This window comes from Salvia hispanica, chromosome 2 (genome assembly GCF_029641045.1).
Source record: "Salvia hispanica isolate PSC_SH4W2 chromosome 2, Shi_PSC_v1, whole genome shotgun sequence".
Lineage (NCBI taxonomy): Eukaryota > Viridiplantae > Streptophyta > Magnoliopsida > Lamiales > Lamiaceae > Salvia > Salvia hispanica.
In genome coordinates this window covers 56,992,212-57,063,076 of record NC_142693.1, presented here as the reverse complement: position 1 = coordinate 57,063,076, position 70,865 = coordinate 56,992,212, and the positions used below count along the sequence as shown (strand labels likewise).

Genomic DNA, 70,865 nt, shown 5'->3' with positions numbered 1-70,865 from the left:
AGCTTCGAGAATTTGCAGAGCATACTGAGGGGATGCCTTGGATGATTGGAGGCGATTTTAACACTATCCTCCACCCCCGGGACAGAGTTGGTAGCGACACTAATAGACTGCCAGAAATGGTGGACTTTGCAGAAATGGCCGAAGATTGCAGGCTCACTGACCCCGGCTTCGATGTATTTGAGTACACCTGGGCCAAGAACACCCTGCTCGAGAGGCTTGACAGAGCATTTATTAATGAAAACTGGACTGAGATGTTTGAGGCGACGAGAGTCACCAACCTCCCGTGCGTGGCCTCCGACCACGGACCAGTCCTTGCCCGCTGCAAGTTGAAATCAACAGCACCGAAGGGGAGTTCCTTCCGATTCCAAAACATGTGGACCCGCCACCCACAGTTCTTGGCACTGATTCAGAGCGACTGGGAGCAAACTACAGAGGCGGGTGGATTACTCTACCTGCAAATTCAACTGTCGAGACTCAAACACACTGTCAAGTCTTGGAATAGATATAACTTTGGCAATCTCCATGCCAATCTATGAAAAGCCGAAGAAGATGTGATCGCAGCGCAGGCGGCGTTTGAGGCTGATCCCTCCCCCATCAACCGGACATCTGTAAACAGGATCATTGCTCATTACATCCTCATCCTCAAGATGGAAGAAGATTTTTGGAGACAAAAAGCTTCCCTTAAATGGCTCTCAGAAGGGGGACAAGAATACAAAGTTCTACCAGAGTTGGGTTAAACAAAAGAGACACCGTCTACACATTCAAGGAATCAAAGTCGGAGATAGAACAATCTGTGAGGAGAGGGCCTTGAGGCAGTCGGCAGTTGATCAGTTCCAAGAACTTCTTGCTCCACCTCCCTTAAACCTGGCTGAGCCGGACCTGGATATCATCCAAAGCCTTCCTCCAAATGTTGACTACGAGCACCTTTGTGTGGCGCCGGAGGCAGAGGAAATTAGGCGAGCAGTTTTCAGTATCTCCGGAGACAGTACCCCAGGACCGGACGGTTTCACGGCGGTCTTCTTCCAAAAATGCTGGAAAATCATGGAGAGAGACATGACCGACGCTGTGGCCAAGTTCTTTGGGGGAGCTTATCTCCCGAGAAGTGTGACCTCCACATCGATTGTTCTCATTACCAAAAAAGTGACGCCGATGGCTTGGGCCGACTATCATCCGATAAGCCTTTGCAACGTCACGAATAAAATCATCACCAAGATTCTAATGGCTAGACTCGCACCGCTCCTCTCATTGGTCATCTCACCAAACCAAAGTGGGTTCGTGAAGGGGCGCCTCCTCAACGATAATGTCCTCCTAGGACCATGGCGCAAGTTCTCCGAGAGGGTACAGAGAATAAGGGCCCCCAAACTTTTGATCCAGAGAAGATCCAAACCATGGGACACGTTGGTCTTAGCAATGGTAAACCTTCCATATTCTTCTCATGTGAAGAAAACAAAAAGCTTGCTGACAATATGGGCTATGCAATTATCGGAAAATTCTCCAATTCCTTTCCAACGGCACAGCAAATACAGAAGGCTCTTAATAACATCAAGTTCATTCGAAGCTTCTCATGGAAGTACATCAACGCAAGGCATATCTTGATTCAGTTTGATGACCTTGCGGACTATGCCCGTCTTCTTAGCGGACCAAAGGGCACCCCGGTTTGGTATGTGGAGCGACACCCGATGCGTGTTTTTAAGTGGTCGCCCGAGTTTGACGTCTATTGCGAGTCTCCAATAGCAGCAATATGGTGCAACTTGATTGGACTCCCAATCCATCTATTCGACACATCGGCCTTATTTGCGATAGGAAAACTGCTCGGCAACCCTATTCAATTCGATCAAGCCACAGCGACCAAGTCGAGACTATCCTTTGCGCGAATTTGTGTCGAAATAGACATCACCAAACCAGCTACGGAGGAGATAATTCTGGACATTTGCGGGAAGGAGACAGCTTAGCAGATCAAATGGGACAAAATTCCAGCCTACTGTGATGATTGTAAGCACGTCGGTCATACACGGAGTACCTGCTATGCAAATGGTCAAAAATGATGGACTTTGCAGAAATGGCCGAAGATTGCAGGCTCACTGACCCCGGCTTCGATGTATTTGAGTACACCTGGGCCAAGAACACCCTGCTCGAGAGGCTTGACAGAGCATTTATTAATGAAAACTGGACTGAGATGTTTGAGGCGACGAGAGTCACCAACCTCCCGTGCGTGGCCTCCGACCATGGACCAGTCCTTGCCCGCTGCAAGTTGAAATCAACAGCACCGAAGGGGAGTTCCTTCCGATTCCAAAACATGTGGACCCGCCACCCACAGTTCTTGGCACTGATTCAGAGCGACTGGGAGCAAACTACAGAGGCGGGTGGATTACTCTACCTGCAAATTCAACTGTCGAGACTCAAACACACTGTCAAGTCTTGGAATAGATATAACTTTGGCAATCTCCATGCCAATCTATGAAAAGCCGAAGAAGATGTGATCGCAGCGCAGGCGGCGTTTGAGGCTGATCCCTCCCCCATCAACCGGACATCTGTAAACAGGATCATTGCTCATTACATCCTCATCCTCAAGATGGAAGAAGATTTTTGGAGACAAAAAGCTTCCCTTAAATGGCTCTCAGAAGGGGGACAAGAATACAAAGTTCTACCAGAGTTGGGTTAAACAAAAGAGACACCGTCTACACATTCAAGGAATCAAAGTCGGAGATAGAACAATCTGTGAGGAGAGGGCCTTGAGGCAGTCGGCAGTTGATCAGTTCCAAGAACTTCTTGCTCCACCTCCCTTAAACCTGGCTGAGCCGGACCTGGATATCATCCAAAGCCTTCCTCCAAATGTTGACTACGAGCACCTTTGTGTGGCGCCGGAGGCAGAGGAAATTAGGCGAGCAGTTTTCAGTATCTCCGGAGACAGTACCCCAGGACCGGACGGTTTCACGGCGGTCTTCTTCCAAAAATGCTGGAAAATCATGGAGAGAGACATGACCGACGCTGTGGCCAAGTTCTTTGGGGGAGCTTATCTCCCGAGAAGTGTGACCTCCACATCGATTGTTCTCATTACCAAAAAAGTGACGCCGGTGGCTTGGGCCGACTATCATCCGATAAGCCTTTGCAACGTCACGAATAAAATCATCACCAAGATTCTAATGGCTAGACTCGCACCGCTCCTCTCATTGGTCATCTCACCAAACCAAAGTGGGTTCGTGAAGGGGCGCCTCCTCAACGATAATGTCCTCCTAGGACCATGGCGCAAGTTCTCCGAGAGGGTACAGAGAATAAGGGCCCCCAAACTTTTGATCCAGAGAAGATCCAAACCATGGGACACGTTGGTCTTAGCAATGGTAAACCTTCCATATTCTTCTCATGTGAAGAAAACAAAAAGCTTGCTGACAATATGGGCTATGCAATTATCGGAAAATTCTCCAATTCCTTTCCAACGGCACAGCAAATACAGAAGGCTCTTAATAACATCAAGTTCATTCGAAGCTTCTCATGGAAGTACATCAACGCAAGGCATATCTTGATTCAGTTTGATGACCTTGCGGACTATGCCCGTCTTCTTAGCGGACCAAAGGGCACCCCGGTTTGGTATGTGGAGCGACACCCGATGCGTGTTTTTAAGTGGTCGCCCGAGTTTGACGTCTATTGCGAGTCTCCAATAGCAGCAATATGGTGCAACTTGATTGGACTCCCAATCCATCTATTCGACACATCGGCCTTATTTGCGATAGGAAAACTGCTCGGCAACCCTATTCAATTCGATCAAGCCACAGCGACCAAGTCGAGACTATCCTTTGCGCGAATTTGTGTCGAAATAGACATCACCAAACCAGCTACGGAGGAGATAATTCTGGACATTTGCGGGAAGGAGACAGCTTAGCAGATCAAATGGGACAAAATTCCAGCCTACTGTGATGATTGTAAGCACGTCGGTCATACACGGAGTACCTGCTATGCAAATGGTCAAAAATGGTGGACTTTGCAGAAATGGCCGAAGATTGCAGGCTCACTGACCCCGGCTTCGATGTATTTGAGTACACCTGGGCCAAGAACACCCTGCTCGAGAGGCTTGACAGAGCATTTATTAATGAAAACTGGACTGAGATGTTTGAGGCGACGAGAGTCACCAACCTCCCGTGCGTGGCCTCCGACCACGGACCAGTCCTTGCCCGCTGCAAGTTGAAATCAACAGCACCGAAGGGGAGTTCCTTCTGATTCCAAAACATGTGGACCCGCCACCCACAGTTCTTGGCACTGATTCAGAGCGACTGGGAGCAAACTACAGAGGCGGGTGGATTACTCAACCTGCAAATTCAACTGTCGAGACTCAAACACACCGTCAAGTCTTGGAATAGATATAACTTTGGCAATCTACATGCCAATCTATGAAAAGCCGAAGAAGATGTGATCGCAGCGCAGGCGGCGTTTGAGGCTGATCCCTCCCCCATCAACCGGACATCTGTAAACAGGATCATTGCTCATTACATCCTCATCCTCAAGATGGAAGAAGATTTTTGAAGACAAAAAGCTTCCCTTAAATGGCTCTCAGAAGGGGGACAAGAATACAAAGTTCTACCAGAGTTGGGTTAAACAAAAGAGACACCGTCTACACATTCAAGGAATCAAAGTCGGAGATAGAACAATCTGTGAGGAGAGGGCCTTGAGGCAGTCGGCAGTTGATCAGTTCCAAGAACTTCTTGCTCCACCTCCCTTAAACCTGGCTGAGCCGGACCTGGATATCATCCAAAGCCTTCCTCCAAATGTTGACTACGAGCACCTTTGTGTGGCGCCGGAGGCAGAGGAAATTAGGCGAGCAGTTTTCAGTATCTCGGGAGACAGTACCCCAGGACCGGACGGTTTCACGGCGGTCTTCTTCCAAAAATGCTGGAAAATCATGGAGAGAGACATGACCGACGCTGTGGCCAAGTTCTTTGGGGGAGCTTATCTCCCGAGAAGTGTGACCTCCACATCGATTGTTCTCATTACCAAAAAAGTGACGCCGGTGGCTTGGGCCGACTATCGTCCGATAAGCCTTTGCAACGTCACGAATAAAATCATCACCAAGATTCTAATGGCTAGACTCGCACCGCTCCTCTCATTGGTCATCTCACCAAACCAAAGTGGGTTCGTGAAGGGGCGCCTCCTCAACGATAATGTCCTCCTAGGACCATGGCGCAAGTTCTCCGAGAGGGTACAGAGAATAAGGGCCCCCAAACTTTTGATCCAGAGAAGATCCAAACCATGGGACACGTTGGTCTTAGCAATGGTAAACCTTCCATATTCTTCTCATGTGAAGAAAACAAAAAGCTTGCTGACAATATGGGCTATGCAATTATCGGAAAATTCTCCAATTCCTTTCCAACGGCACAGCAAATACAGAAGGCTCTTAATAACATCAAGTTCATTCGAAGCTTCTCATGGAAGTACATCAACGCAAGGCATATCTTGATTCAGTTTGATGACCTTGCGGACTATGCCCGTCTTCTTAGCGGACCAAAGGGCACCCCGGTTTGGTATGTGGAGCGACACCCGATGCGTGTTTTTAAGTGGTCGCCCGAGTTTGACGTCTATTGCGAGTCTCCAATAGCAGCAATATGGTGCAACTTGATTGGACTCCCGATCCATCTATTCGACACATCGGCCTTATTTGCGATAGGAAAACTGCTGGGCAACCCTATTCAATTCGATCAAGCCACAGCGACCAAGTCGAGACTATCCTTTGCGCGAATTTGTGTCGAAATAGACATCACCAAACCAGCTACGGAGGAGATAATTCTGGACATTTGCGGGAAGGAGACAGCTTAGCAGATCAAATGGGACAAAATTCCAGCCTACTGTGATGATTGTAAGCACGTCGGTCATACACGGAGTACCTGCTATGCAAATGGTCAAAAATGGTGGACTTTGCAGAAATGGCCGAAGATTGCAGGCTCACTGACCCCGGCTTCGATGTATTTGAGTACACCTGGGCCAAGAACACCCTGCTCGAGAGGCTTGACAGAGCATTTATTAATGAAAACTGGACTGAGATGTTTGAGGCGACGAGAGTCACCAACCTCCCGTGCGTGGCCTCCGACCACGGACCAGTCCTTGCCCGCTGCAAGTTGAAATCAACAGCACCGAAGGGGAGTTCCTTCTGATTCCAAAACATGTGGACCCGCCACCCACAGTTCTTGGCACTGATTCAGAGCGACTGGGAGCAAACTACAGAGGCGGGTGGATTACTCAACCTGCAAATTCAACTGTCGAGACTCAAACACACCGTCAAGTCTTGGAATAGATATAACTTTGGCAATCTACATGCCAATCTATGAAAAGCCGAAGAAGATGTGATCGCAGCGCAGGCGGCGTTTGAGGCTGATCCCTCCCCCATCAACCGGACATCTGTAAACAGGATCATTGCTCATTACATCCTCATCCTCAAGATGGAAGAAGATTTTTGAAGACAAAAAGCTTCCCTTAAATGGCTCTCAGAAGGGGGACAAGAATACAAAGTTCTACCAGAGTTGGGTTAAACAAAAGAGACACCGTCTACACATTCAAGGAATCAAAGTCGGAGATAGAACAATCTGTGAGGAGAGGGCCTTGAGGCAGTCGGCAGTTGATCAGTTCCAAGAACTTCTTGCTCCACCTCCCTTAAACCTGGCTGAGCCGGACCTGGATATCATCCAAAGCCTTCCTCCAAATGTTGACTACGAGCACCTTTGTGTGGCGCCGGAGGCAGAGGAAATTAGGCGAGCAGTTTTCAGTATCTCGGGAGACAGTACCCCAGGACCGGACGGTTTCACGGCGGTCTTCTTCCAAAAATGCTGGAAAATCATGGAGAGAGACATGACCGACGCTGTGGCCAAGTTCTTTGGGGGAGCTTATCTCCCGAGAAGTGTGACCTCCACATCGATTGTTCTCATTACCAAAAAAGTGACGCCGGTGGCTTGGGCCGACTATCGTCCGATAAGCCTTTGCAACGTCACGAATAAAATCATCACCAAGATTCTAATGGCTAGACTCGCACCGCTCCTCTCATTGGTCATCTCACCAAACCAAAGTGGGTTCGTGAAGGGGCGCCTCCTCAACGATAATGTCCTCCTAGGACCATGGCGCAAGTTCTCCGAGAGGGTACAGAGAATAAGGGCCCCCAAACTTTTGATCCAGAGAAGATCCAAACCATGGGACACGTTGGTCTTAGCAATGGTAAACCTTCCATATTCTTCTCATGTGAAGAAAACAAAAAGCTTGCTGACAATATGGGCTATGCAATTATCGGAAAATTCTCCAATTCCTTTCCAACGGCACAGCAAATACAGAAGGCTCTTAATAACATCAAGTTCATTCGAAGCTTCTCATGGAAGTACATCAACGCAAGGCATATCTTGATTCAGTTTGATGACCTTGCGGACTATGCCCGTCTTCTTAGCGGACCAAAGGGCACCCCGGTTTGGTATGTGGAGCGACACCCGATGCGTGTTTTTAAGTGGTCGCCCGAGTTTGACGTCTATTGCGAGTCTCCAATAGCAGCAATATGGTGCAACTTGATTGGACTCCCGATCCATCTATTCGACACATCGGCCTTATTTGCGATAGGAAAACTGCTCGGCAACCCTATTCAATTCGATCAAGCCACAGCGACCAAGTCGAGACTATCCTTTGCGCGAATTTGTGTCGAAATAGACATCACCAAACCAGCTACGGAGGAGATAATTCTGGACATTTGCGGGAAGGAGACAGCTTAGCAGATCAAATGGGACAAAATTCCAGCCTACTGTGATGATTGTAAGCACGTCGGTCATACACGGAGTACCTGCTATGCAAATGGTCAAAAATGGTGGACTTTGCAGAAATGGCCGAAGATTGCAGGCTCACTGACCCCGGCTTCGATGTATTTGAGTACACCTGGGCCAAGAACACCCTGCTCGAGAGGCTTGACAGAGCATTTATTAATGAAAACTGGACTGAGATGTTTGAGGCGACGAGAGTCACCAACCTCCCGTGCGTGGCCTCCGACCACGGACCAGTCCTTGCCCGCTGCAAGTTGAAATCAACAGCACCGAAGGGGAGTTCCTTCTGATTCCAAAACATGTGGACCCGCCACCCACAGTTCTTGGCACTGATTCAGAGCGACTGGGAGCAAACTACAGAGGCGGGTGGATTACTCAACCTGCAAATTCAACTGTCGAGACTCAAACACACCGTCAAGTCTTGGAATAGATATAACTTTGGCAATCTACATGCCAATCTATGAAAAGCCGAAGAAGATGTGATCGCAGCGCAGGCGGCGTTTGAGGCTGATCCCTCCCCCATCAACCGGACATCTGTAAACAGGATCATTGCTCATTACATCCTCATCCTCAAGATGGAAGAAGATTTTTGAAGACAAAAAGCTTCCCTTAAATGGCTCTCAGAAGGGGGACAAGAATACAAAGTTCTACCAGAGTTGGGTTAAACAAAAGAGACACCGTCTACACATTCAAGGAATCAAAGTCGGAGATAGAACAATCTGTGAGGAGAGGGCCTTGAGGCAGTCGGCAGTTGATCAGTTCCAAGAACTTCTTGCTCCACCTCCCTTAAACCTGGCTGAGCCGGACCTGGATATCATCCAAAGCCTTCCTCCAAATGTTGACTACGAGCACCTTTGTGTGGCGCCGGAGGCAGAGGAAATTAGGCGAGCAGTTTTCAGTATCTCGGGAGACAGTACCCCAGGACCGGACGGTTTCACGGCGGTCTTCTTCCAAAAATGCTGGAAAATCATGGAGAGAGACATGACCGACGCTGTGGCCAAGTTCTTTGGGGGAGCTTATCTCCCGAGAAGTGTGACCTCCACATCGATTGTTCTCATTACCAAAAAAGTGACGCCGGTGGCTTGGGCCGACTATCGTCCGATAAGCCTTTGCAACGTCACGAATAAAATCATCACCAAGATTCTAATGGCTAGACTCGCACCGCTCCTCTCATTGGTCATCTCACCAAACCAAAGTGGGTTCGTGAAGGGGCGCCTCCTCAACGATAATGTCCTCCTAGGACCATGGCGCAAGTTCTCCGAGAGGGTACAGAGAATAAGGGCCCCCAAACTTTTGATCCAGAGAAGATCCAAACCATGGGACACGTTGGTCTTAGCAATGGTAAACCTTCCATATTCTTCTCATGTGAAGAAAACAAAAAGCTTGCTGACAATATGGGCTATGCAATTATCGGAAAATTCTCCAATTCCTTTCCAACGGCACAGCAAATACAGAAGGCTCTTAATAACATCAAGTTCATTCGAAGCTTCTCATGGAAGTACATCAACGCAAGGCATATCTTGATTCAGTTTGATGACCTTGCGGACTATGCCCGTCTTCTTAGCGGACCAAAGGGCACCCCGGTTTGGTATGTGGAGCGACACCCGATGCGTGTTTTTAAGTGGTCGCCCGAGTTTGACGTCTATTGCGAGTCTCCAATAGCAGCAATATGGTGCAACTTGATTGGACTCCCGATCCATCTATTCGACACATCGGCCTTATTTGCGATAGGAAAACTGCTCGGCAACCCTATTCAATTCGATCAAGCCACAGCGACCAAGTCGAGACTATCCTTTGCGCGAATTTGTGTCGAAATAGACATCACCAAACCAGCTACGGAGGAGATAATTCTGGACATTTGCGGGAAGGAGACAGCTTAGCAGATCAAATGGGACAAAATTCCAGCCTACTGTGATGATTGTAAGCACGTCGGTCATACACGGAGTACCTGCTATGCAAATGGTCAAAAATGGTGGACTTTGCAGAAATGGCCGAAGATTGCAGGCTCACTGACCCCGGCTTCGATGTATTTGAGTACACCTGGGCCAAGAACACCCTGCTCGAGAGGCTTGACAGAGCATTTATTAATGAAAACTGGACTGAGATGTTTGAGGCGACGAGAGTCACCAACCTCCCGTGCGTGGCCTCCGACCACGGACCAGTCCTTGCCCGCTGCAAGTTGAAATCAACAGCACCGAAGGGGAGTTCCTTCTGATTCCAAAACATGTGGACCCGCCACCCACAGTTCTTGGCACTGATTCAGAGCGACTGGGAGCAAACTACAGAGGCGGGTGGATTACTCAACCTGCAAATTCAACTGTCGAGACTCAAACACACCGTCAAGTCTTGGAATAGATATAACTTTGGCAATCTACATGCCAATCTATGAAAAGCCGAAGAAGATGTGATCGCAGCGCAGGCGGCGTTTGAGGCTGATCCCTCCCCCATCAACCGGACATCTGTAAACAGGATCATTGCTCATTACATCCTCATCCTCAAGATGGAAGAAGATTTTTGAAGACAAAAAGCTTCCCTTAAATGGCTCTCAGAAGGGGGACAAGAATACAAAGTTCTACCAGAGTTGGGTTAAACAAAAGAGACACCGTCTACACATTCAAGGAATCAAAGTCGGAGATAGAACAATCTGTGAGGAGAGGGCCTTGAGGCAGTCGGCAGTTGATCAGTTCCAAGAACTTCTTGCTCCACCTCCCTTAAACCTGGCTGAGCCGGACCTGGATATCATCCAAAGCCTTCCTCCAAATGTTGACTACGAGCACCTTTGTGTGGCGCCGGAGGCAGAGGAAATTAGGCGAGCAGTTTTCAGTATCTCGGGAGACAGTACCCCAGGACCGGACGGTTTCACGGCGGTCTTCTTCCAAAAATGCTGGAAAATCATGGAGAGAGACATGACCGACGCTGTGGCCAAGTTCTTTGGGGGAGCTTATCTCCCGAGAAGTGTGACCTCCACATCGATTGTTCTCATTACCAAAAAAGTGACGCCGGTGGCTTGGGCCGACTATCGTCCGATAAGCCTTTGCAACGTCACGAATAAAATCATCACCAAGATTCTAATGGCTAGACTCGCACCGCTCCTCTCATTGGTCATCTCACCAAACCAAAGTGGGTTCGTGAAGGGGCGCCTCCTCAACGATAATGTCCTCCTAGGACCATGGCGCAAGTTCTCCGAGAGGGTACAGAGAATAAGGGCCCCCAAACTTTTGATCCAGAGAAGATCCAAACCATGGGACACGTTGGTCTTAGCAATGGTAAACCTTCCATATTCTTCTCATGTGAAGAAAACAAAAAGCTTGCTGACAATATGGGCTATGCAATTATCGGAAAATTCTCCAATTCCTTTCCAACGGCACAGCAAATACAGAAGGCTCTTAATAACATCAAGTTCATTCGAAGCTTCTCATGGAAGTACATCAACGCAAGGCATATCTTGATTCAGTTTGATGACCTTGCGGACTATGCCCGTCTTCTTAGCGGACCAAAGGGCACCCCGGTTTGGTATGTGGAGCGACACCCGATGCGTGTTTTTAAGTGGTCGCCCGAGTTTGACGTCTATTGCGAGTCTCCAATAGCAGCAATATGGTGCAACTTGATTGGACTCCCGATCCATCTATTCGACACATCGGCCTTATTTGCGATAGGAAAACTGCTGGGCAACCCTATTCAATTCGATCAAGCCACAGCGACCAAGTCGAGACTATCCTTTGCGCGAATTTGTGTCGAAATAGACATCACCAAACCAGCTACGGAGGAGATAATTCTGGACATTTGCGGGAAGGAGACAGCTTAGCAGATCAAATGGGACAAAATTCCAGCCTACTGTGATGATTGTAAGCACGTCGGTCATACACGGAGTACCTGCTATGCAAATGGTCAAAAATGGTGGACTTTGCAGAAATGGCCGAAGATTGCAGGCTCACTGACCCCGGCTTCGATGTATTTGAGTACACCTGGGCCAAGAACACCCTGCTCGAGAGGCTTGACAGAGCATTTATTAATGAAAACTGGACTGAGATGTTTGAGGCGACGAGAGTCACCAACCTCCCGTACGTGGCCTCCGACCACGGACCAGTCCTTGCCCGCTGCAAGTTGAAATCAACAGCACCGAAGGGGAGTTCCTTCTGATTCCAAAACATGTGGACCCGCCACCCACAGTTCTTGGCACTGATTCAGAGCGACTGGGAGCAAACTACAGAGGCGGGTGGATTACTCAACCTGCAAATTCAACTGTCGAGACTCAAACACACCGTCAAGTCTTGGAATAGATATAACTTTGGCAATCTACATGCCAATCTATGAAAAGCCGAAGAAGATGTGATCGCAGCGCAGGCGGCGTTTGAGGCTGATCCCTCCCCCATCAACCGGACATCTGTAAACAGGATCATTGCTCATTACATCCTCATCCTCAAGATGGAAGAAGATTTTTGAAGACAAAAAGCTTCCCTTAAATGGCTCTCAGAAGGGGGACAAGAATACAAAGTTCTACCAGAGTTGGGTTAAACAAAAGAGACACCGTCTACACATTCAAGGAATCAAAGTCGGAGATAGAACAATCTGTGAGGAGAGGGCCTTGAGGCAGTCGGCAGTTGATCAGTTCCAAGAACTTCTTGCTCCACCTCCCTTAAACCTGGCTGAGCCGGACCTGGATATCATCCAAAGCCTTCCTCCAAATGTTGACTACGAGCACCTTTGTGTGGCGCCGGAGGCAGAGGAAATTAGGCGAGCAGTTTTCAGTATCTCGGGAGACAGTACCCCAGGACCGGACGGTTTCACGGCGGTCTTCTTCCAAAAATGCTGGAAAATCATGGAGAGAGACATGACCGACGCTGTGGCCAAGTTCTTTGGGGGAGCTTATCTCCCGAGAAGTGTGACCTCCACATCGATTGTTCTCATTACCAAAAAAGTGACGCCGGTGGCTTGGGCCGACTATCGTCCGATAAGCCTTTGCAACGTCACGAATAAAATCATCACCAAGATTCTAATGGCTAGACTCGCACCGCTCCTCTCATTGGTCATCTCACCAAACCAAAGTGGGTTCGTGAAGGGGCGCCTCCTCAACGATAATGTCCTCCTAGGACCATGGCGCAAGTTCTCCGAGAGGGTACAGAGAATAAGGGCCCCCAAACTTTTGATCCAGAGAAGATCCAAACCATGGGACACGTTGGTCTTAGCAATGGTAAACCTTCCATATTCTTCTCATGTGAAGAAAACAAAAAGCTTGCTGACAATATGGGCTATGCAATTATCGGAAAATTCTCCAATTCCTTTCCAACGGCACAGCAAATACAGAAGGCTCTTAATAACATCAAGTTCATTCGAAGCTTCTCATGGAAGTACATCAACGCAAGGCATATCTTGATTCAGTTTGATGACCTTGCGGACTATGCCCGTCTTCTTAGCGGACCAAAGGGCACCCCGGTTTGGTATGTGGAGCGACACCCGATGCGTGTTTTTAAGTGGTCGCCCGAGTTTGACGTCTATTGCGAGTCTCCAATAGCAGCAATATGGTGCAACTTGATTGGACTCCCGATCCATCTATTCGACACATCGGCCTTATTTGCGATAGGAAAACTGCTCGGCAACCCTATTCAATTCGATCAAGCCACAGCGACCAAGTCGAGACTATCCTTTGCGCGAATTTGTGTCGAAATAGACATCACCAAACCAGCTACGGAGGAGATAATTCTGGACATTTGCGGGAAGGAGACAGCTTAGCAGATCAAATGGGACAAAATTCCAGCCTACTGTGATGATTGTAAGCACGTCGGTCATACACGGAGTACCTGCTATGCAAATGGTCAAAAATGGTGGACTTTGCAGAAATGGCCGAAGATTGCAGGCTCACTGACCCCGGCTTCGATGTATTTGAGTACACCTGGGCCAAGAACACCCTGCTCGAGAGGCTTGACAGAGCATTTATTAATGAAAACTGGACTGAGATGTTTGAGGCGACGAGAGTCACCAACCTCCCGTGCGTGGCCTCCGACCACGGACCAGTCCTTGCCCGCTGCAAGTTGAAATCAACAGCACCGAAGGGGAGTTCCTTCTGATTCCAAAACATGTGGACCCGCCACCCACAGTTCTTGGCACTGATTCAGAGCGACTGGGAGCAAACTACAGAGGCGGGTGGATTACTCAACCTGCAAATTCAACTGTCGAGACTCAAACACACCGTCAAGTCTTGGAATAGATATAACTTTGGCAATCTACATGCCAATCTATGAAAAGCCGAAGAAGATGTGATCGCAGCGCAGGCGGCGTTTGAGGCTGATCCCTCCCCCATCAACCGGACATCTGTAAACAGGATCATTGCTCATTACATCCTCATCCTCAAGATGGAAGAAGATTTTTGAAGACAAAAAGCTTCCCTTAAATGGCTCTCAGAAGGGGGACAAGAATACAAAGTTCTACCAGAGTTGGGTTAAACAAAAGAGACACCGTCTACACATTCAAGGAATCAAAGTCGGAGATAGAACAATCTGTGAGGAGAGGGCCTTGAGGCAGTCGGCAGTTGATCAGTTCCAAGAACTTCTTGCTCCACCTCCCTTAAACCTGGCTGAGCCGGACCTGGATATCATCCAAAGCCTTCCTCCAAATGTTGACTACGAGCACCTTTGTGTGGCGCCGGAGGCAGAGGAAATTAGGCGAGCAGTTTTCAGTATCTCGGGAGACAGTACCCCAGGACCGGACGGTTTCACGGCGGTCTTCTTCCAAAAATGCTGGAAAATCATGGAGAGAGACATGACCGACGCTGTGGCCAAGTTCTTTGGGGGAGCTTATCTCCCGAGAAGTGTGACCTCCACATCGATTGTTCTCATTACCAAAAAAGTGACGCCGGTGGCTTGGGCCGACTATCGTCCGATAAGCCTTTGCAACGTCACGAATAAAATCATCACCAAGATTCTAATGGCTAGACTCGCACCGCTCCTCTCATTGGTCATCTCACCAAACCAAAGTGGGTTCGTGAAGGGGCGCCTCCTCAACGATAATGTCCTCCTAGGACCATGGCGCAAGTTCTCCGAGAGGGTACAGAGAATAAGGGCCCCCAAACTTTTGATCCAGAGAAGATCCAAACCATGGGACACGTTGGTCTTAGCAATGGTAAACCTTCCATATTCTTCTCATGTGAAGAAAACAAAAAGCTTGCTGACAATATGGGCTATGCAATTATCGGAAAATTCTCCAATTCCTTTCCAACGGCACAGCAAATACAGAAGGCTCTTAATAACATCAAGTTCATTCGAAGCTTCTCATGGAAGTACATCAACGCAAGGCATATCTTGATTCAGTTTGATGACCTTGCGGACTATGCCCGTCTTCTTAGCGGACCAAAGGGCACCCCGGTTTGGTATGTGGAGCGACACCCGATGCGTGTTTTTAAGTGGTCGCCCGAGTTTGACGTCTATTGCGAGTCTCCAATAGCAGCAATATGGTGCAACTTGATTGGACTCCCGATCCATCTATTCGACACATCGGCCTTATTTGCGATAGGAAAACTGCTCGGCAACCCTATTCAATTCGATCAAGCCACAGCGACCAAGTCGAGACTATCCTTTGCGCGAATTTGTGTCGAAATAGACATCACCAAACCAGCTACGGAGGAGATAATTCTGGACATTTGCGGGAAGGAGACAGCTTAGCAGATCAAATGGGACAAAATTCCAGCCTACTGTGATGATTGTAAGCACGTCGGTCATACACGGAGTACCTGCTATGCAAATGGTCAAAAATGGTGGACTTTGCAGAAATGGCCGAAGATTGCAGGCTCACTGACCCCGGCTTCGATGTATTTGAGTACACCTGGGCCAAGAACACCCTGCTCGAGAGGCTTGACAGAGCATTTATTAATGAAAACTGGACTGAGATGTTTGAGGCGACGAGAGTCACCAACCTCCCGTGCGTGGCCTCCGACCACGGACCAGTCCTTGCCCGCTGCAAGTTGAAATCAACAGCACCGAAGGGGAGTTCCTTCTGATTCCAAAACATGTGGACCCGCCACCCACAGTTCTTGGCACTGATTCAGAGCGACTGGGAGCAAACTACAGAGGCGGGTGGATTACTCAACCTGCAAATTCAACTGTCGAGACTCAAACACACCGTCAAGTCTTGGAATAGATATAACTTTGGCAATCTACATGCCAATCTATGAAAAGCCGAAGAAGATGTGATCGCAGCGCAGGCGGCGTTTGAGGCTGATCCCTCCCCCATCAACCGGACATCTGTAAACAGGATCATTGCTCATTACATCCTCATCCTCAAGATGGAAGAAGATTTTTGAAGACAAAAAGCTTCCCTTAAATGGCTCTCAGAAGGGGGACAAGAATACAAAGTTCTACCAGAGTTGGGTTAAACAAAAGAGACACCGTCTACACATTCAAGGAATCAAAGTCGGAGATAGAACAATCTGTGAGGAGAGGGCCTTGAGGCAGTCGGCAGTTGATCAGTTCCAAGAACTTCTTGCTCCACCTCCCTTAAACCTGGCTGAGCCGGACCTGGATATCATCCAAAGCCTTCCTCCAAATGTTGACTACGAGCACCTTTGTGTGGCGCCGGAGGCAGAGGAAATTAGGCGAGCAGTTTTCAGTATCTCGGGAGACAGTACCCCAGGACCGGACGGTTTCACGGCGGTCTTCTTCCAAAAATGCTGGAAAATCATGGAGAGAGACATGACCGACGCTGTGGCCAAGTTCTTTTACGGTTACAGTTCCGGTTCCAAAACCACCGGTTTCGGTTTCGGTTCCGAACCGGCGATTTTCCGGCGGTTTTTTTACGATTTTTCACGGTTCCGAACGGTCGATTTTTTGCGGTTCCGGCTTGATTTCAAGGTTTTCCGGCGGTTTTTTGCGTTTCCGGTCTGGAACCGACGGTTCCGGCACGGTTTCGATTTGAAAATTTTTGAACCTGAACCGAACCACGGTTCAAAAATTGACAATTTCGATTCGAGTAAATTCTCACGGTTTCGGTTCGGAACCATAACCGTCGGTTCGATAAACCTTGGGCAGGTCTACGTATATGACACAGATAAATCTAACATCCTAGTAATCTTAGTAGACTTATTCTCTATCTTACTTAATTTTATCTCCACTTTAACTATTTATAATCATTTTTTCAAAACAGATGCGAAAATGAAAATGTCTCGCTTAGACTGCGACAAAGGGAGTAGTACACAATTGATTAATGTCATTTATTTTCCACATACATGGTATATCTTGTTTGATGACATGCAGCTAAGTTGATAAGATGTCTTCCCTCCAACCAACAGGTTGTTGGTTCGAGTCATCTCGGTTGCACGTGTATAAATATCAACAATATACAACAACGATATCATAATCCATGTGGTTCGAATTGTTTTGTTCATGGCGCACACATATTATTTTACACCGGCCATACAATATACAACAACGACGTTATAATCCATGTAACGACATTAAGCAACTACCAACATACTCTGTTTCAATAGTTCAAGACTTAGCAATAAAAAAGAAAAAACTAACACAGGACAGATCGAAGGGCCAGACTGCGTCTTGTCCTTGAAACTGTCCCAGGAGGACAAGCGCGAAAATATCAGTATCTCAGTCTAGCAGCGTGTCCGTGATCAGAAAATGTGTGTGCATGTTACACTCATGATAAAATCGAACCACCCTTCTCAAGCCCTCAGAGAATTCAAGCATATGTAACAGTATCTAGGAAGTTCACCTAAAGGTTTGAGTGACCAACACGGACTTGGACCCGATGCCATGAAGTATTTAGTATCCCCCTCAAGTTCCAGATGGCATCTACGTTTTCAGGTTGGACATTTCCAGCCACATCCACCTGAAGAGACATGTTGAGAACAAGAAGTAGGATGAAAGAGTTAAAATCAGAGCATTTTTGGCTACCCTACTCAAAAAGCCACTTTTTCATCAAATCGAGATATAAGTGGGGGTGGCAGAAAAGCGACGTACTGCTTTGGCAACAATCTCAGCGCTCTGAGGTATGTCAGCTTCAGCCTCAAAAAGCACCCATGCCCATTTATCACTACTGTCATGGTCAGAAATGTATGGAACCCCGGATTTTTGTGATTTAGAGGCTTCCATCCACGTCTTGCCTCCATCTATAGATACATCGATCCTTTCTATGCCCCGCCCACCTCCTGATGCTGCATAACCCTTGATAGTTATCTGAGTATTGACAAAACTTTATGGTGATTTAATGCATAGGATCCAAAAACTAAGCTACAGAGAGAGAGAAGCAATGAAGGTTTACACCACTACAATGTTCATAATTGTCACATTCCCTCTTTTGCCTTGTGTACAGTTTCAGGTATTTATAGATCCCAAATTTCGGTTTCAGGTGTTGCAACTTGCAACCATAAAAGCTGGATAGTTGTCTTTCAGTCTAATGAAGTGGTTAGTTTCTCCGTCAAGAGTTAAATTTAAGTACAGAACCAAGGACCTACAGCAAATCACGAACGGTAGGAGTCGGAAATGCATACCTTTCCGGGTTTTACCAAGTTTGCATCTTCCAGAGAACATATTGCACTCTGCAAGGACATTGCACCAATCAGTTAAGAATCATTTATCTTTGAGCAAACCGGAAAAGAAAATAATCGAGGTCCCAAAAGTATATACTTTTCATATGTATTAGTCATATAAGACTTAGGCCCAAAACATTATATTAAAGCCACAAGGGGCAGCATTTATGATTAATACATTTTTTTTTCTTTTTATGTGAGTGTTATTTTACGTCTTTATAATAAAAGGCAGAGAACCCATTTCTTATTGTTCTTCTAGGGATTTCTTTTTGTTAGAATCGGCTCTTAATAGTACCTGAACAGGAAAATCCATCTGTGGACGCCTCGTGGGCCAACTGATGTTGTTCCAATCAACTGAAGGTGGAAACATTTTATAATCCCTTTGCATGAAGAATCCCTGCATATAAGACAAATACAAACTTCTTGAAGCGATGGATCAAATGTTTCCGAGCACTAGTAAAGCAGATTCTAACCTGGCATTCTTCTACAATAATGTTGATGGAATCAAGCCATTTAACAGAACGAGCACCAATAACACCAGGGACAATCACACGCAATGGAAATCCATGATCCCTGTTAAGAGTCTTTGCACAAGCAACACGACAGTGTTAATACAGCAAAGATCTGTCTGTAAATTGTATGATAGCAATTCACTGTGTCATTGTGGTCAGAAAGAGAACCTCTCCATTCATCTCATAAGCTAGTAAAACATCAGACTCGGGGTTTGTGGCTTGAATCAACGGTATAGATGCCTTGTAAGGGCCTCCATTTTCTTCCTATACTTTCAACAGATGGGGCCAGTCGACATTCTTGATTTTCAATAGAGCAGAACAAAATGATATGGAGTGAAAGGGAATTACCTTACACTTATCAATGCTTACAAATTCAACATGCTTTTGTCCAGATGGTGTTACACGTGAGCAGTTAGGAATTCCAACTAGTGCAAGAACATCTGCTAATTTGGCCCCACCCCACACAGCTAAAATGGCATGCATAAAGTCACGAGTCAAGATATAAGCTTTATATCCTAGAGTATTTGTCACAGACCATATAATGAACTCATGAATAAAAAAAGCTCCAGATCAATTGAAACTAACAACTTTTCTTGCAGTCATCTCAGATAGAGACTAGAAAGTAGCAACAACAAGGAAAAGTTCTGGGAATAAATAAATCATGTTATGTAGCCAGTCCATTTCAAACTTGGGAAAATAAAGCTAGCACATAAAGCTGATAAATCTGGTGCACTTAGCCTCGGACTATAGATGTATCATATATGTTCAAACAAGATCACCAAAAATATCACATTTCAGCAGTCACATCCACCAGCTAAGAACATTTGGTTAACAGCATTTTTTAGAAAAGCTAGATAATATTCATCCAAAAACAGAAAAATGTGGCCAACAATTTCAAGTGAGAACCTGAAAGACTTAACTATTTGCTCTCAAATGAATTCCCTTACATAACCCAAATCCTTGATCATCTTGTAAGAAATCTAATATAAATATTAAAACACACACTATACAGATGTAAGATCCAAAAACCTGATATCATAGAATGCCTAAAAGAAACATCAGCTGTAGATTATATAACTTGTCAATCATCCCACTATACTGATATTGGGGTGGCATCCAAGAAACAATAATACATACAAGATGGTCATGTTTGTAAATACAAAATTACTTTGGAGTTGAGTCCAACATCAACTCCAACACTTACCATTTCCTATCGCAGCAACATCCCATCCAACTCCTTTGACCGGACGAGTTTTGCTCATGGCAGTCCTCCTATTCCCAGCACACTGAATAACAAAACTACATTACATTATTGTTTGGAAAGACAAAAAAACTCCTGTAGAACGTAGTAACTGTTATGAACAATTCCATAGCGATAAGCAAACACAATATATAACTAGTCTCAACGACTTCAAGCTAAAACTAAGAGAATAATAAATTTATTTTGGGTAAACAACAAAAGCAAATATTATGTCAACTAATCTAGCTAGGTATCTCAACGCCTTCCAAATCCCTGGGGATATGCTGAGCATGAAACAGTCATTAACGCCTATAGTGACCAACATATAACCATCTCCGACCATAGTATTAAAGCAGGTAACGAAAGCCCGAAATTCACTAAAATAAGAAGGGTGAAGTAATAAACAAACCTGTAAAGTGGCAGTGACATTATATTTTGGAAGCTTCCTGTTGATCATTAGACAAAATTAGCATCACACAAAAAAAAAGTTTGGATTGAAAAAAAGGCCAACAGATTATCACTCACCAAATATCTTTCATGAACAATTCTATTGGACTTCCTCTTAGACCAGTGACAGAAACACTATATCTGATTGGCCAAAACGGATAAGTAAGCAAAACTTCACATTAGGATATTAACCATACATATGAAAAGGTAAACTTACTTGTCTAAGTCATCCACGACTGGAATTGGACCATGGTTCCTCTTATAGAAGAACTCCACAGGTGTGATGTAAGATGAAACTAAATCTTTTCGCCGTGGCTCAGCATTGAAAGGTTCCTGAATTTATGAAAAAAAAGGTATAGTCTACATTTACTTGTTCTTCTCTTCTGCAATGATCTCATAACATTGCACAAGCTACTTACATTCAGATATGAGAAAAACAAAAACATATTACTCCATAAAACTACAATCACTTGCAATAAGTAGACTATTTTGTTGTTGTATCTTATTCTTCATAAGCTTTTTCTCAACTTAGTATTGCATTTCCATCGAGTTCACTACAAGATTAATACCAGAAAATTCACTAAAATTCTGTATCGCTTGTGTTAGTGATTCAGATATTAATTCCTCATCAAAAGAGATGTCTGATCAAAATTCAATTGAAATCGCTTGATCATATAATCTCTAACACGACAAATTGAATAGTGGATTACAGCGAGTCCATGGCAAGCATATAAAACAAGATATACATTAGATGAAATTCCAGCAAACATAACTCCAAAAAACAAATCGAGTTGGACCTTGGAATTAATAGCGAGAGAAGGGTGACGCGAAGGCTCCTGCGAGTAATCGGAAGGTGCCCTCAATCCAGGCATATTGCTGAGGATTTTCTGATCTCCGAGCTCAGTTCAGAGTGTGTAGTGTGTGAAAATGGAGCGGAAACTTTGGGGATATCTGTCAGCAGTCACAACAGGGTCCCACTTATGGGTTTTGTGCCAATGGATTAATGTGGCTGTGAGATTAGTGTTTGCCACCGACGTGTGACTGTAAACTTATCCTGCAATTCTGTGGGTGGGTTTTGTAGTTTTGGATTCACCGCCCTTTTTAAGTTTAATTATGCCTCCATTACTTGGATCTAATGGGAACTTCAAATGTTAAAAATGATTATAGTAGTAATCAAGAGTGAGTACTCAAATATAGTCTAGGTTAATTGAACCGAATAAAGCTGGTCTAGGCTAATTGATAAATTTTTTTTATTTTTTTGTTTCGGTTCAAATTGAATTTTTCATTTACTGCTTAGGACCAATTTTGGTTATACGTTATATAACTGCTAATCGATGGATTATAATAAAAATTGAGCTTATTAAACCCTTCTATTGTCCCATAAAAATAAAAAAAATTATGATTGTACTAATTTTAAACGCAATTATTAAAAACATGAATGGAAAGAAAAATTGATTGAAATATTTTTAGAGCATGTTCAGTTTATTAGAGATGCCAAGAAATGGGTCCATTTCTGAGGTTAATCTAGTGTTCACTTTCATTCACCCAATTATGCATGGCCCTAGAGATGGCTTGGGCCTGCACTACTAACTCTCGTACCGACTGACAGTGAAATCGTCTTCTACAACCAAAATTGCGTAAAACTTCTTAAGAAAAGCAGCATGAGCAAAATAAAAACAGAGCTACTGACTTGAAATCAAATTTATGCATAATAAACGAAGAACTTAACAGATTTGCATACCGTAGACGAAGTAAAATAGAAACCAAGAAGAAAAAAACAAGATCTATCGAACTACTATCTTTCCACACGTCGAATCCAACCTCAGACGCAAAATCCACTCCGGATCCAAGCGTCCGTCATGAACTCCAAACAGCAGAAACTCTCCATCAGATTTTTTAAAAAAAGAACTCCGAATACTCAAACAACCACAGATCTGTCACCAAATTCCACATCAAACACCTCAACATCAAAATAAACAGAGATCGACATAACAAATGAAGAAATAAGCTAACAGCAGAGAGATCTATGCAAAATGACTTGAAATTTAACCGCTAAACGCAGATCCACGAACGGTAAAACAATTAAGCATCATCAACATCAAGGTCGACTCCCAAAAGTGAAGTTCGACGGTGAAAACAAGCAAAACAACTGAAATTAAAGGTAATTGTATCTTCGCCCTCACTCGGACGGTGTTGCCAAACACGAGATTTTCTAGAAAGTACCCTTCCGATCACGACCACCCCAGATCCATTCCCAAGTGTGTGTAAAGTGTGTGAGCTAAGAAGAGTGAAAAAAAAACTATCTCTCTTTTGCGTTGCATGCTCTTCTATATATATAGGCGTTTGAGTGGGCCCAGCGAGGTATAGATAAGACTTTGTTGCCCTCAGCTGTAGACTCCTCTGTCACGCCAATTTTCCTTGTAAATCCTGTTCACTTCGTTCCTTTCCTTCGCTAGACCATCTCCTTCAGTACTTCCTTGATCTAGCGATTTTCTTCACACACCTGGCTTAGGAAACGTGTTAGACCCAGCAAATTATAACATTTTTCGCACATTACCGATGCATGAAATTAGCCTTATCAATAGCTGATTTTTGAAATCTATCTGGGCCCACCAATCCAGAGATAGAGTGAAGATTACATTTTTGCCCCCAAATTTTTCGATTTCCCCCTTTCTTTCATTTGCTACTGTGTTATTTAGAGCTCAAATTTTCAAAACCCGTCCACCTCCTTCACCCAAAAAGGTGCAGCAGCACAACAGTGGTAGGTGGTGCTTTTGCCCTCCGTCGACCGAAAATTTTCAAAGAGGAATAGCGTTTTCCTTTTGTTGCAGATACATAGATTCTCGGTGGGTCTCGGCGTGGTAGATGCCGCTTTTTACCTCCGAGACTGAAACAAGAACAAGAGCGGCGAGTTCCATTTCGCCAAGCGGTGGTAACGTACATCGTAATAATGTGAGATTAAAGATGTACTCCGATGATTTTTGAGGTTTATTGTGTGTTGTTGTGGTAGACACTCCGAGGGATTGAAATCTGAGGTGGATATGATGAAAATGATTAAAGGGAGTGAGTATAATTTCAAGCAGAGGCCTTTTCGAGAAAAATTAACAGAAAAAGGCAGAAAACAAAAAAAGATTGAATCTTGAGAGGTGCAAGATTTGTAATAATGGGGGATGAGAAAGAAAACAAGATTCAAACAATTTTTATGTGAGAGGACCAAGATTCTCGTAGTCTGAGTTTGCTTCCACTAAAACATACCAATCCCTACTTTTTATGTGATCTTTTTAAATTTGTTGGATTGAGGCGGTGGTGGCGACGGATCGTACGGAGGAGGAGAGGCGGCGAAGGCAGCTACAACAGAGGAGGAAGTAGAAGTGGAAGCCATGGATATGGAGGTAGCGGTAGCTACGCGGAGGTGGGGGTGGCTATGGTGGTGGTCTGGTGGAGGCGGTGGCTACAGAGAAGATGAAAATGGCAGAGACTGTATTTGGGACAAGGTTAAATTGGTCAGATTGTAATATTTTAATTTAAATGAATTATTTATTTCACCAAATCTGGTGTTATTCCTTGAAAACTAAACACTAGATAATAGTCTTGCTATGGTGGGCCATCCTCCTTCAAATCTAACGTCGTTACAAATCTGAATATTTTGTAAAAGGAAAACTGAACAGGCCCTTAATGTAAATTATCTCACAAATAAATGCAATACTATTTCCTTCTAAATCATTGATATGTGATTGAAATATTTACTTCTTCAATGGTGTGATACAAAATAATGAATCAGACAAAAGATGTTATACAAACAACAATAGTTACGATGAGTTGATTATCAATTACTATGAAATTTTCGTTTAAAACTTATACTCCATTAAAGAGTAGAAAAACTAAAAAATCTAAATAGCATGGATTGGGAAACAGAGATGAATCAAAGAACGAGAAGTAAAACACAAAGGAGGAAGAAGAAGAGTCTCACGGTGACAGAAAAGTGAACTTGTACTTCTAAGATGAATGAATGGAGCTTTTCTCTAAATTGCCACTACACATAACTCGCATTCATCTTAATCATTCAACACGACTAATAACAGAACTCATATTTAACGACCTTAAACAGTGATCAAACTTTTCCTTGTTCAAGAGCTTGGTCAGCATGTCAGATCATCTCTAATAAAGTAAAGTCTCACATCTATATGTTTACACCTTTCATGAAATATTTGGTGTTTGGCAAGACAAAACTCTACTGCTAAACCCTTCAAGGCCATATATTTGGCCTCAGCAGTGGATAAGGCAACCACATTCTGAAGTCCTGATTTCCAGCAAATGGCAGAACCATAAAGAGTCAAGACATATCCTGTTTGAGATCTTCTCGTATCTAGATTAGTGGCATAGTCTGAATCGCAATAGCCAAGTATTGTGTCTTCCTCACTTTGTGACATATGCTCATACAATATCCTCACGCACCAGCTCCCTTTAGATACCTCAAAGTCCATTTTAAAGCATTCCAATGTTCTTTACCATGGTCTGTCATGTACCTACTTGTAGACTGATAGCATAAGCCAAATCTGGTCTTGTACAAATCATCATACACATGATGCTTCCCACTGTATTTGAGTAGGGAATCAAACCCATCTCCAACTTTTCTTTGTTTGACGTTGGCTTCTAATCACAAGACAACTTGAAGCGTTGAGCTAGTGGAATTCCAGTAGGTTTCATGTTCTCTATACTTAATTTCTTCAAGATCTTCTTGATGTAATCTGACTGGAATAGATAGAGCTTTCTATCTCTCCTGTTCCTCACTATATCCATGCCTAATATCCTTCTAGCTTCACCCAAGTGCCAAGTCCTTCATTTCAGAATCAGCTTTCAACTGCTCTTTAACCTTGTTGATCTCACCAATCTCAGGCCTTGCTACTAATATATCATCTACGTAAAGCAGCAAATACTCAAATGATCCTTTCTCCTTTCTAAATTAGACACAATTGTCATATTTTGACTTTCTGAATCCATGTCTGTTCATACTCTCACCAAACTTTTTGTACCACTATCTAAAGCTCTTGACCATACAAACTTTACCTTCAGATCCATGCACCTCAAAGCCTTTGAGCCATGTACTCCATCCGTCCCCTATTAAGAGTCACACTTTTCCATTTCGGTCCGTCCCCAATTAAGAGTCACACTTCATTTTTACCATAAATGGTAAGTAGGTCTCACATTTCACTAACTCAATTCACTCACATTTTAATATAAAACCAATATAAAAAAATGGATCCTACATTCCACTAACTTTTTCAAACCAACTTTTCTTTACATTTCTTAAAACTCGTGCCCGGTCAAAGTGTGACTCCTAATGGGGGACGGAGGGAGTATATTGTTTCCTCTAGCTCTCCATTCAAGAAAGTAGTTTTAACATCAACCTGTTACATAAACCAATCTCTTTGTGCAACCACAACAAGAAGCATTCTAATGAAAGTATGTTTTACCATTGGAGAAAATACTTCATTAAAATCTACTACCTCTTCCTGAGTGAAACCCCGAAGATGATTTCTTCAATTTGATATGTGGTGTTGGAGGGAAAGGCACAATATGAAATTATGAGTATCGCCAAGTGATTTTTTTAGATTTTCTTGCCATTTTAGTTGAGGTTTATGCGTGTAAAATACTAATTCTCTGTGTATTTTTATTTTGTTTTAAATAAAAGCATCATCCTAAAATAGGTGTGCTTACATTTTTATGGTAAATTATGGAAAAATTATAAGATTTAGTCGAATTTTGTTTTAGGTCAACATTTTAAAAATTAGTCGAAAACTATTAAGTTAGATTTTATTTATAATAGTATCACACCTATGCCACAGATTAATATATTTTTAACATATTAATATTTAATTTTAAATTAATTCAATAAAATTAGAATCAATATTAACAATGAACAATATGAGTAACAATTTTAGTTATATGAGACGGTATGTTGAAAAGTGAAAACTACTCATACAAAAACTTAGGTATATCCAGATGTACGGTGGTAATTTATTATGCCTTCTGATATATTTTAAATAGTTAGAGATAAAATTTTAACTTACCATTGAAACCGCATTTGGTGGCAATTGAGATTTAAGAGACCTTAGTGACCGCTTCTAATGATGCATTTTAGCTTCAGGCCCGGAGTCATTTTACACGAGCTATTAAGTAAACAGTGTATGCAGTAGGCTAGAAGTATTTGCAAATTTGGGCTAAAAAGTCACCATGTAGTCATAGTTTAGACTTAGATTAAGAGTAACCCTTAATAATTTTGGAGCAAATTCTGACATCAAAATGCAATACTATAAACACGTCTAGCGCTCAGCGATCACTTAAAGCAACTTATAACCATTTCGACTAACACATGAACATTCTTTCTGAAAATTGAATAGACGTACCTTGCTTGTGGCATCATCTGAATCCTCGGCACAACACTTCAGACAATTAGACACCAGCTCTACAGTGAATTGAAAGTGGCAGATCGTAAATCATCAACATTAGTTCGGAACATAGTTGAAAATTTTGACACACATAACATTGTTAAATCGATAATATTCTCAAACTGCAATTACTCTGTAGTCAGATACGGAAAAAATACTACTCCCTCTGCAGCCCTGCCCCATAGACACGTTCATTTCTTTCACCATTAAAATAAAAATCCCTAAATTTCAAAAATTGCTCGTGATCCGACACAGACAAAAAGATTCCGTCCCAAGAGAGTTATCATTAATCTGTTACTAAGTAAACACAAGGTTCTACATATTCAGTCAATAAGTTTATAATTTGTGAGTTAAGCTCCCACCACAGGTGTAGTTGATCCCTACTTTATTTTTCCTATCCAAAATAAAAGGCTCTGAGAAGCACGTCTATAAGATTAAGTTTCAGCCATTTTCGGAAATTTAAACCTCCAAAAGAGCTCCCAGTCCCCAAAACCAAACCAATCAACCAAAATTTGTTCACGGTTTACATTAACAAAATCCCATAGATTAAAGAATGCAATTTTCAAAAGCCGCATCATGCATTTAAAGCTCCAAGCTAGGCTATGTCACCCTAAAAACCTTCAATATAGACTCCGTCAAGAACAATTATTTAATCCAACACACTTTACAACATTTGTACAATTCTATTGGCTATTTGTGCACTCGAACCTCCAAAACTGCTGCCTAGAACGAAGATTATGCTCCACTTTCTGCACAAACAACAGTCTGATGTAGGGTGTATGGATGCTACCTTTACAACAGATGGATATTCAGAAATCTCAATGGACTCTTTCCTGACAGAATCTATCTTAGAAGGAAGACGCTGTCACAGTTCTTCTGTGACAAATGGCATGAAAGGATGAAGTAATCGTAATAATCTAGACACAGCCATAAGGTATCCTTCGCAGATGTTCTGGCTGATGCAAATGCACCCAGAGAGGCCCCAACATACTGCACTCTTGATCTAAGGGAAGATGCAAACCATGATTTCTCTCTTTGAGGCAAACACGCTCCAAACCTTAAGCAGTGCAGACATGTATCAAAACCTCTACGGTTAAAAGGTGCGTCGCTTGATAGAAACCACGCTGGCTTAAGCTGGCTGCTTTGCATATGGGAAAGTAACTGAACTACAGTATCAAGATGAGGATGAGGCAGACTGCAACAATTTAATTCTTAAGTCTCATGCAAAGGAAAGAAGAAAAAGAATAATAAAATTAAACTGTAGAAGTAAAAAAAATCCAGTGATAATATTGTTGGTTTTTGTTACTACTTCAATGGAAATGTTAGTCATTGCTACCAAAAATGTCAGATACAATCATATAACGCTGATTCATATATTATGAGAGTGTATTCATCAACTGAATTTGGAATAATGGATGATATAATCGTGTAGCAGACTCACTGGTTAGAGGACTCATTAGTTTGAGTGGATCAAAAGTAGTTCCATCTATGACATCCACCACTCCACTAATCCGGAATTGCTCCCATGATTCCTTGAAGTAACTAACATGTCTATACAAATGCAAGCATATTTTCAACCCTCATAAAACGATTAATTTTATTTCATTAATATTACACAAATTTAATAATGGCAATCTTGTGAATATTCCCAAAACTCCCCTTTTATATATTGTATAGATTATTCCACGATAAAAATATCTAGTCACCTAAGTATAATATTATCCTTTTATTCATAATAAAACTATATCTTTTAACTCATCATGGGTAGAGACGCTCTCATGGTTTTTTTAGTTGTTATATTGGATATACTTAAAAAAAAATTGACATATACTCCCTCTGTCAGCAACTTTTACTATAAATGGTAATAGGGTCACGCCTTCCACTAACTCATTTCACTCACATTTCATTTAAAACTAATATATACAAGTGAGACCCATATTCCACTAACTTTTTTTCACCCACTTTTTATAACATTTCTTAAAACTCGTGCCGCCTATGAATGAGACTCTTAATGGCGGACGGAGGGAGTAGTAATTATGGATGAATATTATTCAATTCAAATTTGATTAACTTTAATGACTTTCTAGCACCCTTTCTAGCACCCCTTACTAAAGAAGAGTATAATAGTATGATTCATTATAATATAATTATCTATCTCTGGAATTAAATTATAAGAATATTTTTATTGAAGTTATTATTATATTATATTCATTTAAGTTTGAATTTTTAAATTTAATCTCATCAATCAAATCATTAGATAGCAGGGGGTGTTCGATTTGCAAGATTGTATCTCGAATTAAATACGTAGTTTGTTTGGTTCATGAGATTCAATCCCACAATTTAATTCAAGATGGATAATTATGAGATAATTAGTCATATCTAATTTTCTATGGCTAAAATAATCACCCAACTCAATCCTAAATTGTATTTTGGTACTATTATTTTATCTAGAAACTGAACACCGTGGAGTTAATCTTTAAATAGAACGGATCATATAAAATTAGCCCAAATGATATTTTACTGGCTGAAGCCCAAATGGATCTGAGCCTAATCACTACCAGGCCCAGAAAACCAACTGATTTGGGCGGTGGCCTGAATCACTAGTCTTTCATTGAGGAGAGAGGAAGAGAGAAAATTGCGAGAGCTAGAAATGGCAGCGGTGGTAAGAGGCGCCGTGAAATTGATTAAAGAAAAGGGAATTGGAGGTTTCTTCAGGGAGATCCGTGAAGAAGGATACCTGTCAGTTCCATAAAATTCGCCTGAAATATGTTTTTTGTACTATTCGGTTTGTTACGATTTGCGTTGATCTAAATAGTTTCGGATGGATATGCATCCTTAGATTGTAATGTTTCTTAATTGGTTGCATTCCTATATTTGATTGAGCATGTTTCGGTTGAATGAGCTAGTTCCTTTTTTTCGATTTAAGTCTAGTAGTTAGGGTTCAATCAGGCGAGCTTTAGCAATTCAGTCGATATGGAGAGTGTAAATGATTAACATTTCATTATTTCAGATTGCTGATTCATGGATTCTAGAATTTCATTGCATTTGTAGCGTTTGGCCTTATTTTACATTTATGTGGTGTTATTTCTGATTCGTACTATTTCCTATTTACAGGAGTGCGCTTTTGGATGGAAATCTCATGTAAGTAGAACTGGCCAGCTCCTTTTGATTGCACATTTAGTAACTGTGGAATGTGATGTTGCTCACCATGGCACTGGCATGATAAATTACATTTTTAACTGAAAATGACATGAATGAATTTACCTTTCCTAGTTTATGAGGTTCTAAGTTGGCTTTGGAGCTCTATGAGAACGTTGTTTTCTAGGAGTAGTATTTAAATATTTACTGGATAAGTATTGCTCAACTATGATAAATTTGAGTGAACTCTGCTGTAACATATTCAGCTAGGAAGCCATTCTGAAAAAGTTGTTTACAGAAGCATATTAAGACTAGTTTAAAACCTTTTTTTTTCTCATTTGGGATGATTTTGTAGCCTGGTTTTTAGCCTCTCTTCTGTATCTATTTAACTTGTTCATTTTAACTGAAACTTCTCTTTATTTGATGTTTCTCGATATTGGCCAAGCAGGGTTATAACACTATGCTTTGCAATGTTTCTGAGTTTATCAATATTCTTATCTGTAAACAACCTCCTCCAGGAATAGGACTGGAAACTCTTGCCACAGTTGTGGTCAATAAACTGATTTACTGAATGCTGGATCAGTCTTGCTCATCTTCCAAACCATGTTACCTGTTACTCTGTTACTGTGGTTGCTAAAGTGAAACTGCGATTTTCGTATAACTTATGCAGACAAACAAAGATTCACAATATAAATACTGGATTGCTCTTCCTCACCTTCCGAATCATGTTTGATGTGACCTTATTACCTGTTAGTATGTTTACTGTGTTTGCTAAAGTGAAACTGCATTTTTCATGTTACTTATATAGGCAAACAAAGATTCACAATATTGGTGCAACGGTGGTGGGTGTTGACAAATTTGGCAATAAGTACTATGAGAAACTTGGAGACACTCAATATGGTTAGTGCCGCATTTCATTGATTGGCTCATTGAGCTTTCTAAATAGTTTCATCTACCAGTCTCAGTGCACAACATTCATTTTCCTTGTAGTAGATTTTTTCTTGTTGTGTATCTATTCACCATAATGTTGCTGAACTGATGATTACAAAGCAGGGATGTGACATCTTTTAGTTAAAATGTTGGGGAATGTTTGAAAAAGTGAAATTGGAATACACTCATTTCAATTTGTTTGGGAGGATAAACTGATAGGAAAAATACCAAGGAAGCTAAACATTCCTTCAATATCTGGATGATTCCCAGCTACAATACTGGATGCGAGACTAATTCAGTGAAACGTAATTTGTATAGGCAAATGCTTTCGCATGCTGAAACTTTTTCTTACTGGGCATGGTTCCCTTTTCATTGCCTATTTTTTTTGTTTGGATTCTCTCATAACTGCTACAAACACAAACCCTTCCATTTTAAATTTCAATTGCCGAATAATTTGTAATTGAAATCTATTATAGGGAGACATAGGTGGGTCGAGTATGCTTCCAAGGACCGTTACAATGCCTCTCAAGTCCCACCAGAATGGCATGGCTGGCTTCATTACATAACTGATCATACCGGAGATGAGGTTAGCTCTAACCCCCTCAACTTATTTATAGTATCTTTTATATACTTGCTAACCTAGGATTGCATTCCATGCAGTTGCTCTTATTGAAGCCAACGAGATATGGTGTCGAACACAAACAGAATTTTTCTGGAGAGGGAGACGAATACATCTATCACTCCAAGGGACATGCCCTCAACCCTGGGCAAAGAGATTGGACGCGGTACCAACCATGGCAACCCAAGAAGCCTTGAGTCCTCTTGTTTAAAGCAAGCACAAAAACGGAGCTTGAGATGTGAATTATTTGTCCTACCTTGCCTTCCATTTAATAAGATGTCTGAATGAACTATATAGACTCAGATATGTGGATCATTTTCTCTTTTAACTACATTCAGAGTGACACTTCATTTTCTGAATATTTGTTGTAAGAATATCTTTTTGAACAAGTTGCCTTCTGTTCCATTATGTAGGAGGAAACTGGGTTCCAGTATGGTGTATTTTTGCTGAAATTTTAGATTTTTTAATCTTAACCCTGCAAGGAATATGAATATTCTTGTGTCACATTATGGGAACAAAAGAGAATAGTTTGGCTATTTGGTGATACTGTCTGCAAGGTGTATGACACTTTTCCCATAGCTAGCAAATTGAATCCTACATATGCAAAGTTGATGAAAAATCTTTTTATGCAAATGAAATGTAGAATCTAGTCGTAATTTATTGACCTAATTTGTTTATTTTATTTAATTTGGATCTTGTACTCTTGTTTGCTAGCGTATCCAGATTAAAATCTAAATTAAAATCAATATAAAAGTAAAGATTAAAAATCGTCTTGTTTTTTTTTTGTTTTTTATTTTTTTGTTTTTATGTACAAAAGTCTTGTTTTTTTACTAGTACTAGATAAGATTAAAACCATAAATGGAGGTAAGGTGCTTGATAAGTTAAATTATTATGTAAATTAAACTGTAGAATTATGGAGTAGTACTATTCTTTATTAAAAATAATAAATTTTGATCACATCTCTATTAAAAGTAAAAAAATACAATAGTACTCCTTTTGTTCTATTAGTATTGATGCACCTTTTTGGGTTAGTAAATAAATGTTTAGTGAGTTAAGTGGAATGATAACGAAGTAATGATTAGAATAGAGGGTAGAAAAAATAATTAAAGAAAAGAAAGCAAAGTGTTGAATTTTGCCAAAACATAAATAACCCAAATGTGATGGAATAACACAATAATGAATATGACACAATATTAATGAGAGTTGAAATGGGAAGTCTAGCGTTTAAGTAACTAGTTGGATCAAATTATTTCCGCTGTCAAATCTAAATATTCCAATAGTTTGATGATAAAAATAAACTAATTCATAATATTGTTTAAATCTCGAATAGATCAAAAGTAATGTTTTTAACCAAATAACAAAATTGACAGGTCTATGAACAAAATTAGACTCAGTTTTTCTTTTTTAACATAAATTGAAACAAAAAATCTTCAAATACAACATTCCGAGCTTTATAGTCAAATGGGTTAGAATCTGTAAAATGAATCAAAATTTGAATTTGTAGAATTTGAACTTTACACGGATTATTTGATTTTTTGCGTGATCGGAGAATTGTGTAGTGGTGTTTCTATTTATTTGTGCTCGATTTGGTTTCAATTTGTAATTTTTTATTTGATCATTACTATATAAGAAAAATTATTTGTTGATTGATTTACGATAATTGTACTTACCTATAGTCGGGATTTGTTCCAATTTATTGTTTCTGATTCTTAATTACTTTGTTTCAATCGGTGTGTATAATGTCAACAATTTATGAATCTCGTTGTCTTCATCGAGTTATGTTTAGTTAAATGATGAGTTTTGAAGTGAAGATCGAAGATGAAAAACCTTTAGCTATTTATCTTACTTGGAATAACTTGGTATTAATGAACTTAATTCAATTGCCATTATTTAATTAGATTCACACAGAATTGAAACGACGCATAAGACTTATCCGTGACCAGAAAATTTATCGTGGCAAATTAACACAATTCGCCTAAGGTTATGATTTAATCTATCAATTTTGTATATTACGAAAAAATGGAAAAGTACCCTAAGCTCGTGATATTATTGGTCATTACACCTAATTAATACATATACCAAGAGTTGGGTCTAATTTGATAACTTTATTTATTGTGTTGTAATAAATCAAATTGGCCGTATTAATAAACCTTTCTCAAGGTCATAACACAATTCAATTTAATAACACTACTAACACCTCTAAACAACACTTATTACTACCCAATATGCTGAGATTTTATGATACATGAAACTTAATCCAGTGATAAGTTAATTGTTTAGACTTTGTCGATCAGTAATAAAAAAATAAAAGAAGAAGAAGAAGCATATATAGCTGTGAATCCTTTTATTATTTTTATTATATGTGAAAGGGAGCAAACCATATCTCACATCGGAGAATGAACAAGACTTGCAAATGTATAAATGGGCTACCCCTACTCCATTAGTATGAGGCCTTTTGGGGAGATCCCCAAGAGCAAAATCGTGAGGGCTTTGCCCAAAGCGGACAATATCATACTAATGTGGAGTTCGGGTGTGCACCACCGATTCCCTACAGTGGTATCAGAGCCACGGGGGATCACTTGGGCGTGCCGGGTCGCAAAATAAGGAGGTGGGCTTGTCAGAGTAAGGCTCAGCCTCCGGTACAGGCTCTGAGGTAAGTCGGATTCTCCTTAACGAAGGGTTTCCGCTCAGGTAAATTGGCTAGATCTCTAAAACTTTTACAGCTTTCTAGTTTTAGGGGTGGGCAGTTGTTGCTGGTAGTTGCCACTGGCCGTGGCTTAGGCTCTCTGTTCTCCTGCTTGTCTTGCATGTTCTAGTTGCTCTTTACAGCTTTCTTGCTTCCGTTGCTGTTTTCTTTGAGTGTCTCTTTAATCTCAAAGTGTGTATCCCAGAGCTTGACTCTGTGTCCTTGAGTGAATTGCCTATCCACCCTGTGTCTTAACCGCCTTGAGTGACCCCCTGCGCCCCCATACATTGGGTGATTGTGAACTGGGAAATCCCCTTGCCGGGGTACACGTGACAGATAGGGAGGAACTCTTTCTGGACTTGATTCTTGAGTCTGAGATCACTTTGAGGTGACTCCTGTGCGTGTGCGCCTTTGCTGTACTTGTGCTTCTGTGTTTCTTGCATGAGAACCCCATGCATATCTGTTTTAAGTGGTCTCTTTGACTGTTGTGTGTTTAAGACCACTCTCTGTGAAAACAGGGTTGCTTGCTGTGCTCTCTGGGTTACTGGTACTTTTGTGTGTGTTAAAATCTTTCTCAAAATGTCCCAGCCAGTTGTCACTGTCCCCTTTAATGGGACAAATGATTTTGTGATTTGGAAACAAAAAATGAAGTGTGTTTTAATTCAGCATAAAGTTTTCAAATCTGTTGAGGGATTAGTCCCTGACACTGAGTCTACAGATAAGGCTGCAGAAATGAATGAATTAGCTAGGTCTATTATTATACTCAACCTCTCTGACTCTGTGATTAGAAAGGTTGGTACCATTGAGTCTGCCTCTGAGCTGTGGAAAAAGCTAGATACTCTGTATACTGAAACCTCAATGTCATCAATAATGTATTTGTTTGAAAAACTCTTTAAGTTTAAACTTGATCTTTCAAAGGACATTGAGGATAACATTGACATTTTTCAAAAACTTGTTCAAGACATTAAAAGGTCTGGTGACTAAACCATTGATGGGTATACTAGCATTGCCCTAATGAATGTTATCCCTTATTCTTACAATGATGTTAAAGCTGTCATTAAGTATGGTAGGGATTCTGCCCCCCTTGATTTAATCATTAGTTCTTTAAAATCCAAAGAAATTGAGCTTAAGGAAAATCAAGCTTTTAAAACTGCTCAGTCAAAGGCTTTAAATGTTAGGGGCAGATCTAAAAATAGAGGGGGTAATGAGGACAATAACTCTAATGGGAATGGCAAAAAGAAGGGCAAGAGTAGGTCCAAGTCTAAGAGCAGGAATCCTAAGGCTAATAGAAAATGTTTTAACTGTGGTGATGTTGGTCACTATAAAAAGGAGTGTCCTAATCCTAAAAAGCAGAAAAATAATAATCAACTGGATTCCATGGCTAACCTGGCTAAGGATAGTGATTTTGAAGGTGTTTGCTTCATGACTCATGATATTCTTTTTGTTAACTCTACTCTTGGCTGTTCTTTTTCCATTAATGACTGGCTAATTGATTTTGGATGCACCTATCATATTTCTCCTTTCAAAAATGTGTTTTCTGATTTCAAACCTGTAGAAAATACCTTTGTTTCTATGGAAAATGACAAAAAGTGCCAGATTCTTGGCATTGGGACAGTATGTTTGAAATTCAGTAATGGCTATGTGCTTAATTTGAAGAATGTGAGATATGTGCATGATTTGTGTTACAACCTGCTCTCGTGTACATGTCTAGAACAAGAAGGTTTTGAGGGTAAGTGGGGGCAGGGTGTTATGAAAATCTGCAAGGGTGCTATGTGTTTGTTTAAAGCTGAGAAGAAGTGTAATCTCTATGTGTGTTCTGCTCAATCTGTGGCCTGTGTGAGTAATCTTGCTAATGTGGTTAGGGTTGATAAGGCCATGTTGTGGCATAATAGACTTGGTCATATGAGTGAAAAGGGTCTTAATATTTTGAAGAAAAATGAGTTGTTATCTGAAAATGATTTTCAAAATAGTCTTCCCTTTTGTGACACTTGTCTTGTGTGTTGGGCAAACAACACAGAGTTACCTTCCCCACTCCTATGACTGACAATGTCAGTCAGAGTGTTATTGAGTATCTCTACATGGATGTGTGGGGACCAGCCTCTGTTTCTTCTCATTCAGGGTCTGTGTATTTTCTGTCCATAATTGATGATTTCTCCAGGAAAGTTTGGTGTTTTTTAATGAAAAATAAGTCTGAAGTCTTTGAAAATTTTTTGACTTGGAAAAATCTTGTTGAAAATCAAACTGGAAAAACCATTAAAGTTATTAGGACAGGTAATGGTCTTGAGTTTTGTAATTCCCAAATGGATGCTCTGTGCTCCAAGTTTGGAATTAAAAGACACAAGACCACTCCTTATACCCCTCAGCAAAATGGAGTTGCTGAAAGGATGAACAGAACCCTTTTGGAAAAAGTTAGGTGTCTTTTGTCTAAAAGTGGTCTTTCTAAAAAATTTTGGGGTGAAGCCCTTCTGACTTCAGCATACCTGGTGAATAGATCTCCCTCAGTCCCTTTAAAGGGTAAATGTCCTGAGTCTATATTCACTGGGAGGAAAATTACTTTATCCCATTTAAAAGTTTTTGGATGTAGTGCCTTCATTCACTCTAAAACTGATAAACTGGATCCCAGATCCAAGAAAGGGGTATTTCTTGGATATCCAGAAGGTGTTAAGGGTTATAGGATTTGGAATAGAAGTGAACCAGGTTTTAGGGTCATAATAAGTAGGGATATGGTCTTTAATGAGGATGAGTTCCCATGTCTTAAGCCTGACCCTGATACCTCTCCTATAAGTGCTGACAATGAGCCTCTTAGTGAGGTGGAGTCCACTGACACTCTCACTGAGGTGGAGCCATCTAATGATGCTCCAAGTGAGGTGGAGCACTTCTGGAATACAAACCCTATAGCCCCTGACCCTGAACCTGAACCTGAGCTTGAGCCTCAGCTTGAGCCTGAACCTCAAAATGTGACTCTTCATGATGACCAAGTTATTGAGCCTGAACATGTTTCCTAACCTTGGTCCAGATTTGAAGGATTACCTCCTGTCTAGGGATAGAGTCAGAAGGAATCCTAATCCTCCTGTTAGGTACTTAGGCCTAGTTACATTGGTTAATCTTGCTTTTAATGTTTATGAGTCTGATGGAAATGAGCCCCAATCTTATAAGCAGGCTCAAAAGTCCAAGTTTTGGGACATGTGGTTCAAAGCTATGACAGAAGAAATCCACTCTTTGTATGTTAATAAAACCTGGATTCTTGTGCCTCAGCCCCCTGGTGCCTCTGTGGTTGACTACAGGTGGCTGTTTAAGCTGAAAGATGAGATTGAGGGGTTGAGGTACAAGGCTAGGTTGGTTGCAAAGGGTTTTACACAGCAAGAGGGGGTAGACTATACAGAAATTTTTGCTCCTGTGGTTAAGTTTACTACTGTGAGAGTGATGCTTGCCTTATGTGCTCATTTTAATTGGGAATTAAAGCAAATGGATGTCAAAACTGCTTTTCTTCATGGTGACTTGGATAAACCCATTTACATGAAACAACCAGAGGGTTTTATGGATCTAAACTTTCCCAATCATGTGTGTTTACTTAAGAAAGCTTTGTATGGTCTTAAACAATCTCCAAGGCAGTGGAATATTAAGTTCAATACTTGCATGCAGAAGTTAGGCTTTGTTAGGAGCTCCGTTGATGGTTGTTTGTATGTGAAAGATCTTGATAAAGTGCATGTGTTCTTGCTGCTGTATGTGGATGATATGCTTATTATGGGTCCTTGCATGAAGTCGGTTAAACATGTGCAATATGCTCTCTGTGATAATTTTGACATGAAAGACCTTGGTGATGCCAAAAAGATTTTGGGGATTAATATCCTAAGGGATAGGAAATCCTCATCTCTGATTCTTCATCAGGAGCCTTATGTGCAAAAAATTCTTGAAAAGTTTAATATGCTTGGTGCTAAAACTGCTTCTGTTTCTCTAGCTGCTCATTTCTTGCTAAGTAAGGACTTGTGTCCTAAGTCTGAGTCTGATGTGAAAGCTATGAAGAAGGTCCCTTATTCTAGTGCTATAGGTTCTGTTATGTATCTCATGGTTAGTACTAGGCCTGATATTGCCTATACTGTTTCTTGCTTAAGTAGATACATGTCTAATCCTGGACCTGTGCATTGGGAGGCTCTTAAATGGTTGCTTAGGTATCTGAAACATACTTCCAAGTATGGTCTGTGTTTTTCTAAGTGTGATGATGGTGTTGAGCTATGTGGTTTTGTTGATTCTAACTATGCTAATGACAAGGACAAGAGAAAGTCCACTACTTCCTATGTGTTTACTGTGTGTAGGTCTTGTATTAGTTGGAAATCACAATTGCAGCACATAGTTGCCCTCTCCACTACTGAGTCAGAATATATAGCCATCACAGAGGCTATGAAGGAGGCTATTTGGTTAAAGGGAGTTCTCTCTGAACTCAAATTCTTGCATAATACTCCTGCTGTTTATTCTGATAGTCAGTCTGCCATTCAATTGTGCAAAAATCCTGTTTTTCATGATAGAACTAAGCATATAGATGTTAGGTTCCATTTCATTAGAGATGTTGTTGAAAAATCTGAGGTTTTATTGCATAAAGTGCATACTGATAAAAACCCTGTAGATATGGGCACTAAGTGCTTACCTGTGGAGAAACTGTTTTCTTGCATTAAAAGGCTGCATTTTGATTGTGGTTAGCATGTGCATATGCATGTCCCGGGGGAAGACCTTGATGATTCATTAAGTCTTGGCTTAGTTGAAGTCACAAGGCAGTAAAAGTCCTATAAGACTAATTGGCTTGCCATCTGGTGTCTTATTAGGCAACCTGGCCTCATCTCCAGACTAATGAGCTTTAAACTCTTTGGTGTCTTGAGAGGGCCTTGTAGGCTATGATGAAAGCAACACATGACCGTGGCTCTCCTCTGTTTACCCAATTTAGTCCAAGGTGGAGTATGTGAAGTATATGGACTCTAATTGTGATTGGGCTTGATTTATTTCGGCTAGGCTGATTTAATTCATAGGCCCATGTGATTATTGGTGTTAGCCCAATAACTAATAAGGGATACTCCGATGGCTGCCAATGTGAAGTATATGGACTCTAATTGTGATTGGGCTTGATTTATTTCAGCTGGGCTGATTTAATTCATAGGCCCATGTGATTATTGGTGTTAGCCCAATAACTAATAAGAGATACTCCAATGGCTGCCACGTGGATGCCTCTCTCGGATCTTGGCTGTTGGCCGTTGGATCTAGGTTTGTGTTTGTTATGAGTCTTGAGACTCATCACATTCTGATTCATTCGATACCATCTTTTCTCTCTCTTGTGTGAGCCGCTCCTGCTTCTCTTTTCTCTCTCTTTGGATTCCGGCACCGTTCGCCGGTTATCTTCTCCGATCTTCTGTTTCCCTCGTTGGTTCTCGGTTCTAGAGAGAACCATCGGTTTAGCTTCTGAGTGTGTGAGTGTTTGAGCATTCCTTCTCAGATCTAGGGTTTGTCCAACTTCTTCGTTGGATTCTTGAGAGATTGGAGGTTTCCTTGAGGGTTCTTGTGTTGCAGAGAAGTGCTCTGAGATTGTTGTGGGTTCCGTGTGACTGAGGTGGTTTCTTGTGTTGTAGCAGTCGGAGTATCCCTAGGGTTAGGGTTTGGTTACTTCGCGGTGCTCCCTTGAGACTTGTTGGTAAAGATTGAGGAGGTCCTTGGCCCTGTGAAGTCGTGTGTGTGCGACCTGAGCCATATCCTAATCTTCTGAACCTTTGTTGCTATTTCAGTTTAGATCCGCAAGGATCTTGCGTTTGATTACTAATACTTCTACTTAGTGTGCAGGTGCTTAATCGGATCAAGCTTGAGGAGTCCAGCCTGGTTGAAGGCTTGGCTAGTAGCTAGGGTTCCTGATTTGTACTCACTGTACTTAGTGTATTTGTAATCTTGCTACCCTGTAGCTATTGTTGTATTTGGCTTGTAATTTCTGAGATTAGCCATCTCAGAGATCAATCAATAAAGAGGTCCCGGTAATTAGCGAATCCCGAGTGATCTGATCCCTACAGTGGTATCAGAGCCCTAGTTCAGGGCTGGGCCTGTGTGGCTCGGGGTTCGGTGGTTGCGCTTGCAAGTTCTCCGATGCGACGAGCTCGACCAAGACCTGTGGTGACCTGGTGACCTGTAACATGGGGTAGGCATGTGGTCTGTAGTCTGGTGGTCTTGGTTTGAGGGGAGGATTGAAAGGGAGCAAACCATATCCCACATCGGAGAATGAACAAGACTTGCAAGTGTATAAATGGGCTACCCCTACTCCATTAGTATGAGGCCTTTTGGGGAGATCCCCAAGAGCATTTGCCCAAAGCGGACAATATCATACTAATGTGGAGTTTGGGTCTGCACCACCGATTCCCTACAATATGCCTCTAATTTTATTGTAATCCCAAGGTTGTTTAAGTGACATGTGCTAGACACTACAACTATCAATCAAGAAATTGTATGTAACTCCCTCTCATACATACATTGTGAATAGTTAATAACCTAAAGATCCTTTAATGACAAACAATACGTATTAGCCTGCAATGCATAAAATGTTACGCGACCAGTAACTATTTTTACTCTTGTTAAGGAAATACGATTTACTGTTCTCAAGCGCTTGTCCAAAAAATCTATCCGAACGTATACTTTTCAGTGCCAACTCCAAAATCATGTTTAAATCTCTTTTAAAAGGAACCATTATGCAAGCTCTTAAAAAAAACAAAATTAATAACCTTATGTTTAAGTGTTATCCTAGCAATTTAATAGTGAAGTATATAAAGTTAAAGTATACGAATACTCTTAAAAATATTCATATGTCCATCACAAATACTCCACATGATATCTCATAATTATATTATAATTAGTGTTTCGTATCACATTATTAATAATCAAGGGAACAGATATTAGAACAGAGTGCAAATAATCAAAACAATTATTCTAAATAAAATACAAATATTCCATTAATAATACCATCGATTATACTCATATTTTTAGTAGTTTCCGTTGAAAATGGATGCACAATTGCACATGATTTAAATTAAGTAAAGTTATTTAAAAATTAGAAATGGGATCAAGAGCTAAAATTCTAGAACAACCCAGACCCGAACCCGGATAAACCGACCCAATAAAAAAATACTGAAACCCATGTGTAACTTAACACTTGATCGCTGTCTCACTCTAACCACATATAAAAACGGGAGGGAAGCCTCAGCCTAAAACAATTTTCGAAGTCTATCTCTCTCTAAAACGCATTCTGCTTCAAATTCAAGCTGTCTTTCCCCATTCTAAATCTACACTATCTCTCTCTCTATATATCCATCCTCTCCCGAGCTCTCCGACTACTGATACTAGGGTTTGCTGTGCTCCCGTTATCCTACAGTCGCGCGCGCTAGGGTTTTTGTGCAAGTGAGGATAGTGTTTCTGTGAGGGGTTAGGGTTTAATTAAGGTCACTGCTGATCTCCGCTATGGACGCGGAGAAGCTGCGTGATTTAAGTCAGCCGATGGATGTCGCCCTGCTTGACGCCACCGTCGCAGCTTTCTATGGGACCGGATCTAAGGAGCAGGTCTGAACCATTTCCCCCTTCGCTGCTAGTCTGTGTAGTTGAGTGTTTGTGCGCATTGGGATACAGTAGCCATTAAACTGAGCTGACTTTGTGTGATTGGGTGGTTTTATGGAATTTTAGGAACAATTGGACCATTGAATTGATTTTAAGAACTTTGACATGCAAATGATTACATGGAATGTATCCACACTCCTGAACCCCGGATGATTTGTATTTATGCAATGCCTTAAACTGTCTCAAGGGTTTTTACTTTTTCTGCTCTACTATTGGTGTTTTGAATTGCTCGAAATTGGTTGTTAATCATGCTAATCGTCATTGGAATAGTGGCATTGTGCTGTGTTTTCGGGAAAACAGTCATCTAGTGTGTCTGAAGTGTACCGTGTTAGGTAAGGCATTAGCTGGAGGAATTGCTTTTGTATTTCTTATGTGGCTTTGAAAGTTCTGCCTGGATCATGAGTACTCCAGAATGTGATTTTTGTACCTTTGTAGGCATTGGGCGATACCTTTATATGCCATGGGCATGATTTTAGGCCCACAACTTGTCTTGTGTTTTATGTTGGTTTTCTGTTTCATTTGTTTGTTTATTTGATAGGGAGTCTTGGTGTTTGTAAAAAGTTTGAAGTTTGTAAAGACTGCAATCGCTCGCTGTATTTGCCAGAGCATGCTACATATGGCCAATTCCTTTTATTTTTTTGGGTGTTGCTGATTTAATTGAAGTATGTGATCAGCTGTGTAAAGGGAAGGGGACAATTAGTGAACTCAGTGGCTCACATTTCATTATAGGAACTGAGCTGGGGAAAATTTTGGCAACTTACTCGGATCGTGTCGAATTAATAGATGTAGCATTAAATTTTACTCCCTCCGTTCCATAGTAGTAGAGGCAATTCTTTTCGGCACGGAAATTAAGAAAGAGGTGTGTAATGTATTAAATAAAAAGATAATAAAATAGGAGAGAAGAAAAAGTAGAGAGAATAAAGTAAGAGAGAGGAAAAAGTAAGCGAGAAGAAATATATTACTTTTACTAAAAAAGGAAATGACTCCACTACCATGGATCGTACCAAAACGGCAAAATGACTCCACTACTATGGAACTTAGGTAGTATTATTTGTTTCTTATACTTTTACTAGTCCCCCTATACTGGAAAATATAATGGCAATGCTTTACTGCAATGAAAATGTTAGATGTGTAGTTCTGGTGGGAATTGACGATCTTGTGGTTTTGGCATATACTTCATTATGATTCAAGTTGCTGTGGCTATGCCTTTTTGCAGAGGCTTCTTCTTTAGATTACTTAGGGTCACCAGTCATTAAGAAACAGGTCTAATACCCTAGATAGAAAAAATTGCATTATTATCTGTTATTTTCACTCTATAAGTTCAGTTCCTTATCGTATGGTTATTACATACTCATCAGGACCATTATATATTTATCTCTCCATAGGATTGGAACTTACCCTTTCAAGATTTCTCCATTTTTTTTTCTGACAGAGGACAGCTGCAGATCACATCCTACGAGATTTGCAAACTAATCCAGATATGTGGCTTCAAGTGGTTCACATACTATCAAGTACACAGAATTTGAATACCAAGTTTTTTGCTTTACAGGTCTGTGAATATAATCTTTATAAATGTTGTTTCTCTGGTCTTTCATTTTTTATAACTTGCTTATTGTTGGCTCTTCTCTGTTGTTGTTTGGAGATACTGATGAAAAGCACTATTGCTGAGTTCCCTTATACAGGTTCTAGAAGGTGTTATTAAATATAGATGGAATGCATTGCCTGTTGAACAACGGGACGGCATGAAGAACTATATTTCTGAAGTTATAGTGAAGGTTCTTAAATCTCTGCTTTCCCAGAATTATTTTGCTGTTAACTTCCTTTGTTTTTTGCTATTGATATTCTTACTTTTTTTCCCATGTCATTGGATGTACCAGCTTTCTAGCGATGAGATCTCTTTCCGGCGCGAGAGGCTTTACGTTAATAAGTTGAACATTATATTGGTCCAGGTAATGTTTACATTGTACCAAGTGAAGGTGATTCATAAGCTTAGTACTGCTTCTCTATGAATCCCATTTCATTGAATTACATTCCTAATGGAATTTGACAATTATTTCTGTACATTTAGATCTTGAAGCACGAGTGGCCAGCCCGGTGGAGAAGCTTTATCCCTGATCTGGTTGCAGCAGCAAAAACAAGCGAAACTATCTGCGAGAATTGCATGGCTATTCTGAAAGTAAATTCTCTTTGTGTTTATTTTACTCATAAAAATTGTATCTACATGTTATTCACTTACATATTTTGTTATTAGCTTCTTAGTGAAGAGGTGTTTGACTTCTCAAGGGGTGAGATGACCCAGCAAAAGATTAAAGAGTTGAAACAATCATTGAACAGGTAAATTTGTAATACATATTAATATATTATACATTATCTGTCGCTTCCATACGTACGTGCCTCTTTATTAGCCTGTTCTACATTTATAATTGCTGTTACCAGTCTAGATTGCAATCTAAATGCAGCTATAACTCATGATTTTTTTGAAGTAACATATCCTCTTTATTTTTATTTCCACACAATCATAAATTATGTCCCTCTGAATTTTCAAATGGGCAACTATTTCCTCTTTTCATTTGCAAAGATATTAAGGATTATTTTCTATCTGCAGCGAGTTCCAGCTTATTCACGAACTATGTTTGTATGTATTGTCGGCATCTCAAAGAGCTGAGCTTATCAGGGCTACCCTGGCTACACTGCATGCTTTCCTTTCCTGGATTCCTCTAGGATATATATTTGAATCACCACTGGTTTGTACTTTCACTATTTCTTCTCGTGTCTTGTTGGACGAGGGAACTGATACTATACTGTACCCACGTTGTTTAAAATTTTAAGTAAGAAGATGCTCTTGTTTCTAAAGTAGTATTTGATGCTTCTGTTTGGCAGCTTGAAAGACTGCTAAATTTCTTCCATGTGCCCGCTTATCGCAATCTTACTCTACAGTGTCTGACAGAGGTCTGTGTTCTGCAACCACCTTCTTCATGTTTCTGATATGTTCTTTGGCTAATTTTTTGGGCTGGCTGTCGCTTGTTTTATTTTGTACAGGTTGCTGCTCTTAGTTTTGGGGATTTTTATAACACGGAATATGTCAAAATGTATGCTGTATTCATGCTGCAATTACAGGTACTGTAAATTATCTCTCAGTTGCTATATGATCTTTGCTTCTTTCAGCTATGTCTGTGCTACGTCTAAGCTAGACTGCCTGCTGATTCGTTGTATTACATTGTTGCTTATCAGAACATCCTTCCATCTAATACAAATTTCGTAGAGGCTTACGCAAATGGCACTAGTGAGGAGCAGGTTCTCTTTCAGTTTTATACTATAAATGCTTAAATTATCTCCTGTTTTTTTCGGGGGTAATAACTGACGTACTGATATGGTTTTTCCAGGCATTTATTCAAAACTTGGCGTTGTTTTTTACATCATTCTTCAAGGTGATTCAAATTTCTTATTATGGAATGGACAGCTTAGTGGGGTTTGGAGATATGCCCAACAGTAGGAAAGCTGACCTTAAATTTAGTACTATGATGAAATGAGGAAATATGTAGATATATACATATAGATAAAGTTAAAGTATGCGTATATGCACAGCGATCTATTTGTGAATTAATGTTCTAATATAAAAGCATTTCCTGACCTATTTTCTGGTGGAAACTCAATCTGCAGTGGATGTCATTTGACTACCCCTCTATATTCATACACAGAGTGTGCTGGTTTAGAATATCTACTATTCAAGTTCCTGGATTTTTTATTTTATGATTGATGGTTGATTTGTTCCCTTGGTGCAGGCTCACATACGAGTCCTTGAATCTTCACAAGAGAACATAAATTCTCTGCTTGTTGGTCTTGAGTATCTCATTAACATATCTTATGTCGATGATACTGAAGTTTTTAAGGTCCATTTATTCGTTTCCCTATGGTTTGTACTCTTTTCTACAATATATGCCATCAACCAATTCTATCACCGTGCAGGTTTGCTTGGACTATTGGAACTCCTTAGTTTTGGAGCTGTTTGAAGCGCACCATAACTTGGACACTCCTGCTGGAAACATGGTGGGTTTCCATGTATTCTCAGAGTTTAATTCCTTGTACTGTACTTGAGTTTTGCATGCAATCCCTTACAGCAAAAATGTATTCTTCTAAATTTCCATTCAGATGGATTAGTTTGAGATTGTGGTTTAAAATCTGTTTGCCTTACTGCAATTCACTCTAGGTGAACACATCATGATCTGAAAATTGTCGTCACTTGATTTGCACATAGCACAATTAGAATAACCTTGTCTGGTGTGAGGCTGTAGATTGTTAGTTGCCCCTCCTTTTGTTCTAGCTCTGATTAATTTCTTTGGGTGGTTGGGTCTAAACTTTGTATTAATTTAGCAGATGCCTATGCTTTCGGGTATGGTTGAAGGACTAGGCTCCCAACTCATGCAGAGACGACAACTATATGCTGCCCCAATGTCAAAGTTAAGGCAACTAATGATATGCCGCATGGCAAAGCCTGAAGAAGTCCTCATTGTTGAGGATGAAAATGGGAATATAGTCCGTGAAACTATGAAAGATAATGATGTGCTTGTTCAGTATAAGGTTCTCTATATTGATCAAAACTTTGTAAATTTTATATATTTTTGGAATCATATTGATGACATTCACTAATTAATTTGCAGATAATGAGGGAAACATTGATCTATTTGGCAAACCTTGATCACGAGGATACTGAAAAACAGGTAATTATTATCTCCACTGCTCTATGCTTCTGTATTTGATATTTGAAGGGGTTCTTTAGTTGCTGTGCAAAGGATTATATATGAATCTTTTATGGTCTGAGAGTGCAATAATATCTCCAGCTACTGTCTTTAAGAAGTTGTTCTTGCTTGCTTGTATGTTACTTGTTAAAAATTTTTTCTCTATTTTTGTTTGAATTTTTGATGACGGTTCTAGGTTTTCATGATTTCTAGACTATCCAAATAATCAACAATTATTATGCCTGATGTGTCAGATGCTCAGGAAACTGAGTAAACAACTAAATGGAGAGGATTGGACCTGGAACAATCTCAATACCTTGTGTTGGGCTATTGGATCTATTTCAGGGTCGATGGGAGAAGAGCAGGTAGGGATATTTAATTTCAATGTTCACTATCTGTGATCCTGCCTTATGCAATATTCCCTATTTTTCTAATTGGTAATTATGTTCTTTAAGTATTGCACATTTGTTTCTGCCTGTATTCATCCATATTCCACTTGAATATATTGTACTCCAAATCCCAATTGTTCAATTAGTTAGTTTTCACCCTTCTGTTTCTTCCACTAATGTTTGATATTTTTGCCATTTAACCTTTTCTTTCTATTATCACAGTGGTTTTAGATGTTTTATTAGAAATTTTGAGATTTAATCTCTACTTCAAATACTTATGCAACATCGTTGATTTTGGGCAGGAGAATAGATTTTTGGTGATGGTCATTCGTGATTTATTGAATCTCTGTGAAGTCACCAAGGGGAAGGACAACAAAGCTGTCATTGCTAGTAATATCATGTGAGGATTAACTCCATTTTTCAATAATTATTTCATAATATCTTGTAATCACTTTTGACTTTACATTTACTTGTCTCTGTGGAATGTGGAAAGGACTGGGAAATAACGTGAAGCTTTTTTGTATATCCTCTAATTTTTCTGATTGCCTGGTTTGCAGGTATGTGGTTGGGCAGTACCCTAGATTTTTAAGGGCCCACTGGAAGTTTTTGAAAACTGTTGTGAACAAGTTGTTTGAGTTCATGCACGAAACTCATCCAGGAGTTCAGGTTAACTACACCATTAGTTTTAGTAGTATGGTTTAGGTGTTTGCGTGATGTACAGCATCCCTATATTTTCTCAGTATCCAATAATGGTCTTGATGTGCTGTGTACGAATTTTCGTTCTCCTTTTGCTTTTAATGCCCACTAATTCTCTTACATCTGTCTTGTAATTTGTAGGACATGGCATGTGACACATTCTTAAAAATTGTTCAGAAGTGCAAGCGTAAATTTGTCCTTGTACAGGTTAGGTTCTTTGAGAATACATATACTTAGTTACTAACATGCTTAGGTGGTGATTGCTTTACGGGTGAGCAACTCCATTTCCTTATCATTCTGTGCAGGTTGGAGAGAACGAACCATTTGTTTCAGAACTTTTAACTACTCTTCCAGCGACCATTGCAGATCTTGAACCCCATCAGATCCATTCATTTTATGAATCTGTGAGTCAAACTATGTAACCAATTCCCTCCTTAGCTCTGACTACCTCACCCTCAATCGTGAATTCGTTACCGATGTTACGTAAATTTTCTTTAGGTTGGCAATATGATTCAAGCAGAACCTGATCCTGACAAGAGGACTGAATATTTACAGAGGTTGATGGAGCTTCCTAACCAGGTAAGCTTCACTTTTGTTTGAGGATGAAAGTCTGTTGTGGTTGTTGAACCAGCCAGATGCTTCTTTCATTGTCATTGGTACTTATTTTAGTGCTTGTGTGGCATAAGATGTAGTTAACACATTCCGTTGCAGAAATGGGCTGAAATCATTGGCCAAGCACACCAGAATGTGGATTTCTTGAAAGACCCAGATGTTATAAGAGCAGTGCTTAATATATTACAGGTTGGATTTTTGAGCTTATTTCCAACTCAATCTTCACAATTCATCAATCTTTTGCTTCTTACTATCTTGAAGTTCTATTGGACTTAATTAACCATTTTGAATATGACAACAAGGCTTTGAACAAAATTCGTTGATACCCTTTCTCAAAGGTTTTGATGCATTTTTGAAACTACATGTTTTGATTATCTCATGTACTTTGCATGATTTACTTTCACATTTTTTCATGTTCTATAACTGATTGTGTTTTTGTTTCTGACAGACAAATACCTGTGTTGCAAGCTCCCTTGGAACATATTTCCTGACACAGATCACTCTAATTTTCTTGGACATGCTCAATGTGTACAGGTCAGTTGGGTTTTGTGTTTTCAGAATAACTCATTACACCTTCTGCTGAGCACATGCCTATCAGTTGCACCTTTTCTCACTACGACCTCTTCTTGTCTGCCACAGAATGTACAGTGAGCTTATATCGACCAGTATTGCCCAAGGAGGGCCTTACGCTTCCAGAACATCTATTGTGAAACTTCTGCGGTACGTTCGAGATTTTGAAGCCATTTGATTCTTAATAATCCAAATGTTAATATTTGATTCATTTATTTTCAACAGCTCTGTGAAGAGGGAAACCCTAAAGCTTATCGAGACATTTCTTGACAAAGCTGAAGATCAACCTCATATTGGAAAACAGTTCGTGCCCCCAATGATGGATCCTGTGCTTGGTGATTATGCCCGAAACTTGCCCGATGCAAGGGAGTCGGAAGTTCTCTCTCTTTTTGCCACCATAATAAATAAGTATGCCTTCATATCTTTTGTAATTATGTTTTTCCTGTGTGCTATTCCTCATGGGTGGATTAATATTATGAAGTTCTTGGATATTTAACTGCAGCAATTTATTGGTGTTTTACTATGGCTTTTGTTGTTTTTCCTATAATGTCAACACCTTTTTTTCTCTCTTAGGTATAAGGGGGCAATGCTTGAAGACGTTCCTAAGATTTTCGAAGCTGTTTTCCAGTGCACTCTAGAGGTTGGTGTATCTACTCATGATTTTTTTTCGGTGATTTTTTGTGTCTATCTCACAGCTCTTAGTATAAATGTGCAGAAAGTGTATTGTTCTGAATATTGGCTCACCCTATATTTATTGCAGATGATAACAAAGAATTTTGAAGACTATCCAGAGCATCGGCTGAAGTTCTTTTCACTTCTTCGAGCAATTGCTACACATTGTTTTCCTGCTTTGATTCGTCTGTCCAGTGAGGTGTGTATAATTTTGGTCCTTGATTTGCTCATAATGACACCTCCAGTCTGTTGCAACTTGTATTGCACATTCCGCTAAAGGGGTTTGGGTTTTATTGAATGATGTATGCTGCCTTCTTTATGCACTTAAAAATATACTAATGTTTTTGGGATATGCAGCAACTGAAGCTTGTGATGGATTCTATCATTTGGGCTTTCCGTCACACTGAGCGTAACATTGCTGAAACTGGACTCAACCTTCTATTAGAGATGCTAAAAAACTTTCAGGTGCTCTTTTTCTTTCTTCTGTATCGCTGTTGAGGTAATCAGTAATTAATATTTGAAGTACTTACTATTTACATGGTTGGATTGGCAGTCATCAGAGTTCTGTAATCAGTTCTTCAGGACTTACTTTTTGACAATCGAACAAGAAATATTTGCTGTTTTGACGGACACATTTCATAAGCCAGGTTTTAAGTTGCATGTCTTGGTGTTACAGCACCTATTCTGCCTGGTAATGTCACTTCCTGGTCATTCGTTCCCCCTACCCCCTGTTTCTCTGTTGACATTCTTACAGTAAAACCTGATGTCATTTAACATTCACAGGTTGAATCTGGTAGGTTGACTGAGCCTCTGTGGGATGTTGCCACTGTTCCATATCCTTATCCAAACAATGGCATGTTCATTCAGGAATACACAATTAAACTTTTGAGTACATCCTTCCCCAACATGACAGCTGCTGAGGTACTATTTATTGTATATACGAACTGCTGTATTGCATGGATGGCTTGAAATATGCACTGTAATACTTTGTTTGGTTCTTTCAGGTGACACAATTTGTGAAAGGGCTTTTTGAGTCTAGAGCAGATTTGCCCTCGTTCAAAAACCATATAAGAGACTTCCTTGTGCAATCTAAAGAATTTTCAGCTCAGGTAAAGTGTTGCTCTAAGTTAATAACATGTGTTTGCACACACATTTGTGTCATAATGGTATCCCCTATCATGCTTCTTGTCACATTTCATGTTCTGTTGGGGATCTGGGGTGTGGTTTACTCCAGTGTTCCTTGGAGTAGAGTTGGTTTTGACTTGCATCGTGTTTCTCTTGGCTCATATCTGCTTCATTTTCTGGAAATTGTCAATTTGATATTTATGTGGTGGATGATGAACATTATTAGGATTACCCAGATTACTAGAATTATAGAAGTATAGAATTATCAATGCTGCTTCAAATTTGAGAGTAATATCTGGTAAATACTGTAATCCTAGAACCATCTTTTACTCTTTATGTTGCAGGATAACAAAGATCTTTATGCTGAGGAAGCTGCTGCCCAAAGAGAGAGAGAACGACAACGCATGCTCTCGATACCTGGACTTATAGCTCCCAATGAGATACAAGATGAGATGGTTGACTCATAACTGCAAGATTTTGCAGCCAAGGCAATTTTGAGGAATTTTTAACTCAAAATATTAGGTTTAAACCCCCTCTCATCCTAGAGCCGTACACTTCTAAAGCTTCCATCTACTCCATATTTTTTGCTCAATTGTTTTCGTCTCCCCAGAATATTTTCCGTGTGGAGTAGTGAAGCTGTGGAGGCCACAACCACAAGCTGCGATGCTTTGCTACTGAAGAAAACTAGGTGGTGGGTTGTGTAGAGTATATTAGATTCTAATTTAGGAAATATAGGTTGTTATGCAGGACGATTTTGAACAAGCTGATGTATACAAAATGAATGGGTTGTGTAGAAAAACTTGTTTTTGTTAATTTTTAGAACTATTGTTTTGTTTCTCAACTTGTGATAGGTTTTCTTCTTCTATGACTATTTTTCCTTGAATGATTTGTAAGTTATTGGAGTTTAGATATTCTTTTGCTTAAGTTCTTGATGAGTTTAAATGGAGTTTTGACGAGATTCATTCTATTTTCAGCTATTTTGCTCTTTATTTTTAGGTGATTGATAGGCTGGACTAAATAAAATTGAATAATTCAATGGTGTGGTTCTTAATCATCTCATTTTTAGTATAGTAGTTTTGGTTTGTTTATGCAAAGATAATATCTTGAACTTTGAGATATATGGAAGTTCGGAGATTCGTATGCACTGTGATGCGTTGTTCTTCGACGCGGCTGCCTTCTCTTCGACCTCCCATGCAATGCAAAGCATGGGTCTGTGAGCGTGGCGACTGCTTTGAATTTTTTTTTTTGTTAATTTTTAATATTTTAATTTAATCTATAAATATCATCTCATCCCGACAAAATTCTAGAAAATGAAATAATATTAGATGTAGATTCCTGAACTGAGCTAGTACTTTTTTTCAGTTCTGGTTTTGGGTATTATGCAATTTGTAAATGCTTAACTAAGTTGCGTGTTTGAAGAACTGCGTAATCAACCAGGACTTTGGAGTGTTATGTATTCTTCCGTTTTCCCACTTAGACACCAGACTAGAGACCAACATGGACATTGTCAAATAGGAGTGTTTAGGATAGCTAGTTCCTTATTTACACATCTATTTGTTTCTTTATTTCTCACTCATTTCTCTTTTCTCTTTTCATGGATCCAAACTTAATACTGTCTTTTTCTTCAAATTATTTTTCCCAGAATCCACGTTGGAGCAAAGCAACTACTATTAAGCAAGTAACATTTGAGGTTTTAATTTATGAGCTTAAATTGTTGTAATTTACAATTTACAATATGTTTAAAATTCATAATAATAATAATAGCATAAGTGATGCCCAGTCTAATATGAACATGGCAATGTTGCGGGTAAAAACGCTAACGTGGAAAAATAAGAAAAATAAGGTATGATTTCAATGTGTTCGAAAAATGAATTTAATATTTAGAAATATGCCCTGTTGAAATTTTATTTCATAAATAATAAATAAAGTTTCAAACTAGAAAAACTCTTTGGGGAATTAATTTAATTCAAGTCACATAGCAGACAGAATTAAATTAATGGATTAAGATAACCTTAAATGCGAGAAATATTATAAAATAAAATGGAACCCAAGTTTTTCGTAATTTGGTGATGTAGATGGGAATGCAATATTATTCTTTAGCGGAACAAAATAATGTTCCAGTGATAATATATTAAATCATGGGCTAATTGATTTAATTAGATATTTATCTAATGGATGAGCTCAACATCTAATTCACTCATGGATCCCCGTTCTAGCCCAACAAGTCTTCTTATAAATAGTGATAAGATGTGGAAACCCTAGAACACACAATTCACAACTCATCCCCAAAATCCTAGCCGTCATCATAGGCGTTATCTCTCCTTCTTTGCCTCAGTTTTCGTGCCTTTGCACTATGGAGAATATGGTTCTTGTCTTGTTCTTGTTTTATCCTAATTCATATGATTAGGACAAGACAATCTCGTGTTTTGTGTTGGTTTTTCTTAGATCCCATCTCACTATTATTAATTCTTCGAGATCGATCCGCCCACGCGGATGAACAATCAAGGACGTGAGAATAGAATGGAAGATTTGTGGTTGAGATATCAAGGATTACTGGAAGATTTAGCAAGCAACGTCAATCCTTCAATGGATCGAGAGGTAATAATCGGATCTACATCAAATAACATGTCTGTGTGTAATTTTGATGTGTTTTCTATAGATCTAGATTAATTGCATGAAAATTGGATTTAATCACATAGTCACCTAAATAGATCCACAAGGGCTTGTTCGTTTTCCGTGTCTTCCATTGCGGTTACTCCAACAATTGGTATCAGAGCCAATTTTTAGGCTCTGATTACATGATTAATTGTTTTTAATTTTAAAAAATATAGTGTAAAAACTAGTTTTTTTTTTTTTTTAAAATCGTGCAATTTCTTACTATATGTTTCTAATATGTGTTGGATCTATGTTTTTCTTGATTTTATTTCTAGATTGATATTCTAAATCGATGATTGAATATTAAGATCAATGGATTTAATCCTAGGATCTAAAAAATATTCTAGATCTATGATGAATATCATTAGATCCATATGTTCTAAGTAATATAATTTGATACGTAAATGTATGTGTTTAAGTGAATATATATGATTTGAATTAAGAAATAAAGTTATCCATGGTTGAATACTTGGATCGATGAAATAATATTATGAATCTTGGATCTAATTTAAGTTTTTCACAAGATTATTCTAGATTTAAACAAGTATTCATAAATCTATAGATTTATGTTCATCATACGTTAGAACAATTTAAATTGCTAAAAGCTTGAAATTTAAATGTGCATATTGGTGTGAACATATATTATTGTTCCAATTGAGAAACGATAATTAAGATTTAAGCGACCTCGATGAATCAAGTTAATTAAACTGAAAACGAACAAATGAACACAAGGGTTAAACCCTAGGTGTGTTCATATACCGAGCTGCCTTCGTCGGGGATCCGTGATCCAGATCCGGTGAGAAGCGGCGGCTGCGGTCTCGGCTGGTTGGAGAAGTCAGCGGGAAGCAGCGCAGGCGGTAGACAACGGACAACAGCTCCGGCAGTGACGACTGTTTCGTCTTCGGACAGCAGCGTTGGGCAGCAGCTGCGTGACAGCAGCAGCGATCAACTCCAGAGCTTGGGAGCTGCGATGTCGTCTCCACCGGGCAGCAGCCGTCGTCTTCGGACAGCGACAATGTGTTTTCCGGGCAGCCAAGGCAGCAATCGAAGGGCTGGACAGCAGCAACGCTGCAGTATCAGCAGTGATAAGGCTAATTTCAGGCATCGGTAATGTGCGAAAAATGTTATAATTTGCTGGGTCTAACACGCTTCCTAAGCCAGGTGTGTGAAGAAAATCGCTAGATCAAGGAAGTAATGAAGGAGATGGTCTAGCGAGAGAAAGGAACGGAATGAGCAGGATTTACAAGGAAAATTGGCGTGACAGAGGAGTTTACAGCTGAGGGCAACAAAGTCATTATCTATACCTCGCTGGGCCCACTCAAACGCCTATATATAGAGAAGAGCATGCAACACAAAAAGAGTCTTCGACACAGTAGTTTTCACTCTCATTAGCTCACACACTTTACACACACACTTGGGAATGGATCTGGGGTAGTCGTGATCGGTAGGGTACTTTCTAGAAAATCTCGTGTTTGGCAACACCGTCCGAGTGAGGGCGAAGATACAATCACCTTTAATTTCAGTTGTTTGCTTGTTTTCACCGTCGAACTTCACTTTTGGGAGTCGACCTTGATGTTGATGATGTTTAATTGTTTTATCGTTCATGGATCTGCGTTTAGCTGTTAAATTTCAAGTCATTTTGCATAGATCTCTCTGCTGTTAGCTTATTTCTTCAATTGTTATGTCGATCTCTGTTTATTTTGATGTTGAGGTGTTTTGATGTGGAATTTGGTGACAGATCTGTGGTTGTTTGAGTATTCGGAGTTCCTGGCTTAAATCTGACGTGATGGAGGGTTTCTGTTGTTTGGAGTTCATGTCGGACGCTTGGATCCGGAGTGGATTTAGCGTCTGAGGTTGGATTCGACGTGTGGAAAGATAGTTGTTCGATAGATTCTGTTTTTTTCTTCTTGATTTCTATTTTACTTCGTCTAGGGTATGCAGATCTGTTAAGTTCTTCGTTTATTATGCATTAATTTGATTTCAAGTCAGTTGCTCTGTTTTAATTTTGCTTATGCTGTTTTTCTTAAGAAGTTTTACGCAATTTTGGTTGTAGAAGACGATGTCACTGTCAGTTAGTACGAGAGTTAGTTATTCTGCCAACTTTTCATTCGTACCTTGCTTTTTTTTCAGACATGGTCCCCACAGTAGCTTTATTTCCTAGGTCTAGCTGTTAGTTTAAGAATTTTTAAAAGTTTCCAAGTCAAGTTAATTTGATTTCCTCAACCCAAGAAAATGCGTGGCAGCAGCCAACACCAAAAACACTCCCAAATCCTTGAACATGAGTATTGCGCATCCTTCTCTGTGGGATCGATCCCTACTTCCCTATACTAGGTTTAGTAAAGTGGTTGAGGGTTTTTGAAAGAAAAAGTGCTCTGTATGTCCGACGACCGGGATTTCTCGCGACCCACGAGTTCCTAGACCGAGTGATCTGGTGGACTTGCTGGATCTAGGGAACCTGCTATTTCCTATTTGAACACGTAGAGACAAAACTAAAGCCTTTCAAGTGGCGCCGTTGCCGGGGATGGATGGCGTTTGTTGTTATTTCATTTAAGGATTTAGTGTAAATATTTTAATTTCTGTTATTTTCCTTTTCCCTTGACAGTTTATGAGAACAGGCTTCCAATCTGGAAGTTGGGCAAGCTCATCTGGATCAGGGAGTGGCCAGTACGAGTGGCGAGTCAAGGAATCTACATCTACCATTACCACTAGATCAGGATTGAGAACGGAGGATCCATTCCCGTTCGAGTCAGAGAGTGAAAAGGAGTGGAATTCATCGACAGAGGAGAACCCAAGGACATCAACCGAACCAGAGCATTCCGAGACCGAGGAGGTGAAGGACCCAGATATGGCTCATCTACTAGACCCTGATCCGGAAATAGGGTCGCTCACCGCACATCTTGATGGTGAACCCGCTCATGCTATAGTCTCGAACCCACGACGGAGGTCGATCGACATCAAGACGAATGTACTTGGAGTTCTACCTACTTTCTCTGGGCCTAGGAACGAATGCCCTTATGAATTTTTGAACGAGTTCAGTAAACTATGCAGCATTCAGAAGCGACCCAACGAGGCAACAGAAGAGGACTACCGTCTTCGAGCAATTCCGTTTGCTCTCAAAGGGGAGGCGAACACTTGGCTGCTGAGGCTTCCACCGGACTCGATCAACACGTGGAAAGATTTTAAACTGGAATTTCTGGATTACTTTTTTCCATCCAACAAGACGAATGCCTTGAAGAAGGAGATTCAGGAGTGCAAACAAGAATACGATGAGTCTCTGAGTTCTTATTGGTCCCGTTTCAAGGGGCTGCTGGATGCTTGTCCAAACCACAGGATGATAGAAGCGGAGACGTACTATCTGTTCTACGAAGGTGCAAACCCTGAATTGAAGGACTTGATGAACTCCTCGAGCGGAGGAAATTTTACCAAGAATAAGGCAAGCGAAGCTCGGGAAACCTTGGGGAGGCTGATCGAGGCAAAGAAGGCCTATGATAACCGGCGAAGCATATTGAGGAGAGGATCAGCTAATACAATAATGGATCAAGAAGACAAGAAGGTGGAAGATAGGATCGATAAACTGGAAAAGGCCTTGCTGAATGCAATCGAGAAATACAATCCGCATGCTCCAGTGGAAATTGAGAAATCCCCTGGTCAAGAGGAAAGGCAACTGCAACCATACTACAGTCAGCCCTGCGAAGGGGAGTGCCAAGCTCAAGCAAATTCGATGGGAAGTTGGAATTTCGATGGAAGTTGGAATCAAGGAAGACAGAGGGACGCTCCATGGAGGACTCACCCAAACTTTAGATGGACTGACCATGATCAAAGCCAGCCACCTCCTTTGCAGCTCACGAATTTCGCACACCCTCCGGAGAGGCAGTCCAACTGGTCAGGGAAAGGTCAAGAAGGACAATTACAGCTGGGGTATAGGAATCAGGACCAAGCTAATTGGGGGAACAAAAATCAGAACAACCCAGGAAGCTCCTATGTGCCACCTCACCAAAGGAATAACCAAGGCAACTTTCAGAATTCCCAATAGAACCATCAAGGGAATCAAGGGTCGGGTGGCCAGTACAATAACCATCAGGGAAATCAGGGGTCGAATAACCAATACAACAATCATCAAGGCAACTATCGACAGAATCAAGGTCAAGGACAAAATTCTGGTCAATTTCACTTCAGACCACAGCGGAGTTTGGATGACATGGTCCATGATCTGGTAAATTCACAGCAGTTCATGCAAGGTAACCTACACTCCAACAATGACATGGTGCACAAGTTACAAGATACTCAGTCTGAACATAAAGCCGCCATGGACATGATGGCAAAACAACTTTCCCAGATTGCAGTTTCCTTGAATGAGATGCGAGGGAATGAAGGCAAACTTCCTGCTACCGTCAAACCGCTAGACCGAGCAAACATTAGTCAAATCACCTTGAGATCTGGGCGGGGTTACGAAGGGCCGACGTTGGAAACTGATGAGGAAGTGCCTATGCAAGCTAAAGAAGGGAAACAGAGTCAGAAACAGCAAGAGGAAGGCGCTGGACCGAGGGAGATCATTGTTCAGAGCGACCTCCAGAAGGAAGATTTAGGGGGATCTCTACCTCGATCAAGGGACCCGTTCTTCCTAGACCCCGAACCTGAAGAAGTAAGTAAGGAAGGAAACAAGGGAGCTGATGAAACCCAGGCTGGGACTTCCACAAATGCAGTGAAGCGGGAAAACCATTTCCATACCGTGGGGAGGCGAAGAAGAAAAAGGATGATACTGAGGATCTCATGGAGATTTTCAGCAAGTTGGAAATCAACTTGCCATTCTTGCAAGCCTTGAAAATGCCCGTCTTCAGTAAGTTCATCAAGGAGTTTATTGCAGGGAAAACCAAGCTAGATGGGAAGATTGTGATTGGACAAACTGTGTCTGCTGTGATACAGAAAAGAAGGATGCCTCGAAATGCACCGACCCAGGTATGTTCACATTACCCATCTCTTTAGGGGATATCAAAGTTGAGCATGCCATGTGTGATCTAGGGGCGTCAATAAATGTTTTGCCACTTTCAATCTATAAGAAGTTAACTGGGGTAAGAATGGTTGCTACCAAGGTAGTGATCCAGCTAGCAGATAGAACTTGCATTTGCCCTGAAGGAGTGTTGGAAAATATTATAGTCAAAGTGCATGAATTTCTATATCCTGCTGATTTTTACGTGATCAAGATGAATGATAATGAGTCTGCTGAGTCTAGTGGGGTACTTTTAGGGAGGCCATTTTTGCGTACGGCTAAGACCATTATCGATGTGTTTGATGGAACAATTTGCTTGGACTATAATGGAGAAAAATATACCTTTAGCATAGATGAGCGGATGAAAAGGCCTTTAGATGTTGAGAATCTCTACGCTATTGATGTTATTAACCCTTTAGTCCAAGAATATCTTGAGACAGAATTGATACAGGAACAAATCGACAACTCGGAGTTGAGCCATTCGATTGACAAAGAAGTTGTGGGGTGGTGTGCAACAGTGAACACAGAAGAATTGACAGATGAAGAGCTCACAGAGGCCATTATGGAATTCTGCAGAAGCCCGGAATCAGCTAGGTCCAAGGGATCAGCTTATGTGGCCAGCTTGGAAAAATCTCCTGGATCGGGGAAAGAAACTTTACCGAAAATTTCAGAAAAAAATCCCTTGCCCCAGGAGACGAATGGAACGAAAAAAGAGCTGAAAACACTTCCACCAGGCCTTAAGTACGCTTACTTGGAGGAGGACGAGACATTTCCAGTAATAGTCAACAACAACTTGACCAAGGAACAAGAGAAGGAGTTGCTGGAGTTCATCAAAAGGAACAAAAAGGCAATAGGCTGGACTCTCTCAGATTTGGTGGGAATAAGTCCGGATCTTTGCATGCACCACATCCGTTTAGAAGAAAGTGCAAAGGCTCATCGAGATGCACAACAGAAGCTGAACCCAAACATGCGAGAGGAGGTCCTGAAGGAAGTATTGAAGTTGCTTGCTCTAGGAATCATTTACTCCATTCCTGACAGTGAGTGGGTCAGCCCTGTCCATATGGTGCCAAAGAAGTCTGGGATACAAGTTGTCAAAAATGAGAAGAATGAATTGGTACCCACCATATTAGTGACAGGATGGAGGATGTGCATCGACTACAGGAAGTTGAACGAAGCCACAAAGAAGGATCATTTTCCTTTACCTTTCATTGATCAGATGCTGGAGAGATTGGCAGGCAAACAGTATTTTTGTTTCCTTGACGGATACAGCGTCTATTTCCAAATCTACATTAATCCAGAGGATCAAGAGAAGACCACATTCACGTGCCCTTTTGGCACATATGCATACCGAAGAATGCCATTTGGATTGTGTAATGCACCGGGGACTTTTCAACGATGTATGATGAGCATTTTTTCGGATCTGTTGGAAGTATGCATTGAGATATTCATGGACGATTTCACCGTTTATGGGAACTCATTTGATACTTGTTTAGCCAGCCTTGATCTAGTGTTGCAGAGATGCCAGGAAAAGCATTTAGTGTTGAACTTCGAGAAGTGCCACTTCATGGTGACTGAAGGCATTGTCCTGGGTCATGTGGTTTCTGAGAGGGGTATCCAGGTAGACAAGGCAAAGGTGGATGTGATATCAAAACTACCATACCCCACGAACCAAAAAGAGGTAAGAGGATTCCTAGGCCATGCAGGGTTCTATAGGAGGTTCATAAAGGATTTTGTAAAAATCGCTCAACCACTCACTTGGTTGTTACAAAATGATGTGGAATTCGTCTTTGACGAAGGATGCGAGAGGGCGTTCCAGCTGCTTAAGGACAGGTTAGTATCAGCACCAATAATCAGGGCACCAGACTGGAACCATCCTTTCGAGATAATGTGTGATGCAAGCGATTTCGCTGTGGGAGCCGTCTTAGGACAAAAAATTGATGGAAAAAGCTATGTGATTTTCTATGCTTCCAAAACACTAAATCAAGCTCAGAAGAATTATGACACCACGGAAAAGGAAATGTTAGCCATCGTGTATTCCTTTGAAAAATTCCGACCCTACCTTCTTGGGTCAAGGGTTATAGTCTTCACAGATCACGCAGCAATAAAGTACTTACTGGCCAAGAAGGAGTCGAAGCCAAGGTTAATCCGTTGGGTGTTACTTTTACAGGAGTTTGATTGGGAAGTACGGGATAAAAGAGGAACGGAGAATAGGGTAGCAGATCATTTGAGCAGAATCTTCCAAGGAGAAACAGAAGAGGCCATACTCGATGCCTTTCCCGAGGAACATTTGTACCTTTTGGAGAAATTTCCTAGACCACCTGACTGGGAAGCAGTTTTGGCCTTGACCGGTCTAGGGGAATCGGATAAGGGGAAGCGCACGCTGAATGCAGAACCGTGGTTTGCTGATCTAGCCAACTACTTGGTCACGGGAGAGATGCCAATTTCAGAAGAAGTTTCCCGGGCCCAGAGGATGAAGATTAGAAGCGAATCCAAATTTTATTTTTGGGATGATCCTTACCTGTGGAAAATGTGCTCAGATCAAGTGATTAGGCGCTGCATTCCCGAATGGGAACAAAGAGATGTGTTAAATCATTGCCACACGTTAGCATGTGGAGGCCACTTTGGGCCAAGGAAAACAGCGAGGAAGGTTCTAGACAGCGGATTTTATTGGCCAACATTGAATAAGGATGCTTTCGAGTTCTGCCAGTGTTGTGAGAGATGCCAGCAGACAGGGGGGATTTCAAGGAGAGATGAGATGCTGATACGCCCGGATTTTGCACTGTTTCAAGGCCATTATTTGGTCCGTTTTTGTTATCAAAATCACTCTACATGTCCATTATTTTCATATTCTATACATTTTGGTATTTTGACGTATTTTGTGAGAAATGTGCATATTTGAGCCGAAAAGGGGAGTAAAAACGCATAGTCTGGAAATCTGGAGTCAGACGGCGACCAGCGACCGCCGCGAAGATGTACGGCGACCGCCGGCGCCCGGCGGGCAGAGCTATGTGGCGGCCCGCCTCGGAAATTTACGCTAGGAGAAGAGTCTCGCCCGGCGACCGCCGGAGGACATGTGGCGGTCCGCCACCGAAGGGTCAGAATCTCTGGACTCCAATGCGGCGACCGCCAGCCAAGGTGCGGCGGCCCGCCGGAGAAAGGCGGCGAATCCGACCAACCCTAGATTTGCTCCAAGATTTACCAAATTTTGAAGATCTTTTCCTTCTATGATGAGGAATAATCTTCCCCTATAAATAGGACCTCAAGCTTCATCAAAAGGAGTTTTTTTTTTGGACACACAACAAGAACACATTCATAGAGATCAAAAGCTAGAGTACTTCAATTGTGCAAGGAGTTGAAGAAGGATTTCAAGAACATCAAGAACGACAAGGATTCAACCTACGGGTTTTATTTGCTTTAGTTTTATGTTCAAATTGCTTTCCCTTCAATCTATGTTTTTAGTTTATTCAGTCATGTGTAACTAAACTCATAGGATTCTAGGGATGTGTTAGTAGCAACTTTGGTTGTACAATTCCGTTTTCTATTTAATATCCGTTTTGTTTTTACTTTGTTTCTTCCCTAAGTTAATCATGATGCTTCATAATTGAGTGACACAATTATGTATGATTCAATACAACTTGCTTCATAACTGTGACAGAGTTCTAGCGAGTTAGATCCACTTAGTAGACACTACAGTTAGCTTCCTTTAAAACGGCACTGTTAATTGAGAGTGAGGACTTTTCAAGGGTCTTAGGAGCTTTTTGGAGTTACGTGTTAGGATTGACAACCTTAATGTTAGTAATCAACGTTTGTATCGCATGAGCATAAGCTAGGTGACTCGTCCTTTCAAAGTATTAACTGTGCTAGGGTATTGTAGTTTGGAATTTGTATAACCATAAAAGCGAAAGCACATCCCTGGAATTCCCCTTATCTCTATACTTTTCTCTCCGTGATTTGCTTGCATTTAATTGTTTACTGTTTTTAATATTTACTGTTTTCAAAAGTTTCCAAAAATTCTTGTTTCTCCAGATAGTAATTGAGTTCTAGTAGAGGATAGACACTTTGTGTACATCTTCCCCGTGTTCGATACCCGGTACTAACCTTTTGCTATACTATACCTACTCTGTATACTTGCAGGTATTTATAGTGCAAATAAAAAGTGCATCAAGTTTTTGGCGCCGTTGCCGGGGAAGACAATTCACTTTGGAGTGATATCTTCAAACGGATAATTTTACTACTTTGGATTTTAATCGCTTTCATTTTTATTTTATTTTATTTATTTTATTTTATTTTTCTTTTTGTTTTAATGGATTTTCCTGCAGGCGTAGGAAATCCATGTGGTTATTTTGATGAGCAGCATAGGGGATCGCACTACGTCCCAGACTGTTCTGATTACTCCTATGATGCACAAGAGTACTGTTCTAATGATTATGAAACATGTGCTGGTATGGAGGATCAACCCCGCTCCAGTTGGGAGGTTCTGTTAGAAGTTTGCATTACTGAGGTTCTCAACCATAGAAAGGTGACGAACAAAAGGTTGGAGAATTTGGAAAGAAATACCAGCGCCTTGGAAAGAGGGTTGGCAATCCTCGCTACTCAAGTCGGGATGCTGGAATTCAACCTTGGGATCTTAGCCACAACCATAGGAAACAGGCACACTCCAGGGTCGCTTCCTAGCCTGCCAGAAATAAACCCGAAAGGAAAATGTCACGCGGTGCAGCTACGCAGCGGGACTACATATCAACCTCCGGAGGCAGGAGACCTGGGCAGGAGAGGAAGAGAAATAGAAAAACCACCTGGTACCTTGTCTGTCGATGATGTGCGGCGGCCCGCCGCATTCCAACACGGCGACCCGCCGCGTACACACCAACAGGACGAGGAAGATTCTGGAATTGGCATGGCTAAAGACCCGGCGGTCGCCACGCCCCATCGCGGCGGTCCGCCGGCCGATAAACAGCAAGCAGATGCTTTACCACAAAGCAGTGTCACCATTCCATATCCTCAACGATTGAAGAGCAAGAAGCTTGACGCTCAGTTTACCAAGTTCTTGGAAGCAATGAGCAAAGTCCACATCAACATTCCACTGGTAGAAGCCCTTCAACAAATGCCCAATTACGCCAAATTTTTGAAAGATGTTGTGGCAAAGAAGAGAAAGTGGGGGAAGTACGAGACAGTGGGCCTAACGGAGAGCTGCAGCGCTATCATTCAAAAAGGGTTACCCACCAAGCACAAAGATCCAGGGAGTTTTACATTATCTTGTGTTTTAGGGAATGATGTGAGAGGTAAGGCGTTATGTGATTTAGGATCCAGTATTAATTTGATGCCTTTATCTTTTTACAGGAAACTCGACGTTGATAGTATCCGTCCCACCTCAATCACGTTGCAAATGGCAGATCGTAGCACAACAACGCCAATGGGGATAGTGGAAGATGTCTTGGTAAGAGTGGGAGAGTTTATTTTTCCTGCTGACTTCGTTGTTTTGGATATGCAGGAAGACAAGAAGGTGCCTTTGATCCTTGGAAGACCATTCTTAGCCACTGGCGGAGCCATGATAGATGTACAAAAGGGAGAGCTGACATTGAAGTTGAACGATGAAAGCATCACATTTAACATCTACGGTGCACTGAAATTCCATGGAAAGGAGGGGGCAGAAGGCTATCAAGAATGCAGTGTCATACAAATCGTTACCGACTGTGTGGGAGAAGTAGAAGTCACTTATCATCAAACCCATGATCCTCTTGAATCTTGTCTCATAAACTCATTTACTCCTAATGCTGATTTATCATCTTGTGATGCAAGTGTTTGTGCAGTGGTGACAGAATTGGAAGCGCTACCGGAGAGAATTCCTCAAAAGGGAAATGCATTTTTGCCATTGCGTACACCCGAAGAAGAGGAAGAAAGAAGGCAGGCAGTGGGAAAACCACGGGGACCACCAAAGGTGGAGCTAAAGCCGCTCCCCGAACATCTCAGGTATGCATTCTTAGGGCCAGGTAACATTTTTCCAGTTGTGGTGTCCGCTGCATTAAATGAAGAGGAGTGTGAAAAGCTTTTGTGTGTGTTAAATAAGTATAGGTCTGCCATAGGATGGTCTATTAGTGATTTAAGGGGGATTAGCCCGACCACATGCATGCATAGAATTTTACTTGAGGAAGGGCATAAACCTCGTGTGCAAAGCCAACGTAGACTTAATCCTATCATGCAAGATGTAGTACGAAAAGAGGTAATAAAGTTACTAGATGCAGGGATTATCTATGCAATATCTGATAGTGAATGGGTAAGTCCTACGCAAGTAGTAGCTAAGAAAGGGGGGATGACTGTAGTGCCTGGCCAGAATGGAGAGATGATAGCCACTAGAGTAGCTACAGGATGGAGAGTATGCATTGATTATAGGATGTTAAATGCAGCCACTAGGAAAGATCACTTCCCTTTACCTTTTATTGATCAAATGCTTGATAGATTAGGGGGATATGATTATTACTGTTTTCTTGATGGTTATTCTGGTTATAATCAAATTGCTATTGCTCCCGAGGATCAACATAAGTCTGCCTTTACATGTCCTTATGGTATTTTTGCGTATAGAAAAATGTCTTTTGGGCTATGTAATGCTCCCGCTACTTTTCAGCGATGTATGATGGCTATATTTCATGATTTAATTGAGAAAGTAATGGAGGTTTTTATGGATGATTTTTCGGTATTTGGCAAATCCTATGATCACTGTCTTGAAAATTTGGCTAAGGTTTTGCAGAGATGTGTGGAAACTAACCTAGTTCTCAATTGGGAAAAATGTCACTTTATGGTGAAAGAAGGTATAGTTCTAGGACATAAAGTGTCCTCTGCAGGTATAGAAGTCGACAGGGCAAAAATTGCAGCCATTGAAAAGCTCCCGCCTCCGTGCAATGAGAAGGGAGTAAGAAGTTTTCTGGGACATGCTGGCTTCTACCGGAGATTTATCAAGGATTTTTCAAAAATCTCTAAACCTCTTTGTAAATTGCTTGAGAAAGATGTGAAATTTGATTTTACTTCTGATTGCTTGCAGGCTTTTGAGACCTTGAAGAAAGCTCTAGTGAGCGCTCCCATTCTCATTACCCCAGATTGGAGTCAACCATTCGAGATTATGTGTGATGCAAGTGATGTTGCAGTTGGCTCAGCTTTGGGACAAAAGAGGAACAAGATTTTTAGAGTCATTTATTATGCTAGTAGAACTTTAGATTCTGCTCAAGCTAATTATACGACTACCGAAAGGGAGATGCTCGCTATCGTGTATTCTTTTGATAAATTTAGAGCTTATCTTGTGGGGACTAAAACCATTGTTTACACTGACCATGCAGCTATAAGGCATCTGTTCGCAAAGAAAGAAGCAAAACCCAGGCTCATTCGATGAATTTTGTTACTTCAGGAATTCGATGTTGAGATAAGAGACAGAAAAGGGTGTGAAAATGTTGTGGCCGATCATCTGTCGCGGTTGGAACATCCGGTGGAAGGAGAAGACTTATCACTTGAAATCAACGAGGATTTTCCCGATGAACATCTGTTTTTCACTCAAGCCACTTTCCCATGGTACGCTGATATTGTCAATTATTTGGCAGCCAAGGTACATCCTCCTGATCTCACTCCTTATCAGAAGAAGAAATTTTATAGAGATGTACGATTTTATTTTTGGGATGAGCCCTACTTGTTTAAAAGATGTGCAGATACTATACTTAGGAGGTGTGTACCTCAAGAGGATTGGGCGGCCATTGTTGAGAAGTGTCATTCATCCCCTACTGGAGGACATTTTGGTGTGCAAAGGACCGCAATAAAGATTTTGCAAAGCGGTTTCTATTGGCCCACCATATTCCGCGACTCTGCTAGTTTTGTTCTTCAATGTAATGAATGTCAGCGCACGGGGGGATCACTAAGAAGAAGGAGATGCCTATGAATACCATTATTGAGGTGGAATTGTTTGATGTATGGGGGATAGATTTTATGGGACCATTCCCAAAATCAGGAGAGTACCAATATATCTTACTTGCAGTAGAATATGTTTCTAGATGGGTGGAAGCAATTCCAACCAGAACTAACGATTCTAAAGTGGTTACTGCTTTTGTTAGAAAGAATATTTTTTGCAGGTTTGGTACTCCTCGTGCCCTCATTAGTGATGGAGGATCTCACTTCAACAATAGATGGTTAGACAACGTGTTGGACAAATATGGAGTCAAGCATAGGGTCACTTCTCCATACCATCCGCAGGCGAATGGACAAACGGAATTAGCAAATAGAGAGATCAAGTCGGTTCTTCAAAAGACGGTGAGTGTCAACAGAAAAGATTGGGCACTTCGGTTGGAAGATGCGTTATGGGCTTACCGCACTGCCTACAAGGGTCCCATAGGTATGTCTCCTTATCAACTTGTGTTTGGAAAGTCATGCCATTTGCCTCTTGAGTTGGAATACAGGTCGTATTGGGCAATCAAGAAGTTGAATCAAGATTTTCAAAAGGCCGGTGAGGAAAGACGTCTTTTTCTTAATGAGATGGACGAATTTTGAATGGAGGCTTATGATAGTTCATCCATCTACAAGGAGCGAATGAAGGCTTATCATGATAGGATGATCAGTCCAAGAGAGATCACCTTGGGGGATGTGGTTTTGTTGCATAACTCGAGACTATCTTTGTTTCCCGGGAAATTGAAGTCCAAATGGACTGGTCCATACATAATCAAGAAAATCTATGATAGTGGAACAGTTGAGTTACTAGCCCCGGATGGACAGTTGTTTCAAGCAAATGGTCACCGTGTTAAGAAGTATTACAGTGCAGACAAAGTGTTAGATGAAGAGGTTGGTCTCGAAGAGCCACCCAAGGAGTGAAAAAGGGGGGTAAAAGTCAAGCTAATGACTCTAAAGGAGCGCTTGTTGGGAGGCAACCCAACAATTTTTGCTTTAATTTTAAGTATTTTTGGTTTTGGTTTAATTTTGTGCTTTGCAAAAATTTTCGCAGGTTCTGACCTCTCCGTGGCGACCGCCGCAAGCTCTGCTGCGGTCCGCCACCTGAACGCTGGAAAGCATCTTTGACGTGCGGCGACCGCCGAACAGCTGCGGCGGACCGCCACCTGGGCAAAATTTTCCAGCGCGATTTTTTGAAATTTTTTGAATTTTCGCCCCGCTCAACCTCTACGCGAAATTTTTCAGGGTACGTTTTTTTTTTCAGTAGTATACTCACGTCCCTACCGACTCTACAAACTTATTTTACACTTTGTTGTAAATAAGTTTGGGGGGATGAAGTGGTGGACCGTGAGTTTAGGGTTTTCTTTTTGTTTGTTTTTGCTTTAATTTTCCAAAATCCCGTAGGAGATTTTTGTGTTCTAAAAATGTTTTCTTGAATCCATGTCATGAACATAACATGAAGAACTTAGAAACACGCATGCTTAGGGACACATTAGACCGAGTTGCCAATGATATTATATTCCATCTATGTTTAAGTGTGGCTTAACGTTTTGATATGATGGTTGGGTGAAAAGGTGCATAATTAGTGAATTGCTTGTTCGCCTTGAATCGTGCTTCTACCTTGTGAGATTTGAGCCTTAAATTCTTTCTTGTGTGATTTATCTGTATGCATGTATATGTTTCTAGAACTTGCTCCTAGTCTGCCTAAGTTTACATAGTGTTTAAGTTGATTTAGGAGGATGTTAGGCCGTCTTTTCTTAGCTACTTTTATATCCAAAATTTTCGACCCTCTCAAATTTTTCCTTTGGAGCCAATTTTGAGCCTTTAAGCCTTTTCTTTGGAAGCCAAAATAAATGGGGGAACAATTCCTTGGGTTAGTATAGTTTTTGTTATCTTCTTTTGTAAAGGAATCGGAGAGATAAGGAGGAAAGTATAAAAAGTAGTGTGCTTAATATTAAGAAAGTACAAGTTGTGAAATTGAGAAAAATTCCAAATATGTGCTTGATCTTAGAAAAAAAAGAAAGGATGTAAAAAAAAAAAAAAAAAAGAAAAAAAAAAGAAAAAAATGTGTGAAAGGTTGTAAAAAGAAAATAAAATCAAAGGATTGAAAGTAAATTGAAGGAGAAAAATAAAGTGTTAGAAGTGCCTTAAGTTTTAGAAAAGTAGAGTCATCTTAACTCTACTTGGGATATTTTTATATTTGAGTCACTTTTTAGCCAAATATTCCTCACCTACCAAAGAGCCTACGTTACAACCGAAAAGAAAGACCTTTCGGACTTTTGATGCTTAATCACATTGAGTAGAGGAGGGATTAGACTTTGAGCAAGCCTATGGTAAACTTTGCATGATGCATGATTTGAGTGATTTACACTTTACCTTTTTACACTTTGAGAGTGAGAGAAAGAACACTTCCCATCTTTGGAAGTTTGCCACATGTGAGTGCTTGAATTCAAGGTGTTCCACGAGTTAGTAATGAAAGTGCACTATTAAGCCTTGCTTGATTTGATTGTGTTAATCTATGCTTAATCTATTCTTTCATCTTTTGAGGCAATTATGACGTCTAATCCTTGTGCATTCCATGCGTCTATTCTTGTGTCTTTAGTGTTTTGTTCGAGGACAAACAAAAATGTAAGTTTGGGGGAGTTGATACGCCCGGATTTTGCACTGTTTCAAGGCCATTATTTGGTCCGTTTTTGTTATCAAAATCACTCTACATGTCCATTATTTGCATATTCTATACATTTTGGTATTTTGACGTGTTTTGTGAGAAATGTGCATATTTGAGCCGAAAAGGGGAGTAAAAACGCATAGTCTGGAAATCTGGAGTCAGACGGCGACCAGCGACCGCCGCGAAGATGTACGGCGACCGCCGGCGCCCGGCGGGCAGAGCTATGTGGCGGCCCGCCTCGAAAATTTACGCTAGGAGAAGAGTCTCGCCCGGCGACCGCCGGAGGACATGTGGCGGTCCGCCACCGAAGGGTCAGAATCTCTGGACTCCAACGCGGCGACCGCCAGCCAAGGTGCGGCGGCCCGCCGGAGAAAGGCGGCGAATCCGACCAACCCTAGATTTGCTCCAAGATTTACCAAATTTTGAAGATCTTTTCCTTCTATGATGAGGAATAATCTTCCCCTATAAATAGGACCTCAAGCTTCATCAAAAGGAGTTCTTTTTTTGGACACACAACAAGAACACATTCATAGAGATCAAAAGCTAGAGTACTTCAATTGTGCAAGGAGTTGAAGAAGGATTTCAAGAACATCAAGAACGACAAGGATTCAACCTACGGGTTTTATTTGCTTTAGTTTTATGTTCAAATTGCTTTCCCTTCAATCTATGTTTTTAGTTTATTCAGTCATGTGTAACTAAACTCATAGGATTCTAGGGATGTGTTAGTAGCAACTTTGGTTATACAATTCCGTTTTCTATTTAATATCCGTTTTGTTTTTACATTGTTTCTTCCCTAAGTTAATCATGATGCTTCATAATTGAGTGACACAATTATGTATGATTCAATACAACTTGCTTCATAACTGTGACAGAGTTCTAGCGAGTTAGATCCACTTAGTAGACACTACAGTTAGCTTCCTTTAAAACGGCACTGTTAATTGAGAGTGAGGACTTTTCAAGGGTCTTAGGAGCTTTTTGGAGTTACGTGTTAGGATTGACAACCCTAATGTTAGTAATCAACGTTTGTATCGCATGAGCATAAGCTAGGTGACTCGTCCTTTCAAAGTATTAACTGTGCTAGGGTATTGTAGTTTGGAATTTGTATAACCATAAAAGCGAAAGCACATCCCTGGAATTCCCCTTATCTCTATACTTTTCTCTCCGTGATTTGCTTGCATTTAATTGTTTACTGTTTTTAATATTTACTGTTTTCAAAAGTTTCCAAAAATTCTTGTTTCTCCAGATAGTAATTGAGTTCTAGTAGAGGATAGACACTTTGTGTACATCTTCCCCGTGTTCGATACCCGGTACTAACCTTTTGCTATACTATACCTACTCTGTATACTTGCAGGTATTTATAGTGCAAATAAAAAGTGCATCAGATGCCTCTGATCCCAGTGATCGTGTGCGAAATTTTTGATGTGTGGGGAATGGACTTTATGGGACCGTTTCCGTTATCCTGTGGGAATACTTACATATTGGTTGCAGTGGATTATGTATCTAAGTGGATAGAAGCTAAGGCCACCACAACTTGCGAATCGAAGGAGGTGGCGAAATTTCTCAAGGATAATATTTTCAACAGATACGGAGTTCCTAGAGCCATCATCTCAGACCAAGGAACACATTTCTGTAATCGCACCATCGAGACTTTGATGAAAAAATATGATGTACACCATCGAGTGTCAACTCCTTACCATCCTCAGTCTAATGGCCAGGCAGAGATTTCTAATCGCGAGATCAAGGCGATATTGGAGAAAACAGTTAATCCGTGAAGGAAGGATTGGAGCAAAAGACTCGGGGACGCATTGTGGGCCTACAGAACTGCTTTTAAAACACCTATTGGAATGTCACCTTACAGACTTGTGTTTGGTAAGATGTGTCACTTACCTGT

General features: G+C 40.9%; 5 protein-coding genes across 5 annotated transcripts; 4 read left to right on the top strand and 1 right to left on the bottom strand.

The window, feature by feature from the left end:
- Positions 1-17,087: 17,087 nt before the first annotated feature.
- On the bottom strand, positions 17,088-21,519 carry LOC148932718 (sulfite oxidase-like). The gene is made up of 12 exons (XM_089065823.1): positions 21,297-21,519; positions 20,717-20,832; positions 20,578-20,640; positions 20,462-20,498; positions 20,017-20,098; positions 19,161-19,279; positions 18,981-19,076; positions 18,774-18,884; positions 18,596-18,697; positions 18,262-18,309; positions 17,732-17,947; positions 17,088-17,600 (listed from the first exon to the last, which is right to left on the bottom strand). The coding sequence occupies exons 1-12, from the start codon at positions 21,369-21,371 to the stop codon at positions 17,484-17,486; spliced, it is 1,182 nt and encodes a 393-aa protein (XP_088921949.1). The 5' UTR covers positions 21,372-21,519; the 3' UTR covers positions 17,088-17,483.
- Positions 21,520-29,532: 8,013 nt separating this feature from the next.
- Positions 29,533-32,068, top strand: LOC148932717 (NADH:ubiquinone oxidoreductase, 17.2kDa subunit). Its single transcript, XM_089063694.1, has 5 exons — positions 29,533-29,687; positions 30,063-30,089; positions 30,895-30,986; positions 31,493-31,602; positions 31,677-32,068. The coding sequence occupies exons 1-5, from the start codon at positions 29,599-29,601 to the stop codon at positions 31,830-31,832; spliced, it is 474 nt and encodes a 157-aa protein (XP_088919820.1). The 5' UTR covers positions 29,533-29,598; the 3' UTR covers positions 31,833-32,068.
- A 9,485-nt stretch (positions 32,069-41,553) lies between these two features.
- On the top strand, positions 41,554-51,674 carry LOC125220777 (protein EXPORTIN 1A). Its single transcript, XM_089064734.1, has 32 exons — positions 41,554-41,896; positions 43,383-43,499; positions 43,633-43,725; positions 43,828-43,899; positions 44,019-44,126; positions 44,202-44,284; positions 44,556-44,694; positions 44,831-44,899; positions 44,990-45,067; positions 45,182-45,244; positions 45,334-45,378; positions 45,733-45,840; positions 45,917-45,997; positions 46,322-46,528; positions 46,609-46,668; positions 46,941-47,051; positions 47,378-47,475; positions 47,633-47,741; positions 47,913-47,978; positions 48,077-48,175; positions 48,270-48,350; positions 48,483-48,572; positions 48,832-48,917; positions 49,023-49,103; positions 49,179-49,361; positions 49,527-49,593; positions 49,714-49,824; positions 49,983-50,090; positions 50,179-50,316; positions 50,409-50,546; positions 50,630-50,734; positions 51,095-51,674. Exons 1-32 carry the CDS (start codon positions 41,798-41,800, stop codon positions 51,215-51,217), a joined length of 3,216 nt encoding a protein of 1,071 aa, XP_088920860.1. The 5' UTR covers positions 41,554-41,797; the 3' UTR covers positions 51,218-51,674.
- An 11,021-nt stretch (positions 51,675-62,695) lies between these two features.
- On the top strand, positions 62,696-66,912 carry LOC148932716 (uncharacterized). Its single transcript, XM_089065213.1, has 7 exons — positions 62,696-63,603; positions 63,730-63,826; positions 63,881-64,952; positions 65,229-65,296; positions 65,426-65,521; positions 65,786-65,946; positions 66,498-66,912. Exons 1-7 carry the CDS (start codon positions 62,696-62,698, stop codon positions 66,910-66,912), a joined length of 2,817 nt encoding a protein of 938 aa, XP_088921339.1.
- Positions 66,913-67,230, top strand: LOC148932715 (uncharacterized). The gene has a single exon (XM_089065212.1). It carries the CDS (start codon positions 66,913-66,915, stop codon positions 67,228-67,230), a length of 318 nt encoding a protein of 105 aa, XP_088921338.1.
- Positions 67,231-70,865: the final 3,635 nt, after the last annotated feature.

Bases quoted from the DNA above. Each gene is read 5' to 3' on its own strand.
- LOC148932717 (XM_089063694.1), top strand. From the start codon at position 29,599: ATGGCAGCGGTGGTAAGAGGCGCCGTGAAATTGATTAAAGAAAAGGGA. The intron at 30,987-31,492 runs GTTAGTGCCGCA...AATCTATTATAG, and splicing joins ACTTGGAGACACTCAATATG to GGAGACATAGGTGGGTCGAG. The intron at 31,603-31,676 runs GTTAGCTCTAAC...CATTCCATGCAG, and splicing joins CTGATCATACCGGAGATGAG to TTGCTCTTATTGAAGCCAAC.
- LOC125220777 (XM_089064734.1), top strand. From the start codon at position 41,798: ATGGACGCGGAGAAGCTGCGTGATTTAAGTCAGCCGATGGATGTCGCC. The intron at 49,104-49,178 runs GTACGTTCGAGA...TATTTTCAACAG, and splicing joins TCTATTGTGAAACTTCTGCG to CTCTGTGAAGAGGGAAACCC. The intron at 49,362-49,526 runs GTATGCCTTCAT...TTTCTCTCTTAG, and splicing joins TTTGCCACCATAATAAATAA to GTATAAGGGGGCAATGCTTG.
- LOC148932716 (XM_089065213.1), top strand. From the start codon at position 62,696: ATGGATTTTCCTGCAGGCGTAGGAAATCCATGTGGTTATTTTGATGAG. The intron at 63,604-63,729 runs GTTACCCACCAA...ATCTTTTTACAG, and splicing joins AGCGCTATCATTCAAAAAGG to GAAACTCGACGTTGATAGTA. The intron at 65,297-65,425 runs GTAAGAAGTTTT...GATTGCTTGCAG, and splicing joins CTCCGTGCAATGAGAAGGGA to GCTTTTGAGACCTTGAAGAA.
- LOC148932715 (XM_089065212.1), top strand. From the start codon at position 66,913: ATGGAGGCTTATGATAGTTCATCCATCTACAAGGAGCGAATGAAGGCT.
- LOC148932718 (XM_089065823.1), bottom strand. From the start codon at position 21,371: ATGCCTGGATTGAGGGCACCTTCCGATTACTCGCAGGAGCCTTCGCGT. The intron at 18,885-18,980 runs GTTCTCTTTCTG...GCTTGTGCAAAG, and splicing joins CTTATGAGATGAATGGAGAG to ACTCTTAACAGGGATCATGG. The intron at 18,310-18,595 runs GTACTATTAAGA...ATGTCCTTGCAG, and splicing joins AGATGGATTTTCCTGTTCAG to AGTGCAATATGTTCTCTGGA.